General features: G+C 36.3%; 1 protein-coding gene, 1 non-coding gene and 1 pseudogene across 18 annotated transcripts; all 3 read left to right on the plus strand.

Moving 5' to 3' along the window:
- The first annotated feature begins 39,249 nt into the window (after nucleotides 1-39,249).
- On the plus strand, nucleotides 39,250-45,473 carry LOC114290169 (myb family transcription factor PHL5). 17 transcript variants are annotated; one of them, XM_082878320.1, is made up of 11 exons: nucleotides 39,287-39,510; nucleotides 40,662-40,836; nucleotides 42,160-42,768; nucleotides 42,998-43,184; nucleotides 43,275-43,351; nucleotides 43,458-43,497; nucleotides 43,905-43,959; nucleotides 44,331-44,381; nucleotides 44,649-44,742; nucleotides 44,833-44,917; nucleotides 45,048-45,473. In XM_082878320.1, exons 2-8 carry the CDS (start codon nucleotides 40,675-40,677, stop codon nucleotides 44,344-44,346), a joined length of 1,146 nt encoding a protein of 381 aa, XP_082734446.1. In that variant the 5' UTR covers nucleotides 39,287-39,510; nucleotides 40,662-40,674; the 3' UTR covers nucleotides 44,347-44,381; nucleotides 44,649-44,742; nucleotides 44,833-44,917; nucleotides 45,048-45,473. The 17 variants fall into 17 exon arrangements, with proteins under 17 accessions (XP_028089848.2, XP_028089854.2, XP_028089851.2 ...); XM_082878327.1 differs by having other exon boundaries at nucleotides 44,884-44,917; XM_028234047.2 differs by lacking the exon at nucleotides 40,662-40,836 and having other exon boundaries at nucleotides 39,250-39,510; nucleotides 42,087-42,768.
- LOC114290231 (small nucleolar RNA Z223) lies at nucleotides 41,359-41,450 on the plus strand. Its single transcript, XR_003638928.1, has one exon. It is a non-coding gene; the product is annotated as a small nucleolar RNA Z223 (small nucleolar RNA).
- Nucleotides 44,802-58,848, plus strand: LOC114290205 (26S proteasome regulatory subunit 7 pseudogene; annotated as a pseudogene).
- Nucleotides 58,849-62,384: the final 3,536 nt, after the last annotated feature.

The following is a 62,384-nucleotide window of genomic DNA, read 5'->3' on the forward strand; positions in this document are numbered from 1 at the left end:
TTTGCTTGGGGCATGCCCTCCGCTAGATAGACCGGCTATGGTGTGCAGAAGTTGGTTTTACGATCACTCCATAGGAGTCAACTAGAGACACGAGAGGAAGTGGAGCAGTATATACGAGGGTTCTTGATTTATCTCTTTGGTACCACCTTCTTTGCTAGCAGGTGTACTTGCTGAGCGCTCTTGTGACATTGCCCCGGGTCCGGTTCTACGACTGGGGCAGGGCTGGCCTTGCCACCCTATACAGCTACATGAGTTTCGGTTCCTATAAGAAGGGAAAAAGGTTAGAGGCTACTGGAGAGCCTGGGAGGTGCACACTGCATTTTTTTTTAATTTCTGCTTGCTTATTATGCTTTCTGCTTTGCACTTTTTGCCTTTATTTATGTTTATACATGTGCTTTCTACTTTGCACTTTCTATCTTTATCACTGTTTATACCTGTTGACTCATGCAACTGATCTTTTCTTGCAGCCATGGGTTTAAACCTACTTCTCTGCCCTGGCCCCAGTACCAGTAGATGAGATAGCACCAGCCGTACCCTACTCCCGATGGTACGATGGTAGATGTTGCCGTAGGCGTCGCAATAACATGGCTTTCTCCTACTACCGCCGATATTTTGACACAGTGGTGGCTCGTGAGGTAATCCGAAAACTATATTCACTTCTGCTTCATTTCCATTGCTACTCTAATCCATACTCTGACAACTAACAGCAACTAACAGCTTATGAATTCTCCATTTACAGATCACATGACAACCTCGGGTGATGATGCCGACTGGGATACGGGATCAGTATGCCGGATCCTGGGCTACTTCTCGATATCGGATCTTGCTGGAGGGTCGATTCTGTCGGACCTGGTATCTGGGTGAGAGGTTCATGCATCAGACCTTGGGCCTGCCTGCTCCAGTCATTCCTGCTCCTCCTCTGCATCCATAAGGACAGCTGATAGCCTTCCAGTTGAGGCTATCATTCAGTATATGGTCGGGATGGATACCGATTTCTTTAGAGGGACGAAGGTTACGCGACCTTCATCTGGACTCATCTCATGTTGCCCCTGACTGCTGGCAGCTGAGTCGGACAGTCTATTAGATCCCAATAGAGCCGCCGGAGATGGAGCATGGGTATGTCAAGGCTCCGAGAGCACCGCAGGTATGGACCATGCTTTACAGCTTACATCTCGTATTTTCATTTTTTGGATACTGATTATTCAAATTCACTTGCAGGCGCCTACAGAGTACACGAACAACTCCTTCAATTGATTGCCTTTCTGGTTCACATGGTGCTGAGGAAAGAAACATAACTAGCTCTCTATGGTATCCAGGTATTCTCTCTTCTTCTCATGCATTTCATTGCTTACCCATACTGTTCTACACCATACTGCACCGGCATGCCATACTCACACTGATATACGATACTCACATTATATACTGACATGCATTCTGATATTGCCTCACACTGCATTGACACGCTACACTTATGCTGAATCTTCCTTCTACATCATATTCATATTGCATACTACACTCTGCAACATACTCATACTGTACCTGATACTCTAATGTTTGTTTTTTGAATTCCACCTATACTAATAGCACCAACGGCACTGGCAGCACCGGTGGCACTGGTGGCTTTAACGGTGGGGAGGAGAGGCAGACAGGTCCCAGCATGTAGCCGGGATGAACGTCGAGGTCGGGGCAGAGGTAGGGGTGCTCGGGGGTGGAGTAGCAAGTCCCAGACGGAGGAGACCTCTTCTTCCTCAGAGCCAATTTTGAGTAGAGATGACACTGAGACTAGCAGCACTGAGGAGGCTGTAAGCAAGCACTTTGAGTCCAAGAGTGAGGACCATAATGCTAGCTTGGAGTCAGGAAGCAAGAAGGATGTCGAGACTGGCTATGAGTCAGGAAGTGGAGATGGCGATGCCAACTTTGGTTCGGAGTCTCATTCTTCTAATGATAACAACGCCGATGGAGACAGCGCCCCCGAGTCCCCTCCTAGTAAGAGGATGAAGAGGGCCTCTCAGGCTTGATGTGACCGGCACAGATTTTTGTACTCTTTTGCTTATTTTCTCTTGTTTTGGTAGCTTAGCATTTGTATAGCTTCAGATAGGTCTTTATTTTGTTTTTTTTTTTTTTAAAAACATGTATTCCCTCTTCTATAAAAACTATGATCTGGGTAAAACCCTGCAGTTTTATGAAAGAAGTTTTGTTTTGCATCATAAGCATGACACCACACTTGCACAAAACAAAAATGGAACTGAATTTGAAACTGAAAACGCTTGCATTGGAATAATGTTCGTAACCGCATATTGAGCCGACAACCAACTAAAATACAAAAGAGGCAATCAGTTTTTTTCTGTTGTTTCTTTTGAAAATAGAGGCATTTCTTGCTAAGAGGCTCAAGGATTGGATAGCCACTTTGGACGGCACGGAAAAGGGAAATTTATGAGATTTCAGCATAAACGCGCTTTTCCCGTTGAGTCGTACTTTACTTTGTTTTCCATTCCTCCATGCTGCGGTATGATGTTGGGACCCAGTCACGCATGTATTTTGCTTCAGAGCACAAGAAATGTGTTTGACTCTTGAAGAGTTTCAAGCATTGATGGAATTCCGATGCGATGAGGAGATCATGCCCCTGCCCCATTTTGGCCATACACGAGCTTTAGAACGGATGTGTAGGCTTACTTTGCATGAAGATTTTTCCTAGGTCGCCCTTTCGGGTTTTCGGCCTAGTGAGCCTCTTAGGGATAATATTTTTTCAACTTGTCCATATTGATTGGCTGTGAAAACTCCAAGTCGTCTAGGTCCATAAGGATAATCGCCTCTCCTGACCAGATAGATTTGATGATGTAAAGGTCAGTCTAAATGGGTCTGAACTTGCCCCTAGGGTCATGAATGGGAGCTCGGTTGTCTTTGAGCACCATATCTCCTTCCTTAAGATTTCTGGATTTGACTTTCTTATTAAAAGCCCTAGGAATTCTGCGCTGGTACCCCTGGATATGATACAATGCCTTCAACCTTCTCTCGTCAAATAACACCAATTCCTTGAATCTGCTCTACTGCCAATCCGCCTCTGCTATCTGACACTCGCCCATAATTCTCAGTGACGGTACTTTGATTTTAATTGGTAGAACAACTTCCATCCCATACACCAGAGAATAAGGGGTCGCACCCGTGGATGTCTGAATTGACGTTCTGTGGCCTCAGAGTACGAACGGCAATTTATCTAGCCTGTAAGTTTCCATCATCTTCTGCAAGATGTTCTTGACATTCTTATTAGCGGCCTCAATAGCTCCGTTTGTCTGTGGTCTATATGTTGATGACTTGTGAAAAGCCACATTATATTTCTCAAGCAGATCCACCACCTCTTTCTTGAAGTGCGAACCATTATATGGAACGATCTCGTTTGGAACCCCATATCAACATATGATGTTGTTTCTGACAAACTTGGCCACATGCGATGCTTTCAACACAGAATAGGACTAAGCTTCCACCCACTTCGTAAAATAGTCAATCACCACATAAGCTTCCACCCACTTCGTAAAATAGTCAATCACCACAAAGATGAACTTATGTCCATTTGAACTTTTTTGGCGAGATTGCACTGATAACATCGATTCCCCAAATTGAGAAAGGTCATGGCGAAGTCATGTTATAGAGTTTTGATAGCGGGATGTTCATGCGATTGGCATGGATTTGGTATTTGTGGCATCGTTGTACAAAACCAATACGATCCTCCTCTATAGTTGACCAATAATAGCCTTGTCTAAGGATCTTTCGAGCTAGTATCACACCATTCATGTGTGCTCCACACTTTCCTCCGTAGATGGCCTCCATGAGGCGTTTCGACTCCTCTTCTTCAACGCAGAGATTGTGCATTTCTAGATGACCTCTCTTATATAGCTTGTTTCCGCAGATGATGAATTGAACGACAAGACACCGTATTCCCCATTTATCCGTAGCATTTGTCCCTAGTGGATATGTATCCTTTTCTAGAAAATTCCAAATGTCTTAATACTAGGAGTTTTTGTCTTGAACCTCATCTATTGCAGTGATGGTTTCATAGGCAGGCGTGTACTTCTGTTCGATGATGATTCAATGCATCTTTACTCCCAATGGGATGTCTACCATGGAAGATAAAGTTGCCAATGCATCAACGAATCGGTGTTCTCTCTCAGCAGATATGTGAACGTCAGTTTTTCAAACCTTGGAATTCGAATATCTAGTGTCTGATGATAAACCTTCATTTTCTCCTTTTTGACTTTCCAGTCTTTGTTCACTTGAGACATAACCAAGTTCGAGTCCCCGATGACATCCAATCTTATTGCCCCTAGTTCTAGGGCAGCATCCAAACCAGCAATATACACCTTATAGTCTGCTTCGTCGTTGGACACTTTGAACCGGAGGTTGCAAGCTAGGGTATATGGGAATCATCGGGTGTTATCAGCAACACACCTATCCTATAACCGTACTGATTGGATGCTCCATCAAAGTACATTATCCATGTCTCCTTTTCTACTTGTAGAATGTCTTCATTTGGGAATAAATACTCCATTGCCTTATCCTCTTCTACTGGGTGGTCCGCCAAACATTTCGCTACGGCTCTCCGTTTGACTGATTTGCTCGTGACATACTTGAGATCAAATTCAGAAAGGAGAAGCAACCAACGAGCTAGCCTACCTGTAAGCGCCTCGGTTTAAAGTGAAGACAACTAAAGGTGTTTTGCGTATAAAGTTTGCATGAGGCGTTGGGAAACGTGTATAAAACGGGAATCTAGAGAGAGGAAATATCTAGAGAGAGTGAGAGAGTTTTCGGATGGAGTGGTGTGTGAAAATGAGGCTTAGGTGTTCTTTTAAAGGAGACCCAGGCACGAAACCCCAAAATACCCTCGAAATGGCCACAGGTGGCCGGTTGTCCACCTCTGGGCCGACCGTCCCCTTTTTATGGTCGACCGACCCCTTTTGTGGTCTAGAACTAGTTTTTGCTACCCTCTTATGCAATCTATGTATAAAAGATTCTATTTTCATCTTGGAAAGAAGAATTAAGGTATTTGAAGTTGGTTTGGATTCCGAAGATCTCGAAATTCTGTTCCAGTTGCACCATTCCAATTCCCAATGTTTCTCCGATGTATGAATGTGTCCAAATTTCGTGTTAGAGTGAATTGTATCCTTTTTGAGCATTTTGAGGAGCCCTATACGATAAGTTGGGGATTGTTGCAGGGTGTCTTCGGACATCGCTTGTTGCTTATCTTTTCAATTTCGCACACCTATTATGTTGCATAGAACATGCATTGCATCATAACTCGCGTACCTATCTTGGTTGCATGGAGCATACATCGTAACTGGGATACCTATCGCTTTGTGTCACATTCATGTGTGTCATGCTTTTTAGTTCTTGTATCCACTTTTGTCACATGAGTGTGATTTGGGTTTTCTTCCCTTGACCTTGCTACGCGGAAGTGCACTTTGGTCTATTTTGTACCTCGCTATGCGGAAGTGTTGCTCGGTTGTTCTTGTACCTCGTTATGCGGAAGTGTAGCTTGGTTATTCTTGTTCCTCTCTACATGGAAGTGTAGTTAGGATTGTTTTTTGTTAACCTCTCTGTGTGGAAGTGTAGTTAGGTTTGTTTCCTATTATCCTCTCTACGAGGAAGTGTAGATAGGATCACCTCTCTACGTGGTAGTATAGTTTGGTTGTTCTTGTGTCCTCTCTACGCGGTAGTGTAGCTTGGTTGTTCTTGTACCTTGCTACACAGAAGTGTAGCTTGGTTTGCTTTTGCTATCATGCCTATCCTCTCTACCCAGAAGTGTAGTTAGGATCACCTCTCTATGCGGTAGTGTAGTTTGGTTGTTCTTGTGTCCTCTTTACATGGAGGTGTAGTTAGGATCACCTCTCTATGCGGTAGTGTAGTTTGGTTGTTCTTGTGTCCTCTTTATGCGAAAGTGTAGTTAGGATCACCTTTCTACGTGGTAGTGTAGTTTGGGTTGTTTTGTTCCTCTCTATGCGGAAGTGTAGTTAGGATCGTTTCTCACCTTTCTACGCGGAAGTGTAGTCTGGCTTGTCTCTTGTTAACCTTTCTATGCGGAATCGTAGTTAAGATTGTTTCTCGTTTATTGATTTCAATTGTTGCATTGCATTGAATCTCATCCACATGATTTTTGGGCGGTATGCTCGTTTGTGTTCTCCACTGTTGCATCGCATCATTTCTCATTTTACATTCTGCCCTTGAACTACGCTGGCTTGATTCCTTGCAAAGGGATATGTAGGCAACCCTTGGGTTCAACCAATTGCATTCATGTCTTGATTGCTTGCCCAAGTCTTACGTCCTTATCAAAATGGGTCGTCTTTGGGCTTTGACATTCACTCATGTCATTTCATGACTTCGAACTCTATCAAAAAGGGGCAATTGTAGACAACCCATTTTTGACTGCCCGTAAGACTTGGGCTCCTCATATTGATCGCCCAATGATGAAAATTATGCTGTACAAACGTTTGATTTCCTCCACAGGAAGAATCGCTTTTGAGTCTCAAAAGCCTAAAAACTTGGCACCACTTTTGGACCAAAATAGAATTTTTCCAAGCCTGACCACTTAGAGGCCTGCAGGCCAACTAGTAGTCGACTGACCAAAAATTAGTGGTCGGCCATTCCCTACCTGGCTGGCCAGCTGTAGACACCCCATTTTAGACCGTCCTCAAGACTTGGACGTCACCGTTTGAACACTCGGTGATCATCCTTGTTTGTGTTCGTCTTGAGTTCCTGGAGGTCTCGGCTACGCGCCTTGCCTCAGGATCTCTCGACTCGACTGTTTTGTGTTTGGTTTTGCACCAAACACTTGTGTTTTTGCCTTGAAGGGCAGGGAATGGCTCGTTGGCCATCCCCACACTCCACCGGCCATGAATTGAGGCCACCGGCTGTGTTTTGTTGCCATCGGCCAAATATTTGGCCGACCGGCACTGTGGATGGTCGAATGGCCATATATTTTGGTCAAATTGCATTTTAGCTGGCCGACCACTATTCATCTGCTTTTGCAGATATTTTTATGCCAGCTGTGCTAGCTGGCATACACTCTGCTCCCCTCCATACACGTGTATGGAGGGATCTCCCCCTTGACTAGCTTGTTTGGAAAGCTTTACAAGAGGGATTGTCTATAAAAGGGAGCCTCTTCTCCCTCCAATAGGGTGACAAAATTTTGAGAAGAGCTCTGAGATTAGGGTTTGAGTTTGTATCTATTCCATCTCTATATCTCTCTCTTTTTTGCCTTGTGTGTGTGTTTAGTCTTACTATTGCACACAAACACCTAGTCCTACACCTTTTCTTGGTTGCTGAGGGACCAGAAGGCTGTTCTTGGTGTTTTTGGGTGGTTTTGAGCTTGAAGAAGCTGTTGGAGCACCATTCTTGAAGAGGGTCAACAAGGGTGAGTGTTCTTGCCCTTTATTCCCCATTTTTGCATAGCTTTTTTAACTATCTTGCAACTATTTTTAGACTTTGCATATAACATACAAAAGTTCTATTTTTACCTTCTTAAAATAGTTGTTTAAGAGTGTTTTGTTGTTTGGGGTTGTTTGACCCCTCTTAGGGCTTGTTTGGCCCCATTTTGTGCCATTTTGGTTGAACTCCGGGACCACCTTGTTTGGGCCTCCTCACCACTGAGATCTTGAGGGATTTCAGTGGCGAGGATGGTGCCTTGAGGTCCTAAGAAGGAGAGGGCCGCCCCCTCTCCTTGTTGTCCTTGAAAAGGGCCATCTAAGCCTCATTAGTGAGCACCTTGTTTAAGTGTATGTTGGCCATGCCTTAACTATTTTTTTACACTTATCTTGCCATGATATAGCATTGTTGTGAGTTGGTTTAGGCACCCCATGCTTGCTTAGCATACATGTCTCATAATGCCATGTTTTAGCCTTAACATGCTTTGTGCTTTGAGCCTTGTTCTAGCATGATTTAGGCCTAGCTTTGTGAAGCTTTTGTGCATGTCTTAGTGTGCTTTAGCTCTGTTTTCAGTTGCTTTGGTCATGCTCAACATGCTTTGTTTAGTCTCTTTGCATTCTAGCTTGTAGGCCTTGAATGTGTGATGTCATGAGCATGCTTTGCTTGCTTTAAATTAGTTGGTTTGGTACCTCTATTTTATCCAATTTCAGAGCTTGGTATGCTTGCCATATGCCCATGATCATCTCTTTTAAGTATGCTTAAAACATGCCTTTTGACGCCTAAGTGGTGGACTATGTTTGCATGCATGCTTGTATGTGCATTTGACCCTCATTTCCTTAGCATTGGCCACTGTTTTGGGCTTGTTTGAGGGCTGCCTAAATCAGTTTAAGTCCCTCCTTTGCGTGTTGTTGCATGCTCGCCTTGTGTGTTGTTGAACACTTGGCCTATCGCATGTGTTGCATGCTTGAATCATAGTGCATTTGGCATGCATTCTTATCTTTGTTTTGATTGCTTAGTATGCCATATGTTTTGCATGTTTTCATGTTGGCATTGCATCTTGCATGATCAATTAGCTTGCATACTTGTTATATGCTTTGTATGCTTGCCACATGTTCATATTGCATGCTTAGCCTCCATGTCTAAGTTGCATTGCATTGGCATGCATGCTTTGCCTCTTGAATTGAGTATGATAGAGGTTGAGCTCATTGTTTGTTTATGCGCATTTCATTCTACATTGAAAATGCACAACTTGGTTCCTTGGGCCATCACACATTGAAATGCGCGATTGGTGGTCCGAGAATCGAGTACCATGCCCCTTTGAGTCATGAATATGATAAGGAGTGTGGCTGGTGCAAACATTGCTTGAAATGCATTGCCATGCGTTGTTTTGCCCTCTGCTGCTATCAAAACAGGTCCTGTAGGAAGTTTTGGCCGGTCGACTACACCAAGTGCCGATTGACCATTTATGGATGGCCGATAGCTCCATAGATGGTCGATGACCACCTAGCCATGGCCGGTGACCATTCCCCTTGGCCGGCGGTGTTCCACAATGTCCAGAGAGTGTTCCTTGGGAATTGTGCCATTTTTAGAAGAGTAGAGCAGGGAAAATAGAGGCAACTTGTGCATGGTGGCGGATTTCCAAGCGAAACCGGGCGCGCGTGCATTGGACCCTCTTCCTGAGGTTGATTTTTACTGCTTAATTAGCTTAGTTAATTTGCTTAACTAGTTAATTGTCTGTAATATTTAATTAGCTTGTAGGTTAATTAAATTGTATTATTCTTTTGGTCCCTCCGAGCGAGGGCGAATTTGTAATAAGTGTGGGTGCGTGTGTGCATGTTTTTCAACCCCTATTTCTTTCTCCCTTTTACTTACCTGCTTTGATGGTTAGTATTAGGGCATATTTAATTTAGCATACCTTATGCTACGCATGCGTGCATCATTCATCAATATTGCATGCACCGGGCTCAGCGCATCATGCTAACTACATAAGTATTTCAAATCTAACTTGAATACGTGCATCAAATGGTTGCATTTCACATGCCATCCTAGGATGAGCCGAGCCTATCCTAATTGCATTATGTATGCATTGCATTAGGCACTTAACATGGACTTGGATCATACATTGATTGCTAATGAGTTCTTTGTTTTGGCTTGGAGTACACTGTAAGTATTTTGTGCTTTACCATCTCGCACGAGTGTGAATGTTAACATGACAGCATTCTTACCATGTGGCTAGATGCTTATGTGATATGAACTACCTGAATGCCTGTGGGTGAAGGTTGGATTGTTTGAGTTGGAACAACTCATCAAAATTCGTGTTTTCGCCTACTTGCGAGTACCAAATTTCAGAACATTTTCCAAACAAATGGATATGCGATGCTTTGTTCCAAATTAGGCGATCTAGTCTATACTTGTTTTGCTGCGCACATCACATAGTAATTCTAGCTAATTAACCGGAATAAGAACACATAATGCTTTCAAAACACGATATCACGGTTAGTAAAGGCCGATCTTTGATCGGGTGAGAGGGGGTGCTCATAGCTGACCTTCCCCAATCGTACCCAAGTTCCCGAGCCAAGGCAATTTTGGTGATGACGGACACGTAGCCTTTGGCACTGAGTCAAGGTTTCCTAAATTTCCCAAAATAAAATATTTAGGTGGCAACTCTGTATCTGGCAAAGCAGTCCATGTTTGGCACTTCTTTTCTAAAAATCTGTTTTCCAAAACGATTTGCCGGATTTGGACTCTTTGGTTCAGACTAGGAACCGTGACACAAAAGGGAGTCCGAACTGTGGTGGCATAAAGCCCGAGGGCGCGTCCACACCAGCCAGATGTTCGGGTAAAACAAATATTTGATGCCAGTTGTTCCCTCCATGTGCATGCACTGCACCAACTGGCTTAATACAGATATTTCCGAGGTATCAACCAGGTGTTACATATAGAGAGCCATACTTTATATTTTTAGGTTAGAAAAAAAATTCTAAGAGCTCAAATTCTTGAATATCTCTCTCTCTATCTCTCTCTCTTTCTCTCTCTCTCTCTCTCTCTCTCTCTCTCTCTCTCTCTCTATTTTGCAACCTATATACACCCTACCTATACTCCCTAAACCAAATTTTTAAGGCTCCTTGCTAAGGTTCTTGAGCTTAAATTTCAGCACTTGTGGATGAGAATTTGTTGGTTTGTGAATCAAAGTGTTACTCCTCTTTAAGAGGTATAACTTGTGCAATCCTTACACTACCTCTTCCTTATCTTTACTTGCTATTTTTGGACTGTTTTTTCGCTATTTTTGGACTGTTTTTTCACTATTTTTATAGGCTGAAACTTGTGGCTTAAAGCTATCGACGGTAAAGGGGTTAACCACCCTTCTTTGAACCTTATTTTCCAAGCCTTTGCCTTTGTGTTCCCTATCTATTTTTCAACTTTTTCCAACTGTTTTTCAGAGTTGTTCAAAGGCTAAAAAAAGTGGTTTTGAGGTTCAAAAAGTTGAGAGGTTAGCTACCCCCCCTTAGGCTTACTTACTAGCTTCATTTCTCCATTATTGTAGCTCATTTTTTTTAGCTTTTCCATGATGATTTTAGCACTGTTTTAGTTGTTTTTAGGACTGTTTCAGTGTATTTATTTCATTTATGCTTTGTATAGTATGCTCGTAGTATAGTGGTCCTCATAGGTTTGGTGGTTTAGGCCTTAGTGACCAAGCTATTTGAGTTGATAGCATTTAGTTTATGCTTTTTATACATGTGGTCACCTTTGCATAATCACCTCTGCAACCTCCCTTCTTTCTTGGTTTTTCGTTATTTGAGAGTTGTTTCAAACGAGTATTGTTTAAGCTTGAGAAGGAGACCTTTCCATGCTTAATGGTTTAATCTCTTCAGAGGTTCATTACCAAGGCATTACATCTCTCTCATGCCAAAAAAAACTTCTTGTTTGGCACTTCTCTCCATTAGTGGACTTAATTCTCATTTTTGGACTAAAATGACTAAGGAATGGAAAGGTAATTAAAAGAGGCTAATAAAATTGGACTAACATGGTACAAGATAATAAAATCAAGTTGGGTTCAATCGGGCGTTAATTGAACTCATTAAGTTTTGAGTCGTTTCATACTCTCTTGTGATGACAATGGTTCAAAAATCAATGTCAACCACTTCCTTTGATCAATTCCATGATGGAGAGGGGGTTTTGTTGGTCTTTTAGTTTCACTTATTGAGACTTTGTCCAATCGAGTCATGGATCATCATGCAATAACCTTACAACCATTGATGATTTCTGAATTGATTCTACCCTTCCTTTGATCAATTTCATGATAGGGAGATGCAAAGAGGATAAACATCCCCTAAAAACACTCTGTTTTTGCTCTGTTTTTTTTTCTATTGCAGTAAGGCAGTACCAAAAATAGTGGCCGACCAGCCACCATTTGAATCCGGTGAACCATTTTCCCTGGCCGGCTGGCCACATCTTTTCAGCCAAGCAGTGTCTTTTCTTGCAGAGCAGACCAAAAACTGAGGCAAAAACATAAGTATTTTCTACAAACAGAACAATTCTGATAGCAAAACAGAGGCATTTCTGGGAGGATGTTCGCATTGCCACGTGTGGTTCCTTAACCCCCACACGATTTTAATTAGCTTACATAGCTCTTAGTTAATTAGTTAATTCCTTTGAACTTGTAATAGCTTAGTTAATTAATTCTATGTTGTAACTAATTAGTTAGTTTCATTCTAATTTGTAATAATTAGCTAGTGTAGTTAATTCATTTCTTTGGTAATGTAATAGTTAGTCAATTTGGTAATTTGTTAGGACATTTATTCAGACCCTCTTGCATGAGGGCAAAATTGTAATAATTTGTGTATGCCTTTCAATTCCCATTCTTTCTCCCTTTTATTTATTCGCTTGTGATGGATAGCATATAGCATTATGTTTCATTTAGCATTTTCCATGATTTGCATCCATTCGTCTTGCATACATAAGGGTTCAGCTCATCATGCTAAGCAATGTCAAAATTTCAAATTCCTACTTGAATACGTGATTCGTCACATATCTTGGATTGATTCACAAGCCATACTAGTAGTCGAGCTCATTAGTTACATGTTGTATGTGTTACATTAGTCATTTTGCATTATTAGGATCATGCATTTTTCCTAACTATTTTATTTCTTTTTAGCTTGCCTCGGTTGAGTATTAGGTGAGCATTTCTCGCTTTAGCATGTTGCATGAGTGTGATTGTTGCCATATCAAACATGTCTACCATGAGGCTAAGTGCTTACTCGAGATATCTCTTGAATGCCTATGGATGAAGGCTAATTTGCTTAAATTGGGATGATTTGGTTAATGTACATATGAGATTACTTTTTCAAGTGACACATATCTAAACACTTTTCAAAACGAACATGAAATCGAAACGTTCCAAATTGGGCGAATAAGTCTATACTTGTGTGCATCACCTAGTAAAGATAGCATAATAACCAGAATAAGTGCATATAATGTAAATAAAAATCACATCATGATTAATAGAGGCTGATCTTTGATTGGGTGAGTGGGGTGCTCAATTCATGACCTTCCCCTCTCATACCTAAGTTCTCGAGCCAAGACATTTTGGTGATGACGAATAAGTGGCCTTTGGCATGAGTCACGAGTTTCCTAAGTTTTCTAAAAATATTTAGGTGGCGACTCTGAAATCTGGCAAAGCGGTCCATCTTTGGCATTTTTTATTCAAAATCGATTTTTCAAAAGATTAGCCGAATTTGGACTCATTTGTGTTTATCTATTTCACTTTACACTTACGAAATCAGATTCAAAACCACGGGAGTCCGAACTGTAGGGCTATCGTATCCAAATGGAGCACGAAAAACATGCTATAGATATGTAAGGATGTGATATAGTATGTTGTAAGATATGAGATAGATTATATATACTGTAGGGTCACTTATACTATGTTTAGTTAAGATAAGATATAAGATGGGATAAGAGGAGAGTAATTATTTTTGTCCTTTGGATGAAAGACGAGCTATATCTGACGGTGAGGATATACAATACCATAGAGGGTGGTATTGCATATCCCCTTTTTACATTATATACTATCCAGACTCTCCATATCCGGTGCAACCCAACACGAGATATAGGGAGATAAAAAAAAATGTGGGGCCTATTTCATATTATATTCGGTCCCATACCCATATCCGGCCTTTATATCTGGTAAACAAATAGGGCCCATAGGAATTTTCTTCAAATAAGGGTGGACACTAATATCACAAAGCCACTCCCAAGAGGTTTTATTCTCCATCAAAGTAATGCTCAAAGCCTAGGAGCCCCTGAACCTTGGATTTCGTTTAAGTTTGAGAAGTTATTGGATTTTCGTTTCGATTGTGGGAGAATACAACATGACAGGAAGGTGTGTAAGTTTGTTACGAGAGAGGAAGGCAGTGTTTCTAGGTATGGGCTTGACTTATACACCAGTGTAGCTTGAAGTATTGGGTTACCGGTGGAATATTATAGAAAACAAGTAGATGTTTTGGAAGAGCGACTAAGCCCTTATCTGAATCGTTCTAAAGATCAAAAGCCAGGGTCGATAGCAACAGTAGTGCCTTTGGTGGCGCATGAAACAGAAGGGCATGGAGTGGGGCAAACAATAAAGGGGATAGTGCATGATGGGCATGGGGCATGCACGATTTGCAAAATGTGCTCTTAGGACAATTGAGGAGATCGAGAGAGAGAGAGAGGGAATTTGCCAAGGGCAATCTGGATATTCTTGAGCGACCTATACAGGCGATTAGACCATGAGTGGATCACCTAAATGGAAGAGATAAAACTCAATCCTCTAGGCCAAGCCTGGAATTTATGAGGGCTGAGTCTATATCATCTGGGCCAAAGACACATGTTGGGTTTCAATATTTTATTACTGAGCTAACTGAGCATCAGGTAATTGCAACCCAGAAAACTGACCATATCAAGCCCTTTTTGAGCTTCAGCCCCTCTTCAAGCCCAACTAGATATGATTTGAAGACCATTGTAATTGATTAGTGTATGTCTATTGTATTTAATAGTTTGATCTTAAAATGTAAGGCTCATCAAGAAGTAGATACTTGGGGTCGACAGCCTAAATTGCTTAAAGGAAATGAAATCACACCACTGCCAGCTAGAGATGTGGCTATCTCTCTCTCCCCTTCTCAACAGGAGGTCGTGTTCAACAGCACATAACTAGAAGATGAAAAAGAAATAGAGGAACTGGTAAGAGCAAAACAAAAGGGTGCAGAATGAACTGTTTGAAGTAAGTGTGAAGTCTAATGAGTCTCTTTTATCTTCATTGTTGGTTGGTTATTCTCCTAGTGAGCAAGATTGTTGTTCACAAGTGCCCAGCACGTATCCTTATGATAAACCTACTATTAAGGAGAAATGGGCATTGTGGCTGGTCCTAAACAACCACAGCATTCATGTTGATCGTGAGCGAAAACTATCAAGGGTTGGGGCAACTACTGACAATCCAAATCTTAAGAGGGTTGATTACAACCCATCGTTCTAAGGTGTTATTTCTCATGGAAACAAAAAATAAGTCAATGGTTTTGGAAACGATTCATAGGCGCCTACATTCCACCAACAAGTGTTATGTCAAGCCACAAGGTCTTTCAGGGGGCTTGGAGCCATGGTGAATGAATGATTATCAAATTGATGTCCGATACATTTCCAGCCACATGATCAAAGCCATTCTCTCTACTTCTTGTGTCCCGGCTAAATGGGCTATTTTTTTTTTATATGCACTCCAACAAAGATCACTTCGAAAAGATTGTTGGATTCAATTTAAGTAGATGGCCACTTGTAACAACTATCTTTGGGTATCCATTGGGGATTTCAATGAGATTGGTTTAATTGGGGAAAAATAAGGGGGATCAGAGTGTCGTATGAACCAGCTCCAATTCTTTTTAGAGCTTCTTTCATGTTGTGAACTACTGGATCTAGAGTTCAAGGGTTCACCATTCACTTGGTCAAATAATCAGAGGGGGTCAGATAATGTTCGTGAACGACTGGATAGAGCTGTAGCCAATATGGAATGGAGGACTCCATTCCCGTTAGCCCAGGTCTTTTATGAGCTTCAAATTGGGTCTGACCATTGCCCTTTGGTGGTTAATTGTTGTGTCCCACTGAAAAGGTACCAAGCTTATTTAAGTTTGAGACAATGGGTCAACCAGCTCTTCTTGTGTTGAAGTGATTCGGGCAAAGTGGGAAGAGGTACATGTGGGTTCTCTGATGTTCCAAATGCTCAAAAAACTTAAGTCTTGCAGAGAGATTCTAAAGGTTTGGGGCAAGGAACAATTCGGTAATAATCAAGTCCTCATTGCTCACCTTAAGTCAGAGTTGGCAACCCATCAAGCACAACCATTTTCTGATGAAAACTTGATGATGCAGCTTCAAAAAAAAATCAAACCTCGAATTGGTCCTTGCTTGGGAAGAAATGTTTGTTCATCAAAGGTCGCATATACGCTGGCTAAACTATGCGGACAAGAACTAAAGCTTCTTCCATGTAACGCCCTAACTTTTATTACATGAATCCATTGCCAAATCCTGTATATTATTACCAATTCCAATAATATCGCACACGAGTCACACAGATGAAATAAACAAAAGATGACAATCTCTCCCCAAAATAATGATGATATATAAACAGAATCTTAAATAATACCCTCAGACTTACATTGAATAACAATAAACGAAAGGGATCTACCCTTATACAATACATGGCATCCAACTTACAAATAAGAAGCCCTATGGCCAACAAATAAAATAAAAGACTTCAAGTCCGAATGAACCCTCCAACCTTGTTCTTGAAAAGTTTGTCAACACGTGGGATGAGCACAAAGCCTAATAGAGATCCCAACATGACTTTAAGCAATAACAACATATAGATATCTATGATCATGAATGCATCAAAACATAAATATAGATAATGTGCCGGTTTAATAGTCAAGATATACTTATGTAAGTACAGCTTTTCCAAAACATCCATTTTCTACTACAAGGTGTGACATTGCCCACTATTTTTTTAATTACTTCATTTAGTTCCAAAACATCTTTATTACAACACAATTTGAATCTTGAAATGTTCACATTAGTACCAAAGGAATTCCATGACCATGTTTGTATAAAAACACAATCTCATGTACATACTATAACCCAAACTCATAACACAACCCATTAGACACACTTACATAATAACCCATCCGATACCTTCCCTAGCCATAGGCCTAAAGCAAGAACACCCACAACAGGATACCGATAAGTAAATATCTCTACATATAGATAACTAAACGTAATACATACTTTCATTTCCATTTTCACCGGCATACAGCATGGATGGCAAATGATCCAACCCATAACACATAACGTTTTATCAGTCTCACCCAAAAGGGAACGAGTCCAAGGTCAAACTTTACCAGACGCAAACTGGAAGGGAGAAGAACCTATCACAAGGCGCAATGCTTTGCCGACTTAAATACGGCGGAAACGGACCCCCTTTCACGCTTTACAGGGCACAAATCGAAAGGGAAAAGGAAATCACTATTAAGGTGCCACGCTTTGCTGGCTAAATACGGTGGGAAACGGACCCCCAAACAACATACAAAAAGCAACACAACATGCTAAATTACAAATACCATTCAAGTATAATACATACACATAACTTATTCAATAGCACAATGTCATCCTCCATCGATGACCAAGGACAAAACCTCTAAACAGATAAATAACAATTAACCCAAATTAAATTCCACAATTTAATCTATCAAAAAAAGGTCAAACTCATCATTTTTCTTTCAAAACCAAACCGGTTATCCCAAACCTTCAATATTTCTAACACAAACCAAACCCTTTTTAATCAAGATTATTCTAATAGGTTAAACATTAACACAATCAACTTAACGTGACATTAACCAAAACAATCACGAAACTCAATGACATCCCAATTCAATAATTAAACCATTAGTTATATTCCATAACACAAAATCCAATTATCACACAATTTACCCCTTTTAACTAATTAAGCCCTTAATAATAAATCAGGATTTTTCCTCCATTTTTAACACCATTACACATAACTACTTCCCAATTAACCAAAATACCCAAAATCATCCAACTACAACTCCCAAAAACTTAAACCACAAACCTTCTTTACATGATTTTGAAAATCTACGACAGATATGATTTTTGTGTAATAATACCTACCACATGTCTATCTATAGACGAAGTATTGAAAAGAATCAAAGAAATCCCTACCTCAACTCCAGAAGAGAACAAAGTCCAAAAGCCCCAAAATTGACGGCGATGAAAACACGAACTTTTCATATTAAAATGAAGCCCTCAACTCCCTCTACAACAGAGTCTAAGCTACTATGGTTAAGAAATGTGTTAAAGGATATGAAATTAAGGTTTATAGCTCAAAAAGCTCAAAAATGACGAAATATAAGAGAGAGAGAACGTGAACAAGATGAGACCAAAACAGATATTTTCATCTTTCGACGGATATTTATAGGATAACACTCTTGCGAGCACGAAAACTAGACCGTGGCTGCAACTTGTCCAGGTGGCACAATCGCGGGTGCGAACTCTCTCATCGTGGGAGCAACCATGCATGTTGTGGCCCCCATGGTAGCCCCTTGCAGCACCTCGCGGTCCACGCACCCCTGTTCTTATACATTGGACCTGAAGCTACGTTTTGGTCGCAACTTGGTCACAAGTGCAACCACAAGGTACGCTCATCGCGGGCGCAAGAAGCAAGGACGCAAGCGTGACCTGCCTGACCCAACCATACTAGACTGCTGCTTAGCAGCCAGCCCGAACCACTCCCAAGGTCCACCCCTATCTAACAAGACCAAAAACACTAGATAACAACATGTCACAACCAGAAACTAAAATGAATAGGGTTTTTCTGACCTAGGCCACTACAATCTCCCCCACTTGGGAAATTTCATCCCCGAAACAACAAAACCAAAAACAACTCAATCAAAAAAGGAAAACACAACCACCTAGGCTCGATCCAAACTTGGGATAAATTTTTGAATTACGGTCCAACCTCTTGGAGCCCCAAAGACACCCAAACCACAACAACTCAAGAAAAAGATCATGAACATCTCTATGACCCAGATAATCCATTGGGGTTTGTGAGACAAAACCATAACACTAACCACTCACACCTAAAAGACGTCAACCACGTCTCAACCGCCAATATCAAGCATGAACACCATCGAGTGACCAACACCTGAACACAGAAGAAAAGAAAACCATCCTCACAACCGAACTCTTGCTTCACTCTCGCAAAGAAAAAAACCTAACACATAATACGCCTCAAAAAGAACGCCTCGACTCAACAATCGCAGTAACACCAACGCTACTCAAAACCACCCATACAAACCCAGGGCTGGCAAACCAAACTAAGTCACACCATAACGCAACCATGCTAGTTAAGACAACAAACAACAAACTGTTGTTAAACATACAGTTTCTTTTTTTTTTTTTATCATTGCTTCGAACATCATATGCTTATAAATAAAATCTTCCTCAAAAGGTGTTTCAAATTGCACCGTTCTCAATGAAAATACATTTTCCAACTTCTACACAATTCAAAAGTTTTGCAAACATTGTCTAAAAGTAACCATTTTGCTTTATTCTCATGATTTGTTAGAATCAACTTTTATTTAATTAACTAAACTACTTCTTGAAATCCTATATTCCCACATAAATTAAATGCATTATATTATAGTTCAACACTGCCCTCGAGGCCACAACATATGAAAAAATTCATTTTCCAGGCTATTCTCAATATCCCAACTAGTGAACCTTAACCGTCATCCAACAACACTCATTACCTTTATAGTGATGCCGCAAAACATACACGGTATTTCTATAATAACAATTAATTACAATAATCCCGCCATCAAGCACAAAGAAAATTCACAACCAACACGTGTACAACAATCCCATAAGTACGATTAATAGAAATAACAATCGTACTAATACCACAATAAGCACAAAGAAAATTTACAATCACCAATCGCACACAGGCACAAAAGCCCCAACAAAACCCCACTCTAACCTGTAACCCCTAACCCGGTTACCACAAATTCACACCTATCACATTGACTACACTAGATACTAAGTACTTCTCAACCTTGCAACCACTATACTCACTCCCAAACTATCTCTAAGGTGACTAAATGTCAACCAAATTCTAATACAAATCACCCGACTAATCAACTCAATGAAACTCCACATTTTGTACTAAGCACCAACATACTACCCAGCATCGATCACTCCTAGATAGAGTTCACATACTCAACAACTATCTGTTGAACCCACATTGAGTTTCTCTAGCGAAGACACCACCATTATTGTTTTCAACTAAACTACCACTCGTACGCCTATATGGCAAACATAACTCTCATATCACAACTAAAGACTGATAAGGTCAGTGGCCATCTATCTAATCCTGAACACATAAAACAACAACACAACACACACACACACACACACTCCTTGTACACCACCCCAACACTTACACATCACGAACCAACTCACTATTACCCATAAATCACATATTCCTAACAATCTCAACGCAAGCACAACTCTCACCATTAAAGACACGGGTCTCATATTCCTTCCACACATTTTCACCATCCACTAACAACTCCTACCAACCCCACAGAACTCTAAGGCATCTCACCACAATAAAACCAGACACAATAGGAAACCAAACCCCTATTGCTCTATAAATAACACCAAACTAAACCAAAGCATTACAAGCCAACACATGCTCCACCCAAGAAATCAAATATGACATCATAAAACTAGGATTTCTAATCCTTACAACATCTTCTAATACATTGCAAGTAAATTCAAGATTAATTATATATCCACACTATTTGGGCTTACAACCCCACATATACAAGCATAAACAACATTTGTAGACACACAACCTTAAATAAGATAACTTCATATTACATTACAAACAATAGAACTCCTCCACACTAGAACATTACCACTGTCCTTAGAGGGCAGCGAAACTGGCTCTACTCTCGTAGAGGGCAGCGACACTGAACGTGGCTCATCCAACCACACCTAGAACACATAGGTGGTCCCCTATTCTGAGACTGACTCGAAGAAGCCTGAGTCTGACTAGACCCTTTAAAGGACGAGTCTAAAGAACCAAAAGTAGCTTGAGGTGTCAACTACACCTGTGCCTACCCCAAATAGTCAGAGTTGTAAATATTGCCTTTGCCTCCCCATCTTGACCAATACTAAGACCGATGGCTTCCACATGAGCTGCCGCCTCTACTAGCAACCTTTCCCTAGATCTCATCACCCAATATTTCCTCAAACTTAAAAAAATATTGCTCCTTTATTATGATCAACTCTGGAGCAAACCTCGACAAACTGGCAAACCTTGCCTCAAATTGTGCCAAAGGGGTATTCTCTTAGCGCAACTCAACAAATTGGTTCCTTAATCTTTCCTAAGTGGATGAAAGAAAATACTTAGCCAAAAAGGCCTCAGTAAAAACAACCCAAGTGGTGTCCATAACAATACGCGTAGACTTCCACCAATAACCAACGTCTCCCTTCAGTTGGAAACCAGCCAAAACAACCCTCAACTCTTCGTCGTCGACTCTAAACATATCAAGAGTTTTGGTAATTTTCTATAACCAGTCATCAACCTCTAACGGCTTAGGCTCTCCCAAAAACACAAGTGGATTGGAGGAAGAAACTCCTTGGTCAACTTATGGTTATGTCCATGATCTCCTTCACTGTGAGCTAGAGTGTCCCTCATCGCTCTCACAATCTTGTGTGCAACCTCCTCGCCAACAACTGATGCTGCAAGGGCAGATACCACCAGAACAACTGTTCCCCTACCGACACTTCTACTCCCTACAAGACCTCTACTCCCTCGAGAAGACATCCTATAAAACCAAAACCAAAACAAAGTTAGTAATCAACACACGGCCTTCCCCTGAGGCACATACTCACCATCACTAAGCTACAAGGCACACTTTACACAAAACACTCAATTCAATTCACGTAAATAGCTAAACTCTTAATCGCATAATTGAGTCAAGTCCATGAAGATATCTACTCATCCCGGAACTCTCAAGGAATTCTCATTAGAAACCACGTTGATCAAGTGTGTTTCTAATAAGACCTCATAACAAGTTCACTGGCTACAAGTACTATCTAAGAAGCTTAATCCCATGCTCACATAAATGCAACACATAAAGTCCTAACATGTATCCTAACTATATGCAAATGTCCTCACTAAGCATAGTAACCTGTTGTGGTAAAAATCACTTCCCACGAGTCCAAAGTATTCGACCTGGCTCACTCTAATACCAACTTGTAACGCCCTAACTTTTATCACCCGAATCCATTACCAAATTTTGTATGTTGTTACCAATTCCAATAATATTGCATACGAGTCATACAGATGAAATAAACAAAAGATGACAGTCTCTCTCCAAAATAATGATGATATATAAACAGAATCTTAAATAATGCCCTTAGGCTTACATTGAATAACAATAAATAAAAGAGATTTACCCTAATACAATACATGGCATCCAACCTACAAATAAGAGGCCCCGTGGCCGACAAATAAATAAAAGACTCCAAGTCCAAACGAATCCTCTAGTCTTGTACCTGAAAAGTTTGTTAACACGTGGGATGAGCACAAAGCCCAGTAGAGATCCCAACATGACTCTAAACAATAATAACATACAGATATCTATGATCATGAATGCATCAAAATATAATATATATATATATATATATATAATGTGATAGTTTAATAGTTAAGATATACTTATACAAGTATAGTTTTTCCAAAGCATCCATTTTCTGCTACAAGGTGTGGCACTGCCCGCTCTACTTCTAATTACTCCATTTATTTCTGAAACATCTTTATCGCAACACAATCTAAATCTTGAAATGTTCACATTAGTACCAAAGGAATTCCACCTCCATGTTTGTTATAAAAACACACTCCCATGTACATAATATAACCCAAACTCATGACATAACCCACTATGCACACCTACATAATAACCCATCTGATAGTTTCCCTGGCTATAGGTCTAAAGCAAGAGCACCCACAATAGGATATCGATAAGCAAATATCTCTAAACAAAGATAACTGAACATGATACATACCACCATTTCCATTTCCATTTCCACCAGCATATAACACTGATGGCAACCCACAACACACAATGCTTTACTGGCCTCACCCGGAAGGGAATGACCCCAAGTTCAAACTTTACTAGGCGCAAACCAGAAGCCGGCTTAAATACGGCGAAAAACAGACCTATTTTCACACTTTATCGGGCGCAAACCAGAAGGGATGAGGAAACCTCTGTCAAGGCGTCACGCTTTGCCGACTTAATACGGCGGAAAACGAACCCCTAAACAACATACAAAAACCAACACAACATGCTAAACCACAAATACCATAAAAGTGTAATACATACACTTAACTTATTTAACAACACAATGTCATCCTCCACCAATGACCAAGGATAAAACCTCTAAACAGATAATAACAATTAACCCAAATTAAATTCCACAATTTAATCTATTTCAAAAAAAGGTCAAACTCATCATTTTTCTTTCGAAACCAAACCGGTTATCCCAAACGCTCAATATTTCCAACACAAGCCAATCCTCTTTTAATCAAGATTATTCCAATAGGTTAAATATTAACACAATCAACTCAACATGACATTAACCAAAACAATCACAAAACTTAATGACATCCCAATTCAATAATTAAACCATTAGTTCTATTCCATAACACAAAATTCGGTTATTACACAATTTACCCCTCTTAACTAATTAAGCCTTTAATAGAAAATCAGGATTTTTCCCCCATTCTCAAAACCATTACACATAACCATTTCCCAATTAACCAAAGTACCCAAAATCATCCAACTACTACTCCCAAAAACATAAACCACAAACCCTCTTTACATGATTTTGAAAATCTACAATAGATATGATTCTTGTGTAATAAAATCTACCATATGTCTATCCATAGACAAAGTATTAAAAAGAATCAAAGAAATCCCTACATCAACTCAAGAAGAGGAGAAAGCCCAAAAGCCCCAAAATTGACGGCAACGAAAACATGAACTTTTTAGATTAAAACGAAGCCCTTAACTCCCTCTAGAATAAAGTCTAAGGTACTAGGGTGAAGAAATGTGTTAAAGGAGATGAAATCAAGGTTTAGAGCTCAAAAAGCTCAAAAATAATGAAACAAGAGAGAGAGAGAGAGAGAGAGAACAAGATGAGAGATATTTTCAGCTTTCTATAATTATTTATAGGATAGCACAGTAGCGAGCGCGAACACTAGACTGCGGCCGCAACCTGCCCAGGTGGCACAGTCGCAGGCACGAACTCCTTCACCGCGGGCACAACCATGCATATCACTGCCACCCTCGCGACCCCTCGCACCCATGCACTCCTACTTCCATATATTAGACCTGAAGCTACATTTTGGTCGCAACTTGGTCATAGCCTGGTCGCGAGCACGACCACAAGGTACACTCATTACAAGTGTGAATAACAAGGTCATGAACACTATCTGCCTGACCCAGCCACATTGGGCTGTTGCTGCCTGAACCACTCTTAGGGTCCACCCTCCATCTAACAAGACCAAAAACACCAGGCAACAACATATCCCAACCAGAAACTAAAATGAATAGGGTTTTTCTGACCTAGGCCAATACATTCCATGCATCCTTGATACAACGGCGAAAAAGGAATCAGATTGTTCGACTCCAATCAGAGAATGGCTCTTAGCTGACCACAGACTCTAAGATTGATCAGTATATGCATGGCTTCTTCACTAATCTTTTCACCAGTGTTGGGAACCAAGATTTTGGAGATGCTTTATCGGTGGTAGAGCCAGTGATTTTAGAAGAAATGAATCGGCAATTAATTTCCCTAATCATTGATGAAGAAATCAGAACCATAGTTTTTCAACACTCAAAGCACCAGGGCCGAATGGGTTTCTAGGGTTCTTTTATCAGAATTATTGGAAGAAAGTTGGTGAGCATGTTTGCAAAATGGTTAAAAGCTTCTTTGTAGGAGGGCCTTTGCTCAAAGAGTTAAACCAGACAAATGTGGTTTTAATTCCTAAGGTAACTGTAGAAACCCCATTTTGACCGGCCCTAAGACTTGGGCGCTTTCTTTTGATTACCCGATGATGACAATTAGAATGTGTTTCTCACAGAATCCTCAGTAAGAGAGATGGAATTTGAACTTTAATCTCAACCTTCACCATGATGGCTAAATTGTTTTAAACTACTAAATATTTTATTAGTTTACTATTTTGTAATTTTGGATAATTTTATGTGTTTGTTCATATTTTTGGTGTTTTTATATAAATTGGTATAAATTATGTATTTTATATATATAAAAGAAAATAATAAAAAAAGTTATATTATTATATTATATGTCTAGTATTTTGGTATCAATTATATATTTTAGATATTTTATATATTATATTATATATATATATATATATTATAAAATAAATAATAAAAAAAGAAAGAGAGGTCTGTATCGACGTCCCCTGCCTGCTGGATTCAATTTGTATATATATCTATATGTTTATATATTATATAATATTTATTATATTATATTATTATTAGTTTGAGTGGGCGTATATTATATTATTATTAGTTTTGGTGGGTTTGCCTATATAAGGCAATCAGGAAAGGAAAAAATGGGGAGGCTCAGGAAAGAAAAAAAAAAAAAAAAAAAGGAAAGGGGAGGCTATTCAGGGAGAGAAAAATGAAGTGGTGCGAGAGAGTTTGAGAGAAAAAGATTCAGAAAGAAAGAAAAGTAGTGTTTTGTTTTAGAGAGAGAGAGAGGGAAAATAAAATATTTTCTCTGATATTTTAATTTCCATTTTATCAATACACCATTCAAAAGCCAACACATAAGTGGAGTCCAAACTGTAAGGGCTATTTCATTCTTCCGAAAGGGAGCGCGAAAAGCCAAGCTACAATAACCAACCTGACAAAGCTTTCACAGTTCCACTCCATAAGCTTGTGCAACTTCATAATGAAGATAATCACCAAGATTATTACAAATAGACTATTTTTTTTTTTGAAGGGCCTTATCACGCCAAACCAATCTGCATTTATGCCAAGGTGTTTGATTCAGAACAACATTATTGTAGCCCATGAGGCTTTCCATTACTTGAAGCTCGGGAAAAGTGGTTCTACAGGCCATATGGTTATCAAGCTAGACTTTAACCTAGACTTTAACAAGGCCTATGATAGAGTAGAGTGGGATTTCTTATCAGAGGTTTTGCAGAAGATGGGTTTTCACACTAATTGGATTTGTCGAGTTATGGAGTGCCGTGTCTACCATCACTTTCGCTTTTTTTGCAAATACTGAAAAGAGAGCATCAATTACTTCTGCTCATGGACTACGCCAAGGAGATCCTTTGTCCTTGTATTTATTCATTTTGGTGGCGGATGTGCTATCTCATCACCTAAATAAGAGTCTTCATAATAAGCAAATTTCAGGAATGAAGCTAGCTAGGTAGTGTTCGACCTTGTCACATTTGTTTTTTGCTAATTACATGCTTCTCTTCCACAAAGCCGAGGAAAGTGAGTGTCAAGCAGTGCTGGATATTCTTCAAGTTTATTGTCATGCCTCAAGGCAGGTGGTGAACTTTGATAAATCCAGTGTTCAATTCTCCTCCAACACTTTATCGCTCTCGGTAATTCTATTTGCAACTTGTCTAGTTTTAGAGTGTCCCAACCTAATGCGAAGTACTTAGGATTGCCATCCTTTTAGGGAAGATCCAAAGCGGAAGCTTACAAGTTTGTTATTGAGATGATCCTTTCTAAATTACAGGGTTGGAAATAAAACTTTTGTCTCAAACTGGGAAAGAGATTTTGATGAAGACAGTGGTTCAACCCATCCCCTCCTATGCAATGGCATATTTTTCTTTTCCAAAAAATTTTTTTTCTGAGCTTAACTCTTATATCAACAAGTTTTGGTGGAGGGGAGACCCTGAGGATAAAGGAATTCATTGATTAAACTGGGGACAAATGACGTTGCCAAAATCTATGGGTGGAATGGGTTTCCGAGATTTCAATTCTTTCAATTTGGCACTCTTAGGTCGTCAAGGGTGGCGGTTGTTGAAGTATCCAAACTCGTATTGTGCTCGCATTTAGAAAGGAACCTAGTTTCCCAACTCACGTTTCATTCAAGCAAAAAAGGGGCAATAGGCGTCATCGGCTTAGGCAAGCATTTTACAAGGTTAAAATTTTTTAGAAAATGGTATTCGGTGGCAAGTGAATGATGGGGCTAATATTAAGTTCTCGAATAATAAGTGGATCCTGTCCATTCCTGGGTTCAGAGTGCTCTCTCCAAAGCCTGAAGGATCTAAGATACAGTTGGTGAAGGATGTGATTCATGCTTCGACTACAAGTTGACAGGTTGATTCTTTGAAACAGCTTGTGATCGAGGAAGAAGTTAAAGCTATCAGGTCAATCCCTATTGATTTGGATAGTATTGCAAATTCCACAGTTTGGCACTTCGAGTCCAAAGGTGAATATTCTGTGAAATCGGGATATTATAAGGCAAGGGAAAAAGTAAGAAACCTTAGCTTAGCTCTCTCCAACCCTCTACCTCTTTCCAAGCGCCAAGCAAGCTGTGGAAGAGGATTTGGGCTCTTAAGGTCCCTTTAAAAATCAAGCATTTTTGGTGGCGGGTTTGTAAGAATGCTCTAGTTGCAAAAGAGAATCTATAGAGGAGGAGATGTGGGGTGTCTAATCTGTGTTCTATTTGCCCAGTTCAACCAAAGACTATTGAACGCCTACTTTTTTAGTGTAAGTGGGCTCCAGCAGTTTGGTTTGGCAATGATCTTTGATTTTCTACTAATAGAGGTCCTTGCCATTCGATCTTGAAGTGGTCGTGTGACTTGTTAGATCATCATCAGTCAGCCCACGAGTGGGATAAATTTTTTAACTTGATCGTTTGGACTGGGTGGTACATTTGGAAGGATCGAAACAATTTTGTCTTTAATCATCATCCCATTGAGCCCTGCTCAACTTTGCATTGAGCTCAAGCGGCAAATAAGGAATTTGATTATGCTTTTGAGGCTGTGGAGGAGTTGCAAGTTCAAATTTTGGAAAGGAATTTGGTGAGGAGGAGTGGGTGGTAGGCCCCTATATCTAGTGAGTTCAAATTAAATTTTGATATGGCAACTAGAAAGGGCTCCTTGGTGGGTTCAACTGCAGTCCTAGTGAGAGATGCAAGAGATAGGTTGATCCATGGCCTTACCAAGAGATGGGTTTGCACCTCTTCTTTGTAGGGTAAAGCCTTAGCTTGTAAAAGTGCATGCCAACTTGCACAAGCTTGGAATTTTAGCTCAATGAAAATTGAAGGCGATAACCAGAGTGTTATTCACCTGTGTTTTCTGAAAATGTTTCGTTGTGGGAGTGTGGTGCAATATTTACTGATATTAAGCAGATGGTGGCTCACGGACGCTTCTCCTTCAGTTGGAGGCCAATAACAAGTAACAAGGTAGCTCACTAGGCAGCCCAAGCCTTTCTCCATCACCATCTTCCTCTTGACTAGGTAGCCAATCCTCCAATAGAGCTTGTTGTCCTTCTTAGAGTTTCTTAGTTTTAGCTTCGGTAGTTTATCTATCTGCTTGTGTTAGTTTTCCTTGATAGGTGTTTTGCCTCGAGTCCAGATCCTCTGCCATACTTTCCTACCATGATCCCTGCCGTGGTGCCAAAACGACATCATTTTGGCATTAGATTCAAAAAAAAAAAAAAATTCTTTCTCTTTTTTCCTTTTCTCCCTCAATCATTGAGATAGCCCTAACCCTCAAAAGAGAGGCAAACTCGAACGGTTCCTCCGATGTAGAGGAGGGTGGGCAGCGGCGACTCCAGAGGCAACAGTGGCTACAGCTAGGCGAGGTGAGGCGGCTGTGAGGTCTCCTTTTTCATCTTCATTCTCATGTGGTGTTTAAATATGTATGTATATGTATGATTTCTTGATTTGAATTTCTGTTGATTTCTTAAATGGGTTTTGTCAAGTGGTTTGATTTCTAGGGTTTTATGGGCTTGATTTCTAAGGTTTGATTTCTTCTTGATTTCGTAAATGGGTTTGATTTCTAGAGGGGTTTTTTCCCCTCTTTTCCCTTCTCTCTCATCAGTTTCAAAGCCCTAATCAATTTCCAAGAACAGAGGAATGGTCTGAACTGAACACCATTACTAGTGCTCTCATTAGTTTGGGAGCACCATCATCATGCTTAGTTGATAAAAAGAGTAGTAGTTTTTGTTATAATATTGCAACAATCAATCTAAAGCAGCCAATTTTAAGCACTGAACTATAACATAAGTATGAAATTGTTTGGAAAAAGGAATATTCATGACTTTTACGATTGGTATTTCAAGCCTATGAATCATCAAGTGTATGAATGGTACCCACTCTGAATCATCAAGTGTATGAATCATCTAGTTCATGGGTAATCAGGGCACTAATTGTTCCAATGGTACCCACTCTGATAGCTTCAAGTGTATGAACCATGATGCTTTGTATTAACAGTCTAATCAGATTATGCAAGACAATCGATTTGGAAAGAAATTGTTTAAAGATTTCCAAATTTCCCTTAACACCTTGAAAAATGCCATAGAGGCCATAAGGGGACGTCAAACAGTCATTGACCAAGGTGATAACAATGTTCTTTCTTAGCTATTGTTGATAATCTAATTTTGTGTTAACCAGATGTTGTGTTATAAGATGGCTTTTGTATGTCGACAAACTTGTGTCATTTCATGTTTAGTTCCTTTCTATTTAACAGACCATTTGTTTTAATTTGTCTGTCCGTGGTGCACTATTAGTTGACCGCTTTGCACAAGGACAACTCCCTTTAGCATCGCACATATGTTTTTCTTACTGCTACACATCTCTATTACTTTTGGTGGTACAGAATTGTGGTTACAGGTTGTTTCCTATAGTTAGTGGGTAACTCTAGGTTTTCTTTTGGTTGAACATTGTAACCTTTGAAGTTGGGCTAGAATGTTTAGCCCTTTTTTGAACATTTAGCATGCATGTAACCCTTGTACCTACCCTCCAGTTCCATTGTAAATGATTCCATGTTTTAATAATTTGGACCTTCTGTTTTGAACTTTGCTTTGATGCACCTTTGCATCTTCACTGGTTTCTTGTACTTAGAGAAGGATTATGTTTTCCTTGGTTTGATTGTTGTCAAGCTTCTTTTCATGTCTAAGATTTGATGCTCTTATTAAGATGCTTTATGAAATGACAGGACACTTCACTTGGTTCTCTAGCAAGTTTATGTCATTAATATCACATCGGTGCACTAATTCACTTGTGTATTAAGGAATTCTCAATTTATAATTTTGGTACAGATCTTGAAGGGAAGTATGAAGCACTGGAGAAATATGAAAGGATTTGACTGCTATGGCAAGAGAAGGAAAGCTTGATCCCGTTATAGGAAGAGATGACGAAATATGAAGAAGTAAAGCTTGTAATTGCTATTATTTTAATTATGAAGAAGTAAGTATGTTTCAATGTTGTAATTGACTAGTTTGATTTTTGAAATGGTTGGAAATGTAAAACTTTTGAAAATTGTTGAAATGGTTGCTATTATTGAAATGGTTGGGAATGTATGTCAGTGTTGTTCTTGCCATCTTGACAAATATTAAGTCTTTTCCATGATTGTCCAAATACATAGATGGGAATGCCATAGAAACAACCAGGAGGAGGGGTCACTGCTGTAATTATTCCCTGCTATGCCTTGCAGTGCCTAAAAAAGGCATCGTTTTACCTCTTTCAATTTTTTTTTTTTAATTTTTTAGGGCAAACCAAGTCTCTTCCTAAGGTGTTTCCCACTACCATCACCACACCCACAGCGAGGTAGAGAGAATAAAAACTTCTCACACAACAAGCCAACCCAACTAAGCAATTTCATTATTTTATTCCTCCATAAATTTATACATTTTTTTAAACAAATAAAAAAAAGAGTAATTATTAACAATAATAGACACTGCAATGCACAAACTAAGAGGGTAGTGAGAGAAGACACCCAAAACACATTGACTCTAGTTAGCTCCAATAAATCAATCAAAGGGATCACGTTATTGTTAAATTCATAGCACCAAAACAATTAACACAAGGTTGAATGAAATTAACATGAAGGCAATTAAACCGAAACATTCTGTCAATTAACATAACAAGGTTGAAATCAATTAACATTCAATCAATTAATTGTTCATAACAAGGCCTTTAGTTTGAACATAAGGCTGAAATTATCAAAACAACATCGAACTAAAATAACATCTAACTAAACTAAAACATTGTATCTTTCATCGCATCATTACATCATTTGAAGGACCTTCATCTACGTGACCTTCATAAACAAACACTTGAATCTTGAATCAACTCCTAAAAGAACATGGGAGCAACATCCCCAATTTCAGCGTCCAACAATAATTGTCCAACTCATTAACAATATTGTTCCATTACCTACAAAAGCACAAGCACTTCAATTATCAATGATTTGAATTAAAATGGAAACCCCAATTTCAATAAAAATGATAAAAAAAAAATTACAACAAAAGTGATAAAAAAAAATTGTAGCAACATCAGTGATTTAACCTGCAAAAACATAGATTGTATGGCACACCAAAAGAGAAATCCAATTCAATCCTAATTGAACACAATTACCATATTATCATCTTCACAAAAAATTTATGTCCTTTCAAGTCATCAAAGTAAGATATCCAATTACTTCAAAGTTTAGCGAAAAAATTTCAACAGGTCCTGATTCATATAGGAATTCCCAAAAAACTGAATTTGTTATATATACGACAACAAATTTAACTATAACAGATCAATCATCAAACCCAAGAATGAAATATATCAAACCCAAGAATCAAATAATTTATATATAAATCCCCAAAAATATGAATCATATATATATATATATAGAACATCAAATTTAACTACAACAGATTCAATGAGTGAACCAAACCCACTTCAAAAATATATGGCCAGTTTCAATGAGAATGGAGTTGGAATAAATTTCCTATCATCTGGATCCTCTTTCCTTTCAAAATACAAACATGGGAATCATTGAAATAGCTCTTTGATTAAAAGCGTATTATTCATATAATACATTAACTCCACTAGAATCCAATGGAATTTAAAAATGAAAATATTTTTATTTTAAATCGTTAAAAACGCTTTGCCAAACGATCTAGAAAACAATTGATAGTTTGATTCCTCAACTCAATTAGTAGTACCTCTAGAGTCCACTTCTTCCCCATACTACGAGTGAAAGATAAAATGTAAAGACTACCACTAAATCTATCATCAAACCCATTTCAACAAACAATAACTGACTTATTTCAAATCTAACAGATTCAATGAGTGACTTATTTAAATATTTCTTTAATTTATCAAATCTATCATCAAACCCATTTGAAAAAACAATAACAAATCTGTGGTCCAGCATAGTAATGTTTAATTTATCAAATCTTTTAATCAACTTGTTTTGACTTATTTAAATATTTCTTTAATTTATCAAATCTATCATCACACCCATTCGAAAAAACAATAACAAATCCGTGGTCCAGCATAGTAATGTTTAATTTATCAAATCTTTTAATCAACTTATATCAAAAATGTTAATAAACAAGTAATACAGAATAAAAAAATAAAATCTGAAGCATTTGCAAATATCTTCTTTCAATTAATTGGAGATACAATTAGTGTACAACATTATCAAGATTTTGATCACTAGACAATCAGAGGAAGCAACACCAAAATTAGCCTATAAATCTGTTGTTAGTAGGTATTTTAATATTATAATGATCTTCCGAGCTCCAAGATAAGTCATTGCCTAGTCTTTGCTAGCCTTATCCATCCAAGTCTTTGCTAGCCTTATCTATCCAAGTCTTCTCCAAGTCTTTGCTAGGCTTATCCATCTAAGTCTTCTTCAAGTCTTCTCATTCCTATCCATTCCAAGGTCTTGGTCAAGTCTCTTGTTATCATATCCACCAAGAACCTTGCTTATTAAGTTTTCTTTTCTATATATTTTGAACATATGTCATATCTTAAATAGACATGAGAGAAGAAGTTTTTGTTCCTTAGAAGTTTTGTTCCTTTGTTATGTCTAGTGTGAGATTATCAGGCAAATAAAAAGGGTGTGTGTGATAAAGCTTTGGGTTCAACCAATTGTGCAGTATTGGTTAACCATACAACTTAGTTGGGCTGTTGTATCCTGGGGGGACAAGTCAAGGTTTTTTCTGCTGCACCGGTGTGAGGCTTTGCCTAACCGCAGAGGGCTTGAATCTCCTTAAAGAGAGCGATTTTCCCGCGCCTCAGCCCTTATATTAGTCATTGTAACTTTTATTTTTTGTAATTTCTGGTGTTTATTTGTAATTATCACCAACAATTTTAAGGAGATTCAAATAGCAAAAAGCCATGGAGCCAGTACTGGAGAAGCCCAACGAGAATACCGGCGATCTCAACAAGCCCTTCTGGTTCAAGGGAGCTCATTTCAAGAGATGGAAAGGCAAGGTGCTTTTCTACCTCAGTCTCCTCAAGGTGGCTTATATCCTGACCGAGAAAAATCTGAACAAAGTCCCCACTGAAGAGATGACCGACGAGGAGTATGCTGCTCATCTTGAAAAAATCGAGAAATACAACACAGATGAGTATAAATGTCGATACTATCTTTTGAACTGTCTTTCAGATCAATTTTATGATTATTATGATACTACTTACACTACTGCCAAGAAAATTTGGAAAGCCTTGCAGAACAAATATGACACTGAAGAGGCAGGCGCTAAAAAATATGCTGCAAGCCGTTTTTTCCGCTATCAAATGATAGATGGAAAATCAGTGGTGGAGCAAGTTCAAGATTTTCAGATGTTTGTAGCTGAAGTTAGATCTGAAGGCATCAAACTTGTTGTAGCAGGTATTGTTGACAAACTTCCATCATCTTGGAGGGAGTTCTATAAGTCGATGCGTCACAAGCAAAAAGAGACATCCTTGGAGACTCTAATCACACGGATTCGGGTGGAGGAGGAAGCACAAGGACAAGATGCGCTTATAACATAAGAACATTCCACTGCTAAGGTAAATTTAACTTCTGGAAATACTTTACCTAAAGGTCGATTTCATAAAAATAGTCACTTGAAGCCAGTTAAGAAAATTTGGAAAAATACTAGAAAGCCACAAAATAAAAATTACCCGATGCAAAAGAAATGGAACCAAGAACCCCCTTCACAAGATTTGACAAACGTGACATGTTTTGTGTGTGGCAAAAGTGGGCATATTGCTCGAACTTGTAAATTTCGGAAACAACAGTCTTGACCACAGGCTAATGTTACCGAGGAACTATTTGTGGCTATGATCACAGATATTTTTATAGTTCAATCTGTGGAAGGGTGGTGGGCAGACTCTGGTGCCAATAGGCCTGTCTGCTATGATAAAGATTGGTTCAAAGATTTCACTCCTTTTAATGAGGAGAGGACTGTTATGCTTGGTGATTCCAGTTTAACCAAGGTGCTCAGGTGTAGGGATGTTGAGCTGAATTTTACCTCTGGACGTGTGCTTGTTTTAAAAGATGTGTTGTACACATCGTCCATGAGAAAAAATTTGCTGTCGAGTTATTTGCTCAACAAAGCTGGTTTCAAGCAGACTATTGAATCTGGCTAATATGTAATCACTAAAAAAGGCATATTTGTGGGAAAAGGGTATGCCTGTGATGGAATGTTTAAATTAAATGTTGAGAATAAGAAAACACATGTTTCTATTTACATGCTGTCTTCTATGAATTTTTGGCATACTCGTCTGCGTCATATTAATAGCCGATATGTGAGAGTCATGAGTAGTTTAGGATTAATTCCCAGACTAACAAATAAGTTTGAGAAATATGAAGTTTGCAGTCAAGCAAAAATAACTAAAAGGTCTCATAAAAGTGTGGTGAGAAATATTGAATTGTTAGAATTGATTCACACTGATTTATGTGAATTTGAAGGAATTTTAACACGTGGTAGAAATAGATATTTTATCACTTTTATTGATGATTTTTCAAAATACACTTATGTATACTTGTTAAAAAATAAAAGTGATGCTTTTAAAAAATTTAAAGAATTCCTTCTTGAAGTTGAAAATCAATTTGGTAAAAAGATTAAAAGATATAGAAGTGATAGAGGCCGGGAGTATGAATCTTTTGGATTCAACTTATTTGCTCAGTCTTTGGGAATAATCCATGAAACTACTCCACCATATTCACCTGCATCTAATGGTGTAGCAGAAAGGAAAAATAGAACTTTAACTGATTTAACAAATGCTATGCTAATTGAAGCAGGTGCTCCTTCAAATTTGTGGGGAGAAGCAATTTTAACTGCATGTTATGTCATGAACAGAGTGCCACATAAACAAACAAAAGTTACACATTTTGAGTTGTGGAAAGGGCATAAGCCAAATTTGAGATATTTGAGGGTTTGGGATTGTCTAGCTTTTGTTAGACTTGTGGACCCTAAAAGACCTAAATTAGGTGTGAAAGCTGCCACTTGTGCTTTTCTTAGATATGCAACAAATAGTACAGCCTATAGATTTTTTGATATGGAAAACAAAATAATTTTTGAGTCAGGTGATGCAATTTTTCATGAAGAAAAATTTCCTTTTAAATCTAAAAATGGTGGACGTCAAAATTATCAAGAAAATATTTTATCTGAAATCGGTTCCTCTACTCCTCTTTTACAAAACCAAGATAATGTAGTTTTTGAACCAAGAAGGAGTAAAAGAGCCAAATTAGAAAAAGATTTTGGCCCTAATTATCATGTTTTTAATGTGGAGGAAACTCCATTAACTTTACAAGAAGCTTTGGCATCTCCTGACTCTGTTTTTTGGAACGAGGTTGTAAATGATGAGATGGAATCATTATTATCCAATAAAACTTAGGTATTAGTAGATTTACCTCTAGGTTGTAAAACTATTGGCTGTAAATGGATTTTGAGAAAAACAACTTAAACCGGATGGAACTATTGATAAATATAAAGCAAGGCTTGTTGCAAAAGGTTTTCAACAACAAGCAGATCTTGACATTTTTGATACATTTTCTCCGGTTACTAGAGTTACATCCATTAGATTATTAATTGTAGTGGCTGTAATTCATGATCTAAAAATTCATCAAATGGATGTTAAAACAGCTTTTTTAAATGGAGACCTGGGTGAAGAAATCTATATGGATCAACCTGAGGGTTTTGTGGAACCCGGTCAAGAAAGCAAAGTGTGCAAGCTAGTTAAATCCCTCTATGGCTTAAAACAGGCCCCTAAACAGTAGCATGAGAAATTTGATTCCTGCATGATTGAGAATGGCTATAAAACGAATGAATGTGATAAATGCATCTACATAAATCTGAAGAAAATTCACATGTCATTATTAGCCTCTATGTGGATGATTTACTTATATTTGGCTCTAATTTGCATATCATCGTGGAAACTAAAAATATGCTTAGTAGCCATTTTGATATGAAAGATCTTGGTGAGGCTAATTATATTTTGGGAATGAAAATTACTAAAACCTGTGATGGTATATTTCTTGATCAGTTGCATTATGTTGAGAAAATTTTGAGAAAATATAATTTTTATAGTTGCAAGCATGTTCTTACTCCTTTTGATCCTCATGTGCATTTATTTCCTGTTGAAAATGATGAGGATGTAGTTAATCAAAAGGAATATGCTCGTATGATTGGTAACTTGCGTTATGCGACTGACTGTAGTAGACCTGACATTGCCTATGCAGTTGGAGTACTTAGCAGGTTTACTAGCAAGTCTGGCAGTGATCACTAGCTAGCCATTGATCGTATTATGAAATATTTATCTGGTACCATAAAATATGGCTTGTTTTATAATAAGTATCCTGCAGTACTTTAAGGTTACAGTGATGCCGATTGGAATACCTTGTCAGGTGATTCATTATCAACCACTGGTTACATATTTACATTGGGAGGTGGTGCTATAAGTTGGAAATCAAAAAAACAAACCATTATTGCTAATTCAACAATGGAGGCTGAGCTTATTGCTTTAACTATAGCTAGTGAAGAAGCAAATTGGTTAAGAGATTTGTTAAATGAAATCTCTTGTTGGGAAAAACCGATTCCACCTATATTGATTCATTGTGATAGCACCGTAGCAATTGGTCGAGTTAATAACCGTTATTATAACGGTAAATCCAGACCTATTAGAAGAAAACACAGTACTGTGAGATCTTATATGAATAATGGCATCATAAATGTGGATTATATTAAATCTGGTGATAATCTTGCAGATTCAATAACTAAGGCCTTAGTAAGAGATAGAGTCTGGAATACATCGAGGGGGATGGGGTTGAAGCCCATTGAATATAGCAGGAGCCATGTATGAGGATACTCAACCCAGGGACCAGAGATCCTGTAACTGGGTTCAATGAGAAAAACGATCATATGATAGCCGTGAGAAATGTACCAAATTACTTTTTACCCATCCCTATGATGTAAGTGCATTTATCCTGTAACGTTGTAGAGGTTGAGTTATTAAAAAAACTCTTAATGAATTTCTGTAGCTCTTATTGAGTGGGGTGTCATAGTTACAGGAGCACCCTTGACAAAATTCACCTATGTGAGTGTGGTAGTGGGGCCGCTACCTATGAGATTTGGGCTAATTCTCTAATACACTCATGAATCCTGGGATCATACAAGGCCGTAACGTGCTGGCATTTAAAACTTTTGTGAACACCTGGAATATTATGTGTGTGCAATAATTATTTATTTCCCTTAAGTAGTCATAGTTCAATGCTGAGCATACTATTGGCTCTGGAGTAGATATTATTGTTTCACTAATGGAGGTTTAATGCAGAGCACACCTACCATGATGCATAATATCCTTATTTGCCTAATAATCTCAGTTTTTGTTACCTATCATATTAAAATAGGTGGGGGAATGTTAGCAGGTATTTTAATATTATAATGATCTTCCGAGCTCCAAGATAAGTCATTGCCTAGTCTTTGCTAGCCTTATCCATCCAAGTCTTTGCTAGCCTTATCTATCCAAGTCTTCTCCAAGTCTTTGCTAGGCTTATCCATCTAAGTCTTCTTCAAGTCTTCTCATTCCTATCCATTCCAAGGTCTTGGTCAAATCTCTTGTTATCATATCCACCAAGAACCTTGCTTATTAAGTTTTCTTTTCTATATATTTTGAACATATGTCATATCTTAAATAGACATGAGAGAAGAAGTTTTTGTTCCTTAGAAGTTTTGTTCCTTTGTTATGTCTAGTGTGAGATTATCAGGCAAATAAAAAGGGTGTGTGTGATAAAGCTTTGGGTTCAACCAATTGTGCAGTATTGGTTAACCATACGACTTAGTCAGGCTGTTGTATCCTGGGGGGGACAAGTCAAGGTTTTTTCTGCTGCACCGGTGTGAGGCTTTGCCTAACCGCAGAGGACTTGAATCTCCTTAAAGAGAGCGATTTTCCCGCGCCTCAGCCCTTATATTAGTCATTGTAACTTTTATTTTTTGTAATTTCTGGTGTTTATTTGTAATTATCACCAACATCTGTCATCAAACCCATTTCAAATCTAACAAATCTAGCCCAAAAATCACATACATATAAATATACATATATATATATATATATATAACAGCAAGATGCTAAAATAGACCTCCATTTCAAATCTAACAAATCTAACCCAAAAATCACATACATATATATAACTGCAAGATGATATATAACAGCAAGATGATGAAATAGACATCGTCGTCGCCGCAATGTTGCCTTCCCTCCATCAGATCGCCGCCAGACTTACCGTCGGCTGCAATCCTTTGCGTTGCTCCTTCGCCATCACGCTGCTCCTCCATCTTCGTCATCTCTTTCGTCTCTCAGTTCCTCTCTCAGTTTGCGTTCGTTTCTCCGTCACTCTCTCAGTTCCTCACTTGCCTCTTGCGATGCCTCTCTCTCTCTCTCTCTCTCTCTCTGTGCTAGGGTTCATTGCCTCAGATCGATGGTGCAAAGAGATGATACAGAGGAGAGAAAATGGAGGAAATGAACATTTTGAATATTTTTTTTAAAAAAAAAAAACCACTAAACAAAACGACGTCGTTTTGTAGACCATCGCAAGAACCACAGCAGGAAAGTATGGCAGATGATCTGGACTCGTTTTGCTTCTGTTTTGGGTTTCGCAGGAACCACAACAGGAAAGTATGGTAGATAATCTGGACTCGTTTTGCTTCTGTTTTGGGTTTTCTTATAATGCTTTCTCTATTCAAAATCTATATTATATATTAAGCAAAAAGGGATTTTTAACTCCAAGCCTTGTGGGAGTTCCAATCTCCCAATCTAAATTTCTTGGTTTTTTTATTTTAAAAAAAAAAAAAAACTTAGCATTTATTAACTTTTCCCAACTCCCAAGTCTTACCCTCATAATAATACTTTAATGCATTAAGAACAAGTATAAAAAAAATTCTTTGAAATCCAACACATATGAATTCTTTGAAAAATACCAACACATATGATTATTATCTCTCATAATAACATTTTAATGCATTAAGAACAAGTATAAAAAAAAAATTTCTTAAAAAGTCCAACACATATGATTATTATCAAACTATTAAACTTTAATATAATATAAAAAAGAAAAAAAAAAAAGATATTTAAAAAAAATATTTAAAAATTATAATTTACATACATAAATAATTGTAAACACAATCCGTACGGTGATATGCTAAGTAATAAACTATAACAAATATAAAAAGTGTACAACGGTGGTATAACACGGTATAACGCTCCTTGCTTGCTTGCTTGCTTGCTTTCTAACGTTTTGCCAAGAGACAAATGAAACCGCTTGGTTGTCTACAAATTTCCAACATCGGTGCTGTGCTGGACTTCTGTGCTGACCTCTTCATCAATTCGTGCCACCTGTATCGTTGCTGCTGAGGCGGTGGCTTCTCACCCAGGCTTGTTCCTGTAAATTGTTCAATTTCATTGCTGCAAATCACTATCAGTTTTATGAAAGAAACAGAAGAGGTATGCTCTTCTTTTATTTTCATTTTTCAGTTGCTGTTAAATATGAGACATGTATTCATTCTTCCATTGTCACTATTATTGTTGTTGTTGGTAGTGTGTTTGTTACTGTTTTATTATTATTATTATTATTATTATTTTTATCTATGCTTGTAATTGTTATTGTTTTCCATCCTCTTCCTCTTGTCTATTATGCAATTATTTCTAACTTGTCTATTTCGAGCTCTGCTCTTGTTCCTCACAACTGTGTAATGGTGTGCCCACCATGTGCTCGACCATATGCCGAAATGAAACACACACATAAATTGACAATCAGATGTGAAACTTTTTATCCTCCATGTACTTGACCATATGCTTAAACGAATAAACACACAGAAATTAACAATCAGAATGTGAAATTATTTTCCTAAATTGAAAAAAAATCCCAACATATTATTCACCAAATGTTGGGGAAAACTCTGGGTGTACATAGACAGCTCTGTTTTTTTTCTTTTGCTTGTCTGCTTGGCCTTTGGCCTCAATTGCACTAAAAGCAAAAATGAAAATAAAATAATGTGCTTCTAAACAATCAAACTTACTGACTTCATAGTGATAAAAGCTGAAATTCTAAGTATAATAACATTCATATCTAATTCAAGCAGATGAGAGAAAGTTTTCGTTAAAGGTTTCGTGAGCTTTAGCTTTTGCATTTCTGTCCTTAATTTCAGGTTTCTTTTCTTTCTCTCAAATGCAAATTTGTGGGGACGATTACACTTTATGGCAGATGGCAATCTCTTTTATCATTTTCATTTGAATTTCATACACTTGTGAGTTTGATAAATGCTTTTTAGTTCTTTCCTTTTGCTTCTAAGCTTTTGATGATAATCATACTCTTTTTATAATTTCTGACTTTAAAGTTTGTTCATACTAAACAGCCATAAACTGGGCGCAGGAGCAACCTCCAAAAAATGAATATTCATCAAACACACCGTAATTTGATAATTAAATAATTTGTTTTTCTTAAAAGTTAGGATTGATATCTTCATGTAATTTTGTGTAATTAAAAAGTACGATAAAATTTGGGATGGTTGGGGTTGGGGTGATTTGGCTTCTCTAGAAATTTTTTCATACTTCTAATGTGGATCCTCTTCTGGGATGGATGGATGGCTGGCTAGATAATCATGAATCATGATCATGGTGGGATCTGTGCAAAGTGGTGTTAGGGACTCTTGTGATGAGGTGAACAAAATTCTCCTGATTTCATCCAAGAAAGAGGATTGTGAATTGGTCATTGGGCTCCCCTTTGCTCTTCTTGCTCTTTTCTTTTCTCTGATGCAAAAAACCAAACAGGTAATAGCAAAAAGCACATCCCCTGTAATCTAATAAAATCAATGTAATTTACCCATAAAAATAGTTATACTCAGTTCATCCTCACCAAATTAGATGAAATAATTCTCTGAATATTTATTGACGACGAATTAAGCCCCAATGCTTGTGCTACAACGCAGGCCTTCTATGTTGCAGTTTAGCCTCTTTACCTCACTCTCCCATGGTTACATCTATGTCAAGTAGATGGCTACATACATACATGATTTTTAAAAACCTAGTTCTCTCTCTTTTAGAATTTTCAATTTATGTGATTCTCTGATTTAATATTTTTTTTCCTGAATCCAGTCAATACAGATCAATCATCTTTACTAATAAAATGAAAGAAAGTTTAATTTTATTTTATTGGTTTGATATAGTGTGTATGTTGTTGGAAATGACTACGGATTACTGAGAGTAATTGTTGAAGCATATAGGAAAAAGAATTATTGATTGAACTTTTTGATATGAGTGATCTTTTTCTATGATGTTAGTTTTTTAATTTGTTATTGGCAGTGAGGATTATTTTACAGTTCAAATGCCAGTTTTGCTGCAGAAAATTCTTGATTGAAAGAGCTGTTATATACTCTGAGCCTTGACATTTTATGGAATTTTTAAATTTCCCTTTGTGTATACATATTTGAGAAATGTGCCTTGTGTTTGCGTAGTTTTCCATTCATATGATATTCTCCCTTTGTTATTGAATTCTTATCACTTATTTATTTATTTTGGGGAGGTTGTTAAAAGGCCGTTGGGGGAATGATATAGGTGTCATAAATTTGATTTATAAGGGCAAAAGTTTGTTAGTTAGAATAATAGTTTACCTTGGAGAGATTTGTTTTTATCGATAAAGTTTTTTTCTTTGTTTATCAAAAAAAATAAAAATAAAAAAATAAAATTTTAAGTGTTTGGGGCCTTGGTTTTGTCAAATATATCATTGTTCATACCTATCCAAATAGTTAGTTAAAAAGGCTTGCATAGTATTGTTGTTGACAATATTTATATTTATAGTGATATATATATATATATATATATATATAAATATTGAGTCTTGTAGCAGATGAGGAAGAATTTTATGAAAGACTATCGAATTCAAGATCAATGTTCTTTCATCCATCTAATCTGCATCTTCCTCTTTATTTGATTCCTCACCCATTTTTGATTGGATCACAATACTTTCACCGACTTGCATTAAAGAGAAGCATGAATTTTGATACAGTTTTGTTTGTTTTCAGTCAAGAAGAGAGTTGAGTACAACTCACCTTTTTTCTTGTTACTCTTTCACTGTAAATGAACAACACCCAACAGATTGGTTTCCAAGAAAGAGTTCAACAAAACCATGGCTTGGTCTATGATTATAGCAGTTTAGAACACGCCAACCAATCTTCCCAATTTCCTGGTGGTTGTCAAATGGGAATTTGCATTGATTCATCATCAGCCATGGAGGGAGGAGGATCACAGCAGCACAACTTTGGTTGTGGTGGGCATGCTAATTCATCAAGTACCATCATGAGTCGTATCTCGGTTCACCATCTTCTGCTTTTTTTGCAACTGAGCGTTACATGGGCTTTCCACAATATGAGTATCAATCTGGAAATCCCATTGTGCCCTCCCAACAACCCGAGAATTATGATCTGCATACTCCATCATATCTATCTACAGGGGATAGTTTTTATTTCGATACGCCAGAGCAAGAAGACCCCAATTCGCAGTCCAAACTTGCCCTGCAATCTGATGCAAAATCCCACTTTTGTAGCAATAAAAACTACAGTTCTGAAAAGATCCTATAAAACTCCATGCAACAATTTCTCAGAAACAGAACACATTTTTCTGCTGAAAAGAAAGTTGCTTAGTGATTTTGATAATTCAGATATGAGGCAGCCTTCAATTCCTTTTGAAAGAAATCGGGATCTTAGTGTAAGTCTTTTTTTATAACTTCGCGTTCAATGCATTGATTCATGTATGGTGTTCATTTATTTTATTTTATTTTTATTGGTAGCTATGTTTGGGTGCTTGGAAAATTAATTTGGCATCTTTTTTACTTCATTTTCTTATGTTTTCTCTTTTCTTTTCCTTTACCTCCACAACCCATGATCCAAAAAAAGGGATTAATCTCATCCTGGTTATATGTATGTATACATGACAGGTTTGTCACAATTTGTATAATTCTCAGCATGAGCATTTGAGGCAGTCTGCAGCTAGACCTGCTGGAGGTGTTTCAGTTACTTCTGGTAACACTGGATCAGCCATTTCAAGTAAAACACAAATTCGATGGACTCAAGATCTTCATGACCGCTTTGTCGAGTGTGTAAATCACCTCGGTGGAGCAGAAAGTGAGTAGCTTTGACATGACCCCTTTGTGCAGGTATAGAAACAACTATTATTAATTGATCATTAACCCTTTTTTTCAATCAAAATTTTAGAGGCAACACCAAAGGCGATACTGAAGCTAATCGACTCAGAGCGGTTGACCATCTTTCATGTGAAAAGCCATTTGCAGGTACTAATAACATTTTAAAGAACTTTGTTGTTTAAGCCCTGTTTGGTATCTTGATGTTAGAGATCTAACGTGATTGTTTGCCTTTCTTTTTCCATTTGCTTTGTAGAAATATCGAATTGCAAAGTACATGCCAGATTCTGCAGAAGGTAAATCTAATCCTGAATAACACTAATTGATCATTGAATTGATTTTGATCATTTGCAATAGTGTACTAAAATCTGATCTTAAGAACATATATAGGGCCTGTTTATTACAATTTATTCGAACTTGAAAAAATAAAAAATTCATAAGCGGCATCAATAAGTGCGCCAAACAGGGCAATAGGGCATTCCACAAAATTAAATCATGTCATGTATTGTTCTGATGAGAAGAAACTCCTCAAATATATATATATACACACACTTGCAATTAGATGTGAATTATTATGCTGTTTTCCTCAATTTGTTCGATTAATTATGCATTTCATCTACTTTAATTATATCAAACACATCAATCACGCGAGTCTAGGAATAAATTCTAATAATCTCAATCTTTCTTCCTTCTTCAACTGCAGGAAAATCTGAGAGGAAGAATAACATGAATGATGCAGCACAGATTGATATAAAAGCGTAAATTTTCAAAGAATCGCTTGTTTTTATTTGTTTGACATATTGTTGAATGGCATTAGTATTTTATTTGTTTGACATGATAGCTTTTTAATTATTATTTTTTTTTTTTCCTTTTAATTTGCTTAGTAGGCTCACATTAGATAGTTTGAGGAAGAAGTGGAACTTCTTCACAACCTGTTAGTAAAAACTGTTATATAATTGTTGCTTCATTTCGTTTGAGGCTTTTGAGTATTAAGGTGTGTTTGGCTTCAGTCAAACTGTTGTAAATTGTTGCTTCATATTGGTGTTTTGTCTCTTCATTCACTCTAGAGAGGTGGCTTTTGTTTCTATTTGATAAAATAATTTGAAAAGTTTTTGTTTTGAATCTGCAGGTGCTGGCTAACATGAATAGAGTGTCTAATTTAAATAATCTAAATAGTAAAGTAAGCTATCTATTTTACTCTTTTATTTACAATATGCCAATTCACATGATGCATATGGGAGAGAAAGTGGGTATAACATTTTATACTGCTTGGCCTTGGAAAAGAAAGGGCTATAACTGTTGGTTACAATTGGTTCTGAACACTTTCTCATGATTAGAACCTGCGTCAACATGTTGTTTTTTCATCTCCTTTAGCACAAATGCATATCAATCTATCATATGAAGATGGCATTGATAGACTACAAGATGATTTTGGCTTGTCTTGTAGGTAATGGGACTGACATGGGGCATGTGGTATGCAACTATCTTCGGTATACATCAAAAAGTTATCCTTGGGGCTGATGTGTTATATGATACAAGTGGTAGGATTATTTTTGTTGAGCTACTGTTTTTTTCCTTCTTTTGCTCCATTAAACTGAAGATGAGATGTATATTGTGCATATATTGGCAAGGCTTTGATGATCTCTTTGCCACTGTGACATTTCTACTCCAAAATTCTCCAGGATCTGTTTTCATAACAACCTATCACAATAGAAGGTATTTTTCATATATTTCATACTTTAACCTTATTTTGTGTTGGCAGTTTACATTTCAACAATGTGAATCTTTGAATTTTATTAAAAATGTATTATGTATTTATATATTTGTTTTGTTTTGTTTTGTGCAGCGGGCATCATCTAATTGAGTTCTTGATGGCGAAGTGGGTGTTGAAGTGCACGAAACTTCTTGATGGCTTTTTATGTATGCCATCATACAAGGCATCTGGGTTGGCAGAAATTGTTTTGAATAGTGAAGAGGTGAGGTAACATATGCCAAAAATTAGCAGTAAAAAGTTGAATGGTGACACAGCCTCTCTGATTTTTAACCTTGTTCCATAGCGGTATGTCAATTAGTTCAAATTGTATTTTTGGTATATGTCATTGGTTTTGAATTCGAATTTGTTTGCCGTATTTTTTTTTGGTTAGATTTGAGGTTTTTATGTTATTTGATTGCCCGTGAAGATATTGTCCATGTTTTTTGGATTTTTATTTTTATTTATTTTTTTTTTTTTTTAAGATTTGAATTGATGACAATTTAGACTTCTTGATGACAATTTTGCTCCTCCAATATCCACATACACATTAATGCAATATGTGAATGTGTAGTTTAGCAAGCAAATCCTTGACCCCACTACACTAATATATTGTTCTTATATTTTATCAACAATTAATCATATTTGTATCTTTGTCTCTATATAGCCCATGAGCATAGCTCTTCTGATATGGATGGGATTCATTTATCTGGAAAATTAAAAAAAAATAGAGTAACAATTACTAATTTAATCTTGATACACTACGTCATGACCCCCACGCGTCCAACTAGTAATAACAAAAAGAACGCTAAATTGAAATGAGATATATTTATTGGGAAATTGCAAATCAGTTAGAACATCTCCATTAATTCACTAAATTTTTCATGATTTTAAATTTGAGTAAAAAACTTATGAGCCTCTCTAAGATTTTCATTAATTTTTTTTTTCAAATTTCACTTTTTATCATTTTTGTTTGAAAAAAAACTCAACTCTAACATTATCTCTAATGTTGCATTAGATCTTTCATAAAATTCAAATTATATTTAAAAAAAAAAATTGCCTTAAAATTGAACTTCAATGCTTTCATCAAATTGATATCAAATGAAGGGTGAACCAAATCTTTCATCAAATCAAGGGAGCTTTTATCCTTCATCAAATTTTGCAAGTAGCCATTGGGCCGGACGTCCTCCCGGACAATCGAGCTTTCTTTATTTCAACGTCCATTTTTACTCATGGTTGGACATCTGCTTACCTTCTCAACAAACTAGCTTGTACCAAGATTTGATAAAAAAAATTGAATTTACCGTTGGAGTTCATCATATCAAATCAATTTTTTCATCAATTTTAAACTCAAATTTGATAAAATTTTGATGCAGCATTGGAGATGCTTTAACCCTTCATCTTTTAACAATTTTATCAAACTTAAGTGGAAAAAACTTGTTGAAAATCTAGTGGAAGATTTGGTTCATCCTTGATTTGATGAAAACTTTGTTTCTCTCTTGATTTGAAACAAGTTTGATGAAAGGATTGGACTTCATTTTCACCAAAACTTTCATCAAACTTAAATTTGATGAAGGATTTAATGAAAGATTGGAGATACTCTCAGAAGATCCAAAAAATTGTAAAATTATGAAAAAGTTAATCACTTTAATAATTAAAGTGGGTAAGTTTTACCATTGCATTGTAATTTATTTTTTCTATGTATTTATCTCTCATTTTGAAAATGAAAATTTTTCTTAAGACTTTTAAGATGTATATTTTGTACTCGTAGAATAGTCATTTAGTACTAGTAATAGTATTGACAAGTTTATCAAAGTGATAAATTACTAAGGCATTTTAACTTTTGTTGTGAGTTTTAATTTATTTTTAAGTTATTTGTGTTAGTATGTATTAAAATAAAATATAATATGAAAAAGTGTAAATAATGGAATTATATTTTTTAATTTTTTTATAATGATTTATCATTGAAATATTATTAAATAAATTGGATCTATAGGATTGCCTGTAACTGTCTCTAATTTTAATCTAGCACATTCACATGCAATTAATTCATTTTTTCTCCAAAATACACCTCACAAAACTATGAGGGTGTGTTTGTTTTGAAGGATTAGAGTGTGAGATTGGACTATTAATCTCACCGGACTAATAATCCATTGTTTGTTTCAATTTTTTAGCTCCGGACTAATAGGTTATCCGGACTATTAGTCCCATATTCGTGGGACTATCCTATCCCATGGGGGGTGGGATTATTTCCAAGGGATTGGTATCCCATGGGATTAGGTTCTGAAATGTCCATTTTACTCCTATGCTATTACTTAGCAAACAATTAGAAAATAATAAAATAGTCTTTTGAACATTTATATATTATTTTTTTAGAATTGTTAATTTAAAATTATATATTAAATAAAAAATTTAAATTATAAATTTAATTTAATTAAAAATAATAAATTAAAATTATGGTCTTATAAATTAAATTTTTTTAGTGTTGTTAAAAAATTAAATTTACATATTAAATAAAATTATTTTTTTACTCTTGTTAATTTAAAATTATATATTAAATAAAAAAATATAAATTATAGATTAAATTTATTTAAAAATAATAAATTATAAATTATGGCCTTATAAATTAAATTTTTTTAATGTTGTTGAAAATTTAATTTATATATTAAATAAAATTATTTTTTATTGTCGTTAATTTAAAATTATATATTAAATAAAAAATATAAATTATAAATTATAAATTTAATTTAATTGAAAATAATAAATTAAAAATTAAAAATTATGGCCTTATAAATTAAATTTTTTTAGTGTTGTTAAATTATAAATTATAAATTATAGATTACAAATTTAAAATTATATATTAAATAAAAATTATAAATTACAAGGGTAAAATAATTTTTTGAACATTTATCCTTATCCAGTCCGTCTAACAAAATATTGGATTCACTAAAAATAGTCCAATCCAGACATCTAATCCCATGACTAAACAAACATAGGATACAAATCCAATCCAATCAAATAGTCCGGAGACAATATATCACGGGACTAATAATTCGATGAATTATAATCCTCCCTTATCTAATCTGTCCAAACAAACACACCCTCAATTGACTAAGATTTTTTACTTTTTCCAGTCTTCAATTCAAGTTTTAGTTTTGAAATTTTCAGAATTGAGATTTTTTCTTGGTCCTGTTATATCCTGGTTTGTTTGGGCCTAAAAGTGTTTCACCAAATGTTTGGGGCCCATTCTATGCAAATTACTTTTTTGTTAGTTTGGAATTGAGTGAGTTTTTTTAAAATGGAGGAGGATCCTCTCCGGTTAAAATTTTAGATTGGACAATCTTGTTTGAGTCTATGGGGCCTACATTTCAATGATTTGAATCGTTTATTTTGTCGAGTATTTCGTGTATTTCATCCATAAAAAAATTAGGTCAATCTGATAATTGTAACTTGTTCGATTTATTGCGTTTATTATTAAAAAAATTGTACGGTTTATTTTTAAGAACGCAATTGTTGTCAATTTTTTTAGTGAAAAATTAAACAAGTTACAATTATCGGATCGACCTAATATTTTTTAGAATGAAATAAATGAAATACCTAACAAAATGAACGGTTTGAATCATCACACAGGCCCAAACAGTGCCCTCCAGTCTAAAATCTAGATTGGAGGGGATCTTTTTCCTTTTCAAATTGAGTAATGTTAGGAACTCCAAATGTTTGACCAACATTTTCACCAAATTTCTCACATGGCCAAATTTCTCCTTTAGGTGGGACAAAAACTTATACGTTCTATATAGAAGTGGGTGCAATAGAAAATGTATAATCTTTTAAAGCTCTTTTAATATAAGGACATAAGATAACAAGATACTTTTTTTTTTTTTTATTTACTAGTACCTACAAAAAGATTGTTTGAATATAATTACTAAAATTTACTTGCATAAATTAAGATTCGAAAAACTAGTGATGCATCCCTAACCACAAGTCTAAAAGAGTTGGGATCTTACTTAAAAATATTTGGTAGCCAAGGTCTCTTCGTTTTTATACTTTGAAAGGATAAATCTTGTCTATGTATTCCTCTAAAAAAAAAAAATTATGTCCGATTTACCCTTACACACAACAACCAAAACCAAGGAGAAGAAAAATGAGCTGACATTGATGAGATGAACTCTCTCACCGTCATCGCTCTCTGCTTTTTTATCTTGGGTTCGTTTGGAAATCAGTTAAAAAATTACATTTTTTTAACTCTTTGCCTTTAGGGATTTTTTTTTAGTTTCTGTTAATTTTTTTTTTCTTTTTCAATCCAACTAGTATAGAAAAATCTAAAAAGTAAAAAAATTAATTAATTAATTAAAAAGTTCACCAAAGTTAAAAAGCCAACTTTTTTTTACTTCTTTTTTTTTTTTTAGGAGAAATAACAAATCAATGGTACTTTTGGACAATAATTATAGTTTCATGATAAACTTTATAAACTTTAATGAATCAAGGTGACAGAGTTGCACAAAAAACAATATCATGTGTAGTACAATTATTTTGTAATTGTCTCATTTATTTACAATTTTCCCTTGACTTTTCATACACATATAACAAGAAGACTTGCTATGAAGATTTCTTTACCAACAACACATTCAAGAGGTGGGACTGTTGTGCAAGGTAAAGAACAGTAATAGTGGTTGTGATCAGTAGAGTTTTTGCAATGTTAAATCTAATTAATAAATATGTCTAATTTTGTTTTCTTCTCTCAAATCCCGCATCAAGGTACATATATATAGGTATATCTGGTGTGTATATCAATAGGTGATTATGTGTAAATTTCTTTTATGTGTTGTTTATTGTGGCTTTGTGACTCTCAAGGGTTTTTCATTTCATGTGGTTGTTTGATTTGAATTGGCAAATTGCTTCAAGGAATCATAATCACTTTTTTTCTTTTTTACTTTTGTTAGTAAAATTTCACTCGCCTCATTGTTGAAAATAGCAAAGTCAAATGAAAATTTCATCAAAATCATTAATTATTATTTCATATTCATCTTAGGTTTTATTTGATAGATATCAACAAGAGGACTCTGAAAATGTGAATAGAGAATTTTTGTGTTGACATAGTAAAAACACAATGATATTTCTCTGTGTTCGACATAGTGAAATTTTAAGTTTCACAATTAGCCGCAGTCAATTTTAATTTGTTAGCCCAAATTTGAAATTAAGAACTCAATTTTTGCAATTGGATTTTAATTTTTTATTTTTTAGGCATTGATTGAAAATTTCACTGTGTTAATTTCACTGAGTGAAACACAGTGAAATTTCATAAAATTTTCTTTTTTTGTTTAAAGAACTTCTTATTCATCATTGGCTTTGGTTGAAAGATCCCAACGAGAGGATTATAAAAATACAAATTTTATAAACAAACAAAGATCTATAATAAAAGTTATTAAAATTTTAATTTTCCAAAAAGAACATATTGTTCATCTTCCATATTTCAAGTGCTTATAGTAAGGGTAGTTTTGTAAAAATAAAATAAAATTAGCATGCTATATAGGTACTTAAACTCTAAAGTCATATTTTTATGTCCTTATACTAGTATGAACTTATGAAGAGGGAGCTAAAATAAAATAAAACCCATTAAGATTTTGAGAAATTATTTCAAGAACTCAAAAAGAGAAAATAAAAAATAATTTTGTTACTTTATAGTTTAGCAAAATTCAGTATAAAATAAGAAAAAAAAAAAGCTATAATATCAAATTAATTTAAATGTAACAAAATTTCACTTAAACATTTTCACTCTTCTTGTATTTTTAAACTGTAAAATTATTAAATAAACTTACATAATTAAGCTTATCTACCATATCATTTTCAATGAATAACATAATAAACTGCAAAATTATTAATTAACATTGGGGGGTAGCTAGCTGAATTCTTTTTTTTTTTTGTGTGTGCGCGCGCGTGTTTTGGGTCCTTGGCCTTGGTTTGGGCACTCCATTTAATTGAGGCCTATTTACATTCAAAAAATTATTCAGTATGCTTAATTTCTCAGTACTCCCTACAAAATTATTTGGGATTGTTATTTAAACTCAATACACCTTATATTTTTTTTCACAAATTACTCTTCAAAATAAAATTATAATTTATGATACACCTAAACAATAAACAAATCAATTTAAAAAAAATCTTCCTCTAACTGTCATCAAAGACTCCATCATTGAAGTGGTTGGTGCTTGGAAGGTCGTGAAGTTGGCAAAGGATTTGGGTCTCAGGGATATATAATTTATGTTTTGTTTAATTGAAGGATTTGGAATGGGAAATGAAAAGTTTAGGATTTTAGATGTATACCTTGACTTTTTATAGAGAGTTTTTGTTTTGGACCACTAATAATAGTGGGCCTTAATCTTATTGGGCCATGGGCTCTATGGTTTGGAAGGGTTATGTTTAGGGCAAAACAGCACTTGAAATTGTAAGGGGGAATGATTTGAAAAATCCTATTAAGAATATGGGTTGATTTATTGATGCACTAAAAAGTCCTATTTACTTTTTATTATTACTATAAAATTTTATTTTTTATTTTTTATTTTTTTAGAGATGTTTTTATAAAAAGTGTTATTAATTATTAATTTTTAGCGACTGTTTGAAAAACTCATCACAAAAAAATATCATTGATTATCATTTTTTTAGCAACTGATTTAGAAAATTGTCACAAAAAACTGTCACTAATTGTTGTTTATAGTGACAAATTGAAAAAAAAAAGTCACTAATTATTAATTTTTAGCAATACATTTAAAAAAACGTAATTGTCAAATTTTAGGACTTTTTGGTTTATAATTGTGGAACTTAATGGTGCATAGATCCTTATAACACGACCTGTGAATAATTTAACCCTTATAATAAAGGGTTAATTTTTTTTTCACTCTTATATGTGACTTAAATTTTATATTAGTCCCTATTAATTTTAATTTGAACAATGTGGTCTTTACAATTTAAATTCAGTTTCAATTTAGTCATTCTGTCTAATTTTTTTTTTACGTGTATATCTTAAAAAATTAACAGGTGCCCCAAAATCATTAATTTTAACCTTTAATTTAGACGGAATGACCAAATTAAAACTATACCTAGAGTGTAAGGACCAAATTATTCAATTTAAAATTCTAATGACTAAAATTAAATTTAGATCATATTAAAAAGGTAAAAAAGTGTAATTAACCCTATAATAAATAGGGGAAATAACACATAAGTGACATTTATGAAAGGTATTTACAAATTTATAAAATTTATCACTGGTTTGAATTATTTTTTTTTTATAAAATACACCCTGGATTATAATTTCCCCTAATAAATATCACTAGTTTCTATCAATCACAGGACAATGCCAAGCATGGAAAAAAATTCGTGAAGATACATCGCAAGTTGACTACACCTGGCACCACTTCAAGCAATTCATGTAATTCAGAAAAATAAAGGGCAAATTACAAACATCCCTCGAGGTTTGGTAAAAATACAAATTCTCCCATGAGGTTTGAGAAATTACAAATTATTCCCTGAGGGTCAAATTTTCATAACAAATTAGGAAAAATTAGGGGGGAATCTGTATGAAAGTAAAAACCTTATAGGGCAATTTGTTATGAAAATATAAACCTCAGGGGTGAGATGTAATTTCTCAAATCTCAGGGGGGAATCTGTATTTTCACCAAACCTCAAGGGGGCTATTTGTAATTTGCCCTAAAATAAAATAAAATAAAAAGGATAATATTACACAAATTAATAAATTTTATAAAATTGTTTGCTCATTGATATGTTAGTATTAAATTGAGTCTTATTTTAAATTTTAAAATTTTATTATTACATGTTACATTAATTAATAAAAAATAATATTGTATACAATTTTTTTCATCAAAAAATAATAGGATAAATTACAAATATACCCCTTGAAGTTTATCAAAAATATAAATTTTCTTCTCACATTAGAGAAATTACATCTCATCCTTTTAGATTTTTAATGGAGGATTTGGTCAAGACCTCCTCATAATAAAACTTTAATAGATTAAGGATAAACACACACACACTACTATTATCAAAATATCCTTAGTGACTAATTTAATATTTTAAACTTTAAAATGATAATTTTTTATCTAGATGTCGATTTTTAATAAAATTAATATTTTTAGAATCTTCTCATCAAGATCTATCAAACAAGATCGAGGTTGACTATGAAATTATTATAAAAAAAATTACCATCGTAATTTATGTAAATAATAAAATTTTACTGTGAATCAAAATAATTTTTACTGTTGATGTTAGTTTCAATAGGAAAAAAAATTATAATTTTTTTTGAAAAAAACTTCATAGCCATCATGAATCTTATTTAATTGATCTTGAGGAGAGAATTTCAAAACTATTAATTTTATTAAAAACCAATATATAGACCCAAAGTTATATCATTTTAAAGTTTGAATACTAAGAGTAAGATTGTCTATAAAATAATATAAATAAATTTTTTTGTCCTTGATGAAAGAGGAACTTCTTTTGTAAGGGGCTTACAAATTAAAAAAGTTTGAACTATTATGTTCACTTTAAAAGAGGCCAATGTGGGACTTTTGACCAAATATCCCATTTCTTAATCACATAACAATTGGTCCAAACTACAGGGTGGTTGGCCTAGTGGGTGACAATTGGGGCCTATAGGTTTGCTCCCTCATTAGGTTCGAATCTCTCAGCCAGCAAATGCATACCTTGGGGTCACAGACCGCAGGTCATAAGTCCTATTTTGAAAGGCTTATTCGAGCTGTAAGAACTTAGTCTGGTACGCGTAAACTGACCCAGGATACCCTATATAACCAAAAAAGAAGAAAGAAAAAAAAATGATCCCCTCCATTAATCAATTGTTGAGTTAAAATAAGAACTTATGATGTAAGCAACATTTTTTTTTTTTCAGAAATACCTAATTAACCTTTTTGAATTTAGCACACTTTAGGTTTTTTTTTAACTTTCTTTCTACCTCACATTCCTTATTCCTAATTTTCTTTCAACTAATACAACCACTTTTTCCCAATTATCACACCACTCTCTCTCATTCTCAGGGATGGTTTGAAATAATCTAAATAAGTATACTTTTTGATTTTTTACGAAAAGATGTGCAGAAAAGTAGAGAGGTGATATGATGAAAAAAAAATAAAAAGATGGATTATTTAGGGGATGCTAAACCACCCCTCACTCAACACCACCATCATTGTTATCTATAAGCATTTGGTGTGTCGTCAAGAAGCACTACAAGAATAAACACATTTGCCGACTAAAGATTTGGTCGGCAAAAGTCCAATTTTTGGTCGGCAAAACATATTCCCGACCAAATTTTTTGGTCGGCAATTTGGTCGGCAATTGAGGGTCGCGGAAAATAATTAGCGACTAAAACGATTTTTAGTCGGCAAAACATTCTATTTGGCGACTAAATTTTTGGTCGCTAAACATATAATTATTGCGACTAACCTATTTAGTCGCGAAAAGACTTTGGTCGACAAAAATTACATTCAACGACCATACATGTTAGTCGCTAATTTGGTCGGCAAAAATTACTTACAACGACCAACAAAATTGGTCGGCAAAAATTACATTCCACGACCAAAACTGCTTCATCGCTAAATAATAGTTTCTACGACCAAAAAATTTGGTCGCCATTTGTTACTTTTCGCAACCAAAACTTTTGGTCGGTAAAAGTGAGATTCCACGACCAAGAGCTGTTTTGGTCGGCAATAGATGTATTTTTTGTGACCAAAACTCTTGGTCGGCATTTGTCATTTTTTGAGAAAAAAAATTATTTATTTGTCGCGACTAATAAATTGGTCGGCAAAAGCAGGAAAACAATACACCTGTAATTCCTAATAATTCATTCAATCCATAATAAACCTATAATTTTAAAGCATCATTCAAATCAACTGAATCATTAATGTAACAACCCACATTTTTGTCCTAGTCATGTTTGCATACATTTATATGTTTTGCCATGTTAAGATTGTTGTAGCGACCCCTATTCATGTTGTGGGCATGTTCATGTTCATTTATATAGCATTGTCTTGATAAGTTTACATTCATGAATCTTGTCTCGTTTTGTATTGATGTGATTTGTCTAAGTGTTGTGTGCTTGCTTTGTTCCTTCCTTGGTACCCCGAGCCTAAGTTATGTTGATCCGAAGTTATGCCAAGCCTAGGTTATGTTAAGCCTAGATCATTCTAAGCTGAGGTCATCTTCAGTCTAGAAGTATCTTGGAACCCCTTTGTTTGACCTCCACCTTCGCCCTGACATATTGGCCGAGATGTCATTATCTAGGCCGAGGTGTTCATCACCAAGGCCGAGATGTGTATTATCTAGGCCGAGATGTTACCTTTGCACCTGAGCCATCTTGTCCTGGAGTGGTATGACCTAGACCGAGGTGTAGCACATCTAGGCCAAGGTGTGGCACAGCTTAGTCAAGTGTCGTCCTTCCTAGCCGAGGTCATTGTCACCTTAGTTGCCGAAGTCTTGTTGTTAGCTGATGTCACCACTTGCCGGAGTGCCATTCCGTGTAGCTTGTTATATACGCTTTGCCATTGTCTTGTCTTGTCAACCTATCACCTTTTTGAAGAGAACCAACCAGTCATTGCCACGTGTCCGAGCTGAGGGTTAAGTCAGCCGATAGAGAGAGAGAACCCATCATTTTGTTGTATACTTGTTTTGAAGAGGAGAGAGAAGCTAGCAGAGGAAGAAGAGTTCTTGAGAGAGAGTGGATTTCTAAGCTTGATTCCTAGAGATCGAACCGTTAGATCCGTGTTCTAAGGTTAGATTCTTGATTCGCTCTTGTTGTTCTTTATGTTCATGATATTGCATTGCATGATTGAGTATGATTTGTAAGCCATGCATTGCTTTGAAGTTCGATTTTAGAAAGAGAAAACGGCATTCATGTGTTCTTCAAGAAAAGTCATGTTTTGATCTGAAGGCTCATGCCTAGATCCATGTTTTTGTGTTTGTTTTCGTATGATCTTCAAGTATGGGTACCCAAGTCCATGTTTTCGAACTCATAGCATGAAATCCTAGATTTTGTAAATAAAGAAGTTATGATTTTGGCATTCATGTTCCTCATGTTCTTCATATTCATGTTCTTCCTGTCCTTCACGGGTGGAAGCCCAGATCTCCAGACCTCACTTCTGGAAGTGTAGTCGCCGAGATCACTCTCACCTAGACCTTACACTTAGGACAAGCATCGTATCTCACATTGGCCTACCTTTGCATGATCACTTACACTTTCAGTTGTCTTGTGCGTACCTCGGCGTGCAGCCGCATGCCGAAGCCTAGGTAGCCACATCTCGGCCGGGAGGTGTGGGACCTCGGCAAAGATCTGGTTGGTACCCAGCATGTCTTTCTGACATGTAAAACAGTGTTTTGACTTCCAGCATGTTTTCCCGAGGTTAATTGCATGCATGTAAGACTCGTTTTGAGAAGTGCATTCAGTATGCTTTGCCATGTGTTTGTAGGACTTGGACCTTTGCCTTGACCCCGACGTCCCAAGAACTATGTGAGTGGTATTTCTAATAAAGTTATGTTATAACGTTTTGATAAAGCTTTGATTTGTTTTGATAAAAGTATTTGTTAAGCATGAATGATATCCCTATTTTATGTATCAAGTGCAAGCTTTGTTTGGATGACAATCTTTGGAAGTCCGTACGTGCTAGGGGACTTTAAGCATTAGTAGCACATATGTGAAGTCCGTACGTGCTAGGGGACTTTAAGCATTAGTAGCACATATGTGAAGTCCGTACGTGCTAGGGGACTTTACGCATTAGTAGCACATATGTGAAGTCCGTACGTGCAAGGGGACTTTAAGCAATTGTGGCACAAGTCCGTACGTGCTAGGGGACTTTAAGCATTAGTAGCACATATGTGAAGTCCGTACGTGCCAGGGGACTTTTAGCAATTGTGGCACAAGTCCGTACGTGCTAGGGGACTATAAGCATTAGTAGCACACATGTTAAGTATGTAAGTTTTGCAAGATCAAGTTTGATGAACAAGATTCATCTCATGTTTTGTACAAGCTATGATAAGTATGGTTTTGACGAAGATATATTATGTATTGTTTTGAAAGACCTCGGGAATCATTCATTTAACCCCTTTATTACTTATACCATTCACTGAGTATCCAAGCTCACCCTCCCTATGTATATATGTAGGTAACAAGCAAGAAGTCGGCTTCGCCGAGATGTGTGTTTTGTATGCATGTTATGTCGGCTTTGAGGATGTCGGCAATCCCAAAGATTATGTTCCATGTTTTGTAGCTCAAGTGCTTTTGTTTATGTCGGCAATTTTTGAAGCTTTTGTATTTTGAACATGTCGGCTCGAGAAGCCTTTTTCCAAGATGTAATATGTATTTTGTACTTTATTTTATTTGTATTCAAGTTGTAAAGCTATGTAAAGATGTATGCCATTCCATTTGACTTATGCACTGCTCTTAAGGACCACTTGTATTTTAGATTATTGCTTCCACGCTTGTGAGCCCCCTATATCTATACTCTGATTGTGTGTGAATTTTGGAAGTTGGCCTTCAGTAATTACGGATTACTGGCCATCACGGCACCAAACTACTAGGGGCGGTTTGGGGTCGTGACAATTAACATTCGACACAATACATAATTCATTAACATTCGACACAATACAACTATTCTAAGTTTTCATTCACAAGTCACATTCATCTAGCATAACAATTTGAAACATAACTATTTGTTATCCATGCACAGCTATCAATAAATAAAACTACTAATATTTGTTATCTATACACATCCATCCAAAAATATTTAATCCTCCCAAAAATGCTTATACTGCCAAGTAGTCTTGTACAATTTAACTTCGTGCACGAGATCATCCATCATCCATCTATACCAAAGAAAATGAGAAATAATGTTAGGTTTGTTTTTAATGAAAATATTTGAAGAATAAAGCTTCGGACCCCTAGTGGGGGTGTTGGGGGTCCCTTCTCATTGGTAAAAAAAAAAACAGTTTTTTTTTTTTTTTAGTTTTCAGCCAACCCCAGGCCGACACGTGGCACTGGAGGTCACTGGGGGTCACCCCCACTGGGGGTTTGTAGCATTGCTGATATTTGAAATGGGTAATTAAATTATCAATTTCAGAGAATCGTAAGTTCAAATCAAAATTTCTAACTCATTTGCAGGTAATTAAATTATCAATTTCAGAGTATAAGCTGCTAATTACAAATTTGAAATGGGTATTAACAGATTGGACAATGAGACTCATGTTTACATAGAGAAAAGTGCAAGGTTCATATATGGTCATGGCAGACACAATCAAGCTTGACAAGCACAGATAGACATAGAAGACTACTACAATGTTGAAAACAATCTTCCTCTTATTTATGGTTTTCTCTATTTTTTCGTTTCTTTTCTTTTCTTTTTCTTTGTTTATGGTTTATTTGTTTCTCCTTATGTAGTTGCTTCAAATGAATGATCCTGAAAAGTTTGTGAACCTCGAAATCGACCCTCCTAAGGGTGTTCTATGCTATGGTTCACCTGGTACCGGTAAGACACTTTTAGCTAGAGCTATGGCTAATAGAACTGATGCGTGTTTCATCCGTGTTATTGGAAGTGAACTTGTTAAGAAATATGTTGGGGAGGGTGCCCGTCAGGTTCGTGAACTATTTCAGATGGCACGTTCCAAAAAAGCTTGTATCGTGTTTTTTGATGAACTAGATGCCATAGGAGGTGCATGTTTTGATGATGGTGTGGGTGGAGACAATGAGGTTCAGCGCACTATGCTTGAAATTGTGAATCAACTTGATGGATTTGATGCTCGAGGGAACATCAAAGTTCTTATGGCAACAAATCGACCAGACACTCTAAACCCTTCTGTTACTAGTGGATCCGTGGTTGGTGCTATTTGATTATATAGTCCATCAAATGTATCATCATGACAGTTTGAGATTTGCAATAGCTTTGTTGTGCTAAAAAAAAAAAAAAAATTGTCTAACTTTTTATGTGCCACTACCAAGGTCGAACATAAGGATGTTCTTCTCACCACCTTTACTGTCGAATCCATAGGCAATAGCTGCAGCAGATGGTTCATTTAAAATTCTAGCAACATTCAGCCCAGCAATAATACCAGCATCCTTGGTAGCTTGCCTTTGGGCATCATTAAAGTAGGCTGCAGGTTGCAAAAAAAAGTAAAAGGGAGTACCACAGCATCCTTGGAAGAGTGGAGAATAATAGTAGTAATTTAGAAGAGTTCTATTCACCAACAACTGTGACAACAACATCCTTAATTGATTTTCTTCCCAAGGAATGCCTCACAGTCTCCTTTATCTTAATTAGAATCATAGCACTGACCTTCTTAGGGCTAAATACCTTGGGCTTTGCATCCTTAATCTTAACTTCGATACAAGGCTTTCCATCTTTATTCACAATTTTGTGAGGAACAAGCTTCATATCCCTTTGGACTGTTATTTTGTAATTTTAAAATTGTATTTGATTTATTTAATTTATTTTATTTGATATTCGCATTTTTTTAGGAATAAGTTTATAACGTTATATTAGTTTCCTAGTTTTTTGGATTATCCTACAATATCTCCTAAATATCTAAATTATGGTTATTTAAAGACACATTAATGTGTACTAATTTGGCCTTTTTTTTTTTTAAATTGTGTATGTAATAAGACTTCAAGTAATCATCTAAAGAAGTCAAAAATCCAGCAGCATTCAAATGGTATAGAGAGTCCATCTAGCAAAACATTATATCATTAAATCGAGCTTCTAGCACATAAAATTTATTTTTTTTGGGGGGGGGGGGGAATTCGAAAGGGGCATCTAGACAGATAGGTTGATCAAATAGAGCAATAGTTATCAGCTTCAAACTAACGACTAAAAATGACCATTTTCAAATGTAATTACTAATACTAATAATGCCATTGCCAATTCACTGCCCATTACACTAAAGACAATAGGGTATTTATAATTAGTATGATAACAAGCAACCTGTATGTCATAATATTAAAGGAAAATGTATGACAAGATAATTTACTGTTATTGAACAGACACAGAATCATCATGTATTTTTGCTAACGAGGCTAGTATACATATTCTCAACTTAAAAGAGCTTCCAATTGATGGTGCACTTGAAGATGGATCCTATGTGATTAACAAGACAGGAAGAAGAGAGTACTTTCTACATCAATATTGTTCACCAATGTTGTCCTACCACCGTGGTACAACGTTTTAGGACATTAATATTCCATTTCATTCCAAGGCCAAGGGAAATTAAAAATAAAAAAATAATTTAACATGCAATAGTACCTAAAGTGGCAACAATTTTAATGCTACATCTGTTTGATGATTACCTAGTCGAAACCCATTTATTGACTAATCAGAAAACATTCAAAGGTTGGAGTTGGTAGGCTGTTATTAACTGGATTTCCATGTGAGGTTGGTGAAAGGAATCATCAACCTATTATTGGGTCTTGGCATCAACAATATTTGCTCTACCATCCTTTGTAAATAATTTAGTATTATAATGCTATGTTTATATATATATATATATATATATATGACAAGAGGTGTCACAGAGAGAGAGAGAGAGAGAGAGAGAGAGAGTGTGTTGATAGTTTGGAATTTGGAGTGTTGATAGTTTCGAAAAGAAAAGTAGAGCCCTGTCCTTAATATATTCCTCTGCTTATGTCCTATTGAGAAAATAATAGAAAAGAAAAGAAGATAAGTTAAAAAACTAACAAGTTATAGAAACAATGGTCGCCAAGAAGCCAAGAATTGTGATTATTGGGGCTGGAATGGCTGATCTCACAGCTGCCAACAAGCTCTCCACATTACAGGGCTCGAACGAATCATTTCAGCTCTGCGTAGTAGAAGGTAGGACTAGAATTGGTGGAAGAATCAACACTTCTGAGTTTAGTGGTGATAGGATTGAGATGGGTGCTACTTGGATTCACGGCATTAAAGGTAGCCCAATTCAGAAAATTGCTCAAGAAATCCATTCACTTGACTCTAATCAGCATTGGGAGTGTATGAATGGGTTTTTACATGATCCACTCACTATTGTTGAAGGTGGGCATGAGCTCAATCCATCACTTGTCGATTCAATAACTAGTTTTTTCAACAAACTATTGGATTTTGCTCAAGGAAAGGTGAGTGAAGAAGGATTAAGCAATGAAGAGATTGAGTATTGTAAGTTTGTAGCAGCAAAAGGCTTTAATGGAAAGCTCGGTGTTGGTTCTTTTCTATGCCATTGCCCAAAAATGGAAATTATGAGGCTGTTGCCTCTCTTCCACTCCAAATTCTTTTGCAGGTGAAGCAAATGGAATAGAACCCATTATTCAACTACTCATGGAGCCTATTTCAGTGGCCTTAGAGAAGCCAATAGGCTTCTTCAACATTATCATTGCAACAGGGTATGAGAGTTCTTGATACACTACTAAGCTAGAACAGTAAGCACTTTTTCTTGTTTTTTTTTTTTTGTTTTTTTTTGTTTTTTTTGTTTTTTTTTTTTGGGAAACACTTATCTCCCTCTTAATCACTTTCTGATTGATATTCATCTGGAAAATCTTTTATTTCTCTCTCTGTAATATGGTTGGAATGAGATGAGATAGTGGAAATTAAAGAGAGGGAATGAAAGGGAGATGGGTACAATTTTTAGATGTACAGATGAATGAGTTAAAGAAGCTTCTTTTCAAATGTTCTATATATATGAGTTTTGGGGCTACTTTACTATTTGATGATGTTCTTAATCTTCAAAGCAAACTAGTTAAAGATTATGTTTGGCATTGAATATAGTTGTTGTATATTTTTAACAAACATGGATCTGGCATTATTGAAGTCTAAACTGAATATCTTCCCTGGTTTGTCATCTTCCTTCACCAGATTTAATTTATGTTCACATATTAATGTAGCGTCTTACATATGTGGTCTATTATGATGTTCGGACATAATGAGCAGGTTCACACATTCAAGAAAGCATGTGTAGTTGCTTATCCAAGAACAGAGACTCAAAATGACATCACCCTCATTTGGCGTAACTCTAATCCTCAATACAAAGATATCCTTTGATCAACAAACCCCCATATATCCCAGAACTGGATGACCTGATGTTATACTAAGTTGATGGGAAATAGAGAGATACCATATGTGTATGCAGAGATAAAGTCGTCCTAATATATATTTTTCATTTCAAAACAGAAGGTATGTACTGCTACTGATTCCAGTCTCAAAACAGAAGGTATGTACCCCAAAAAGAAAGAGGAAAGGAAAATAAGAACTTAGCACTAATCATAGACCTATTTTGCATGTGGTTTTGCATCATCCGCTTCAATCTCTGTGGAACTTTTGAAACATAAGACAAGTAGTATAGCTTGTTTTAACTATAATATTAAAAATGTTCCCCAATGATGCTTCGATTTTACAAATAACTTATAAAAGC

Source organism: Camellia sinensis, chromosome 1 (assembly GCF_055761805.1).
Source record: "Camellia sinensis isolate YWXY chromosome 1, ASM5576180v1, whole genome shotgun sequence".
Lineage (NCBI taxonomy): Eukaryota > Viridiplantae > Streptophyta > Magnoliopsida > Ericales > Theaceae > Camellia > Camellia sinensis.

Excerpts from the sequence above, each read along its gene's own strand:
- LOC114290169 (XM_082878307.1), top strand. The coding sequence starts at position 40,675 with ATGATCATGGTGGGATCTGTGCAAAGTGGTGTTAGGGACTCTTGTGAT. Across the intron at positions 40,837-42,159 it reads TGATGCAAAAAACCAAACAG|ATTGGTTTCCAAGAAAGAGT; the intron begins GTAATAGCAAAA and ends AACACCCAACAG. Across the intron at positions 43,185-43,274 it reads TCACCTCGGTGGAGCAGAAA|AGGCAACACCAAAGGCGATA; the intron begins GTGAGTAGCTTT and ends TCAAAATTTTAG.